Source organism: Salvelinus namaycush, unplaced genomic scaffold (assembly GCF_016432855.1).
Source record: "Salvelinus namaycush isolate Seneca unplaced genomic scaffold, SaNama_1.0 Scaffold1219, whole genome shotgun sequence".
Lineage (NCBI taxonomy): Eukaryota > Metazoa > Chordata > Actinopteri > Salmoniformes > Salmonidae > Salvelinus > Salvelinus namaycush.
The window spans coordinates 2,197-74,285 of NW_024057919.1; the positions used below are offsets into that span (position 1 = coordinate 2,197).

The 72,089-nt window shown below is 44.1% G+C and overlaps 1 pseudogene; it reads right to left on the minus strand.

Moving 5' to 3' along the window:
• Positions 1 to 13,894: 13,894 nt before the first annotated feature.
• LOC120036134 lies at positions 13,895 to 26,202 on the minus strand (annotated as a pseudogene).
• Between the last annotated feature and the right edge of the window lie 45,887 nt (positions 26,203 to 72,089).

Sequence of the window (72,089 nt, forward strand, 5' to 3'; positions counted from 1 at the left end):
AACAGCGCAAAATGTTACTTTCATGTTTCATGTGGTTGTAAAAATAATTAAAACAAAAAATAGCTTTTTGGTCTTAATTTAAGGTTAGGGTTAGGTATAAGGTTAGCAGTGTGTTTAAGGTTAAGGTTACATTCAAAATCACATTTTAAGAAGAGTGTAATGGGCAGCCTTCCTCCTCTTCGTCTGAAGAGGAGGTGTAGCAGGGATCGGACCAAGACGCAGCGTATTCCGTGTTCAACATGTTTTTAATAAAGAGACAATAACTTGAACACTATACAAATACAAACGTGGCAAAAACCGAAACAGTCCTATCTGGTGCAATGAACACAAAGACAGAAGACAACCACCCACAAACCCCAACACAAAACAAGCTACCTAAATATGGTTCCCAATCAGAGACAATGACTAACACCTGCTTCTGATTGAGAACCATATCAGGCCATACATAGAAATGGACAAACTAGACACTCAACATAGAATGCCCACCCAGCTCACGTCCTGACCAACACTAAAACAAGGAAAACACAAAGGAACTATGGTCAGAACGTGACAGTACCCCCCCCGCCCCCAAGGTGCGGACATCCGACCACACAACCTAAACCTATATGGGAGGGTCTGGGTGGGCATCTGTTCGCGGTGGCGGCTCTGGCGCTGGACGTGGACCCCACTCCACCATTGTCTTTGTCCACCTCCTTAGCGTTCTTTGAGTGGCGACCCTCGCCGCCGACCTTGGCCTAGGAACCCTAACAAAGGTCCCCACTGGACTGAGGAGCGCCTCATGACTGAGGAAACTCCTCCGGACTGAAGGGCAGCTCATGACTGTGAGGCAGCTCATGACTGAGAGGCAGCTCATGACTGAGAGGTAGCTCATGACTGAGGGGTAGCTCATGACCGAGGGGTAGCTCATGACCGAGGGGTAGCTCATGACCGAGGGGTAGCTCATGACCGAGGGGTAGCTCATGACTGAGAGGTAGCTCATGACTGAGAGGTAGCTCATGACTGAGAGGTAGCTCAGGACTGAGAGGTAGCTCAGGACTGAGAGGTAGCTCAGGACTGAGAGGTAACTCAGGACTGAGAAGTAGCTCTGGACTGAAGGGCAGCTCCGAACTAAGGACAGCTCCGGACTGAATGGCAGCTCCGGACTGAATGGCAGCTCCGGACTGAATGGCAGCTCCGGACTGAATGGCAGCTCCGGACTGGAGGGCAGCTCATGACTGAAGGGCAGCTCATGACTGGAGGGCAGCTCATGACTGGAGGGCAGCTCATGACTGGAGGGCAGCTCATGACTGGAGGGCAGCTCATGACTGGAGGGCAGCTCACTGCCTCATGACTGGAGGGGTGCGGAACTGGGAACTATGGTCAGAACGTGACAGTACCCCCCCCGCCCCCAAGGTGCGGACTCCGACCACACAACCTAAACCTATATGGGAGGGTCTGGGTGGGCATCTGTTCGCGGTGGCGGCTCTGGCGCTGGACGTGGACCCCACTCCACCATTGTCTTTGTCCACCTCCTTAGCGTTCTTTGAGTGGCGACCCTCGCCGCCGACCTTGGCCTAGGAAACCCTAACAAAGGTCCCCACTGGACTGAGGAGCGCCTCATGACTGAGGAAACTCCTCCGGACTGAAGGGCAGCTCATGACTGTGAGGCAGCTCATGACTGAGAGGCAGCTCATGACTGAGAGGTAGCTCATGACTGAGGGGTAGCTCATGACCGAGGGGTAGCTCATGACCGAGGGGTAGCTCATGACCGAGGGGTAGCTCATGACCGAGGGGTAGCTCATGACTGAGAGGTAGCTCATGACTGAGAGGTAGCTCATGACTGAGAGGTAGCTCAGGACTGAGAGGTAGCTCAGGACTGAGAGGTAGCTCAGGACTGAGAGGTAACTCAGGACTGAGAAGTAGCTCTGGACTGAAGGGCAGCTCCGAACTAAGGACAGCTCCGGACTGAATGGCAGCTCCGGACTGAATGGCAGCTCCGGACTGAATGGCAGCTCCGGACTGAATGGCAGCTCCGGACTGGAGGGCAGCTCATGACTGAAGGGCAGCTCATGACTGGAGGGCAGCTCATGACTGGAGGGCAGCTCATGACTGGAGGGCAGCTCATGACTGGAGGGCAGCTCATGACTGGAGGGCAGCTCATGACTGGAGGGTGGCTCTGGCAGCTCCTGACTGGCGGGCGGCTCTGGCAGCTCCTGACTGGAGGGCGGCTCTGGCAGCTCCTGACTGGCGGGCGGCTCTGGCGGCTCCTGACTGGCGGGCGGCTCTGGCGGCTCCTGACTGGCGGGCGGCTCTGGCGGCTCCTGACTGGCGGACGGCTCTGGCGGCTCCTGACTGGCGGACGGCTCTGGCAGCTCCTGACTGACGGACGGCTCTGACGGCTCAGGACAGACGGGCGGCTCAGATGGCGCTGGACAGACGGGCGGCTCAGATGGCGCTGGGCAGACGGGCAGCTCAGATGGCGCTGGGCAGACGGACAGCGCAGGCGGCGCTGGGCACACGGGCAGAGCAGGCAGCGCTGGGCAGACGGGCAGCGCAGGCGGCGCTGGGCAGACGGCAGACTCTGGCCTGCTGAGGCGCACAGTAGGCCTGGTGCGTGGTGCCGGAACTGGTGGTACCGGGCTAAGGACACGCACCTCAAGGCTAGTGCGGGGAGCAGCAACAGGGCGTACAGGGCTCTGGAGACGCACAGGAGGCTTGGTGCGTGGTGCCGGAACTGGTGGTACCGGGCTGGAGACACGCACCTCAAAGCTAGTGCGTGGAGGAGGAACAGGGCTCTGAAGACGCACAGGAAGCCTGGTGCGTGGTGTAGGCACTGGTGGTACTGGGCTGGGGCGAGGAGGTGGCACCGGATATACCGGACCGTGAAGGCGTACTGGAGCTCTTGAGCACCGAGCCTGCCCAACCTTACCTGGTTGAATGCTCCCCGTAGCCAGGCCTGTGCTGGGGAACCGGGGACACCATGTGTAAGGCTGGTGCCATGTACACCGGCCCAAGGAGACGCACTGGAGACCAGATGCGTTGAGTCGGCTTCATGGCACCTGGCTCGATGCCCACTCTAGCCCGGCCGATACGAGGAGCTGGGATGTACCGCACCGGGCTATACAGACGTACAGGAGACACTGTGGGCTCTTCCGCATAACACGGTGTCTGCCCGTACTCTCACTCTCCACGGTAAGCCCGGGAAGTTGGCGCAGGTCTCCCACCTGACTTCGCCACACTCCCCTTTATCCCCCCCCCCAATACATTTTTGGGGCTGCCTCTCTGGCTTCCAGCCACGCTTCCGTGCTGCCTCAGTCATGAAATGGTGAACAAAAATATTAACTAGCGAAATGTTTCATTAGTTGTTTTTTTTGTGACAAAAGGCGCCGACAGAGATGGCCGCCTCGCTTCACGTTCCTAGGAAACAATGCAGTATTTCGTTTTTTTACGTGTTATTTCTTACATTGGTACCCCAGGTAATCTTAGGTTTCATTACATACAGTCGGGAGGAACTACTGAATATAAGAGCAACGTCAACTCACTATCATTACGACCAGGAATATGACTCTCACCCTGAGGCTGCATTCATCGTAGCTGGGAATTTTAACAAGGCTAATCTGAAAACAAAACTCCCTAAATTCTATCAGCATATCGATTGTGCTACCAGGGCTGGTAAAACCCTAGATCATTGTTATTCTAACTTCCGCGACGCATATAAGGCCCTCCCCCGCCCTCCTTTCGAAAAAGCTGACCACGACTCCATTTTGTTGCTTCCAGCCTACAAACAGAAACTAAAACAAGAAGTTCCCGCGCTCTGGTCTGTTCAACGCTGGTCCGACCAATCTGATTCTACGCTTCAAGACTGCTTCAATCACGTGGATTGGGATATGTTCCGCATTGCGTCCATCAACAACATTGACGAATACGCTGATTCGGTGAGCGAGTTCATTAGAAAGTGCATCAGTGACGTAATACCCACAGCAAAGATTAAAACATTCCCAAACCAGAAACCGTGGATTGATGGCAGCATTCGCGCGAAACTGAAAGCGCGAACCACTGCTTTTAACCAGGGCAAGGTGACCGGAAACATGACCGAATACAAACAGTGTAGCTATTCCCTCCGCAAGGCAATCAAACAAGCTAAGTGCCAGTATAGAGACAAAGTAGAGTCGCAATTCAACAGCTCAGACACAAGAGGTATGTGGCAGGGTCTACAGTCAATCACGGATTACAGAAAGAAAACCAGCCCCGTTGCGGACCAGGATGTCTTGCTCCCAGACAGACTAAATAACTTTTTTGCTCACTTTGAGGACAATACAGTGCCACTGACACGGCCCGCTACCAAAACCTGCGGGCTCTCCTTCACTGCAGCCGAGGTGAGTAAAACATTTAAACGTGTTAACCCTCGCTAGGCTGCAGGCCCAGATGGCATTCCCAGCCGCGTCCTCAGAGCATGCGCAGACCAGCTGGCTGGTGTGTTGACGGACATATTCAATCAATCCTTATCCCAGTCTGCTGTTCCCCACATGCTTCAAGAGGGCCACCATTGTTCCTGTTCCCAAGAAAGCTAAGGTAACTGAGCTAAACGACTACCGCCCCGTAGCACTCACTTCCTTCATCATGAAGTGCTTTGAGAGACTAGTCAAGGACCATTTCACCTCTACCCTACCTGACACCCTAGACCCACTCCAATTTGCTTACCGACCCAATAGGTCCACAGACGACGCAATCGCAACCACACTGCACACTGCCCTAACCCATCTGGACAAGAGGAATACCTATGTGAGAATGCTGTTCATCGACTACAGCTCAGCATTTAACACCATAGTACCCTCCAAACTCGTCATCAAGCTCGAGACCCTGGATCTCGACCCCGCCCTGTGCAACTGGGTACTGGACTTCCTGACGGGCCGCCCCCAGGTGGTGAGGGTGGGTAACAACATCTCCACCCCGCTGATCCTCAACACTGGGGCCCCACAAGGGTGCGTTCTGAGCCCTCTCCTGTACTCCCTGTTCACCCACGACTGCGTGGCCATGCACGCCTCCAACTCTATCATCAAGTTTGCGGACGACACTACAGTGGTAGGCTTGATTACCAACAACGACGAGACGGCCTACAGGGAAGAGGTGAGGGCCCTCGGAGTGTGGTGTCAGGAAAATAACCACACACTCAACGTCAACAAAACAAAGGAGATGATTGTGGACTTCAGGAAACAGCAGAGGGAGCACCCCCCTATCCACATCGACGGGACAGTAGTGGAGAGGGTAGTAAGTTTTAAGTTCCTCGGCGTACACATCATGGACAAACTGAATTGGTCCACCCACACAGACAGCGTTGTGAAGAAGGCGCAGCAGCGCCTCTTCAACCTCAGGAGGCTGAAGAAATTCGGCTTGTCACCAAAAGCACTCACAAACTTCTACAGATGCACAATCGAGAGCATCCTGTCGGGCTGTATCACCGCCTGGTACGGCAACTGCTCCGTCCACAACCGTAAGGCTCTCCAGAGGGTAGTGAGGTGTGCACAACGCATCACCGGGGGCAAACTACCTGCCCTCCAGGACACCTACACCACCCGATGTCACAGGAAGGCCATAAAGATCATCAAGGACAACAACCACCCAAGCCACTGCCTGTTCACCCCGCTATCATCCAGAAGGCGAGGTCAGTACAGGTGCATCAAAGCAGGGACCGAGAGACTGAAAAACAGCTTCTATCTCAAGGCCATCAGACTGTTAAACAGCCACCACTAACATTTAGTGGCTGCTGCCAACATACTGACTCAACTCCAGCCACTTTAATAATGGGAATTGATGGAAATTTATGGAAAAATATATCACTAGCCACTTTAAACAATGCCACTTAAAATAATGTTTACATACCCTACATTACTCATCTCATATGTATATGTATATACTGTACTCTATATCATCTACTGCATCTTGCCATCTTTATGTAATACATGTATCACTAGCCACTTTAAACTATGCCACTTTGTTTATATACCCTACATTACTCATCTCATATGTACAGTGGGGAGAACAAGTATTTGATACACTGCCGATTTTGCAGGTTTTCCTACTTACAAAGCATGTAGAGGTCTGTAATTTTTATCATAGGTACACTTCAACTGTGAGAGACGGAATCTAAAACAAAAATCCAGAAAATCACATTGTATGATTTTTAAGTAATTAATTTGCATTTTACTGCATGACATAAGTATTTGATACATCAGAAAAGCAGAACTTAATATTTGGTACAGAAACCTTTGTTTGCAATTACAGAGATCATACGTTTCCTGTAGTTCTTGACTAGGTTTGCACACACTGCAGCAGGGATTTTGGCCCACTCCTCCCTACAGATCTTCTCCAGATCCTTCAGGTTTCGGGGCTGTCGCTGGGCAATACGGACTTTCAGCTCCCTCCAAAGATTTTCTATTGGGTTCAGGTCTGGAGACTGGCTAGGCCACTCCAGGACCTTGAGATGCTTCTTACGGAGCCACTCCTTAGTTGCCATGGCTGTGTGCTTTGTGTCGTTGTCATGCTGGAAGACCCAGCCACGACCCATCTTCAATGCTCTTACTGAGGGAAGGAGGTTGTTGGCCAAGATCTCGCGATACATGGCCCCATCCATCCTCCCCTCAATACGGTGCAGTCGTCCTGTCCCCTTTGCAGAAAAGCATCCCCAAAGAATGATGTTTCCACCTCCATGCTTCACGGTTGGGATGGTGTTCTTGGGGTTGTACTCATACTTCTTCTTCCTCCAAACACGGCGAGTGGAGTTAGACCAGAAAGCTCTATTTTTGTCTCATCAGACCACATGACCTTCTCCCATTCCTCCTCTGGATCATCCAGATGGTCATTGGCAAACTTCAGACAGGCCTGGACATGCACTGGCTTAAGCAGGGGGACCTTGCGTGCGCTGCAGGATTTTAATCCATGACGGCGTAGTGTGTTACTAATGGTTTTCTTTGAGACTGTGGTCCCAGCTCTCTTCAGGTCATTGACCAGGTCCTGCCGTGTAGTTCTGGGCTGATCCCTCACCTTCCTCATGATCATTGATGCCCCACGAGGTGAAATCTTGCATGGAGCCCCAGACCGAGGGTGATTGACCGTCATCTTGAACTTCTTCCATTTTCTAATAATTGCGCCAACAGTTGTTTCCTTCTCACCAAGCTGCTTGCCTATTGTCCTATAGCCCATCCCAGCCTTGTGCAGGTCTACAATTTTATCCCTGATGTCCTTACACAGCTCTCTGGTCTTGGCCATTGTGGAGAGGTTGGAATATGTTTGATTGAGTGTGTGGACAGGTGTCTTTTATACAGGTAACGAGTTCAAACAGGTGCAGTTAATACAGGTAATGAGTGGAGAACAGGAGGGCTTCTTAAAGAAAAACTAACAGGTCTGTGAGAGCCGGAATTCTTACTGGTTGGTAGGTGATCAAATACTTATGTCATGCAATAAAATGCAAATTAATTATTTAAAAATCATACAATGTGATTTTCTGGATTTTTGTTTTAGATTCCGTCTCTCACAGTTGAAGTGTACCTATGATAAAAATTACAGACCTCTACATGCTTTGTAAGTAGGAAAACCTGCAAAATCGGCAGTGTATCAAATACTTGTTCTCCCCACTGTATATACTGTACTCTATACCATCTACTGCATCTTGCCTATGCCATTCTGTACCATCACTCATTCATATATCTTTATGTACATATTCTTTATCCCTTCACACTTGTGTGTATAAGGTAGTAGTTGTGGAATTGTTAGGTTAGATTACTCGTTGGTTATTACTGCATTGTCGGAACTAGAAGCACAAGCATTTCGCTACACTCGCATTAACATCTGCTAACCATGTGTATGTGACAAATAAAATTTGATTTGATTTGAGGTTACCAATAACAGGCCGGTCACCAAGTGCACAGAGCCTGTTTCAGGTTACCAGACCCTCAGCTGTTTACCAATAACAGGCAGGTCAACAGGTGCACAGAACCTGTTTGAGGTTACCAGACCCTCAGCTGTTTACCAATAACAGACAGGTCACCAGGTGCACAGAACCTGTTTCAGGTTACCAGACCCTCAGCTGTTTACCAATAACAGGCAGGTCACCAGGTGCACAGAGCCTGTTTCAGGTTACCAGATCCTCAGCTGTTTACCAATAACAGGCAGGTCACCAGGTGCACAGAGCCTGTTTGAGGTTACCAGACCCTCAGCTGTTTACCAATAACAGGCAGGTCACCAGGTGCACAGAGCCTGTTTCAGGTTACCAGACCCTCAGCTGTTTACCAATAACAGGCAGGTCACCAGGTGCACAGAGCCTGTTTCAGGTTACCAGACCCTCAGCTGTTTACCAATAACAGGCAGGTCACCAGGTGCACAGAGCCTGTTTCAGGTTACCAGACCCTCAGATGTTTACCAAATACAGGCAGGTCACCAGGTGCACAGAGCCTGTTTGAGGTTACCAGACCGTCAGCTGTTTACCAATAACAGGCAGGTCACCAGGTGCACAGAGCCTGTTTCAGTTTACCAGACCCTCAGATGTTTACCAATAACAGGCAGGTCACCAGGTGCACAGAGCCTGTTTCAGGTTACCAGACCCTCAGATGTTTACCAATAACAGGCAGGTCACCAGGTGCACAGAGCCTGTTTCAGGTTACCAGCCCCTCAGCTGTTAACCAATAACAGGCAGGTCATCAGGTGCACAGAGCCTGTTTCAGGTTACCAGACCCTCAGATGTTTACCATTAACAGGCAGGTCACCAAGTGCACAGAGCCTGTTTCAGGTTACCAGGTGCACAGAGCCTGTTTCAGGTTACCAGACCCTCAGCTGTTGACCAATAACAGTGGTGGGGTGTCCACTGTGTTGTTGTTATAAAGATTATTTTTAATTGATTATTAAATAGTTCCAATAACTGAAGTGAAACAATAAATTGAATTGATACATTTTAGTGTTTGTGGCCCCAGCAGGTTGTCAACCCCAGGCTCTGTACCAACTGAACCACACAGAAGACAGAACAATAAAACATGTGTTTTTCTATGATGTGATATTAGTGTGTGTGCATGTGTCAGCATACGTGAGTGCGTTCGGTTTGTGCGCTCATACCTGTCTGCATCTGTGTGTGAGAGAGAGAGAAAGATAATTCTTTGTACCTGAGAGATGGGTCTCAGTCTTCACGCTCCTCGTTGCTCTGTTCCGGTTTTCTTCATTAACTTTGTTTAATTCAATCACCTTTTTGTTGACGTAGTCGGCCATCTTAACTAACCGCACCGAATATCAATGATTACCCCAATCAATCAATGAATGAACTAATTCAGTCTGTCTGACCTTTTATTGTAATATAAATTATTTTAGCATTTACTTATACTATTAACTTACTTATGATAACCTTTCTAACTGACTCTTAATGGTAATGTAACGGCTTTCGTTGGTGGAAGGAGAGGAGGACCAAAATGCAGCGTGGTACGTATCCATAATACCATTTAATCGAGAATGAATACAAAATACAAAAGAACAAGAGAAATAAATGAAAACCGACACAGTCCCGTATGGTACAAACACTGAAACGGAAAATAACCACCCACAAACACAGGTGGGAACACAGGCTACCTAAGTATGGCTCTCAATCAGAGACAACGATATACAGCTGCCTCTGATTGAAAACCATACCAGGCCAAACACATAGAAATCTAACACACAGAACAAAACATAGAAAAACAACATCGAATGCCCACCCCAACTCACGCCCTGACCAACCTAAAATAAAGACATAAAAAAGGATCTAAGGTCAGAACGTGACAGTACCCCCCCCCCCCAAAGGTGCGGACTCCGGCAGCAAAACCTGAACCTATAGGGCAGGGCCTGGGTGGGCATTTCACCGCGGTGGCGGCTCTGGTGCGTGATGTGGACCCCACTGCACCATAGTCTTGGCCCACATATGTGGCGCCTTTGGAGTGGCGACCCTCGCCACCGACCCCGGACTGGGAACCCTAGCAGCGTGCCCCAAATAGACGGGCGACTCTGGCAGCTCCAGAGTGAAGGGTGACTCTGGCAGCGCCGGAGTGAAGGGCGACTCTGGCAGCGCCGGAGTGAAGGGCGACTGTGGCAGCGCCGGAGTGAAGGGCGGTTCTGACAGCTCATGACTGACGGGCGGCATTGGCAACTCCTGACTGACGGGCGGCTCTGGCAGCTCCTGACTGACGGGCGGCTCTGGCAGCTCCTGACTGACGGGCGGATCTGGCAGCTCCTGACTGACGGGCGGCTCTGGCAGCTCAGGACAAACGGACAGACCTGGAGGGAGGAGACGGAGAGACAGCCTGGTGCGTGGGGCTGCCACAGGACCCACCAAGCTGGGGAGACCTACAGGAGGCCTGGTGCGTGGAGGAGGCACCGGAAGGACCGGGCTGTGGGGGAGCACTGTAGCTCTGGTGCGCAGCCTTGGAACCACTCCCCCAGGCTGGATGACCACTTCAGCCCAGACCCTCCAGAGTGCAGGCACAGGTTGAACCGGGCTGTGGGGAAGCACTGGAGCTCTGGTGCATACCACTCGCACCTCTCCCTTAGGCTCAATGCCCACATTCACCCGGCATGGGCGGAGCGCAGGCATAGGGCGCACTGCACCCTCCCAGCGCCCCGGAGACACAGCACGCAGAGCCGGCGCAGGATACCCTGGGCCGAAACGGCGTACCGGAGACCAAACACGCTGGGCCGACACAATACGCCCTGGCTGGATGCCCACACTCACATGACACTTGCGGGGGGCTGGCCTATAGCCCACCGGGCTATGAGCGCATACTGGCGACACCGTGCGCTTGAGCGCATAACACGGTGCCTGACCAGAACTGCGCATCTTCCGGTAAGCACGAGGAGTTGGCTCAGATCTATCGCCTGACTCCGCCAATCTCCCCGTGTTCCCCACCTAAAAACATTTTTGGGGGCTGCCTCTCGTGCCTGTCGCGCTGCCGCGCTAACTCCTCATATCGCCGCCGCTCAGCTTTAGCTGCCTCCAATTCTTCCTTGGGGCGGCGATATTCCCCAGCCTGTGCCCAGGGTCCCTTACCGTCCAAAATCTCCTCCCATGTCCATGAGTCCTGATTGCACTCCTCCATACCACGCTGCTTGGTCCTTGGTTGGTGGGTGGTTCTGTAATGGCTTTCGTTGGTGGAAGGAGAGGAGGACCAAAATGCAGCGTGGTACATATCCATAATACTGTTTAATCGAGAATGAATACAAAATACAAAAGAACAAGAGAAATAAATGAAAACCGACACAGTCACGTATGGTGCAAACACTGAAACGGAAAATAACCACCCACAAACACAAACTGGAACACAGGCTACCTAAGTATGGCTCTTAATCAGAGACAACGATATACAGCTGCCTCTGATTGAAAACCATACCAGGCCAAACACATAGAAATCTAACACACAGAACCAAACATAGAAAAACAACATTGAATGCCCACCCCAACTCACGCCCTGACCAACCTAAAATAAAGACATAAAAAAGGAACTTCTCAGTTTACAATAGTCAAAGTGTTTATTCCCGAGGACATCCTAGTCCGTTGTACAAAACCATCAATTTTATACTGGCTCCTTACGCACATACCTTCACATACAAACAGTAGGTGAGTTTTATCTCTATAGTTCCCACCACTGGGTATCACTACCCAGCCGACAGTTCCATTCCCCCGAGATTAGGGAGACCTTGAGAAGTACTCCCTGTCCTCTCCCAAGTCTCTCAGAGGCCTAACCAGGTTGGTGTAACTGTTCTCGGCATCTTTCTTCGGCCCCCATACAAGTTCAAATCCTGAGCTACGCCTTGCTCAGACAGTCTGTGTTTTTCCACTATACAGATACATTGTTAACCTAATTCCGACTAAAACTACACACATCATCAGATTATAATTTTATGATTCTAATCAATTTCATACAGTTGTAAGGTTTCAGATTGGAATTATTTTATCATTATCTTTCAACATATACATTATCTTATCATCTTTATCTTTATCAGAAAAGGGGAACTTCACACATGTGTCTGTGTGTGTCTGTATGTCTGTGTGTGTGTGTGTGTGTGTGTGTGTGTCTGTGTGTGTCTGTGTGTGTGTGTGTCTGTGTGTGTCTGTGTGTGTCTGTGTGTGTCTGTGTGTGTGTCTGTGTGTGTGTGTCTGTGTGTGTGTCTCCCTGTGTGCAGTGTGTATCCTCTCAGTACTGTTCTGCCTTCTGTCTGTGTCCAACTGCAAGTCACATTGTTTTAACAATCCAATCAATTCAATCAGGAAGCTGGTGAACCTGCTAGGTTCCTTTCTTACTTAGTCTGAGCCTTTGTTCATCTTCTTACTAAAGTCGTTTATGCTAATAATTGATTATGAAAAAAGCACAAGCCTATGGCAAATCACATAATATGTTTCTATTTAAAACAATGAATACAATCATTTTACAGATGACAGATGACAGATGACAGTTAAACACACTGTTTAACTAGAGAGAGATGCATTAGCACTGTAGCACTACTATATAATGAGATGCTGTATAACTCTTCACAAATCCTGTTATGTTGAGAGGTAAATGATATGTCAGAATATTTATATACAGGCTCAGAATACCCAATATCAACCTCAGCACAGTCCTAGTTACATCTTGGTACACCACCCTTTTCTGTTTTTTTTTACCCCCAGTACAGTACCTACACACTGTGTGTGTGTGTCTTAGAGAGAGAGAGAATGAAGTTGTGTTCACTGTAGGTGCTGTATGTGTGTGTGTCTTAGAGAGAGAGAGAGAAGGAAGTTGTGTTCACTGTAGGTGCTGTATGTGTGTGTGTCTTAGAGAGAGAGAGAATGAAGTTGTGTTCACTGTAGGTGCTGTATGTGTGCACGTCCTCCCACCAGCCTCCTCTGTTGTCATGGTGTTGTTAAACCACTTTTTCACAAATCCAGTAACGATTGTGTAAACATGACTGGTCATTCCATGCCTTTACAGGACGCCATGTTTCTGTGTTCAGCTCAACACAGTCCTTCTCCTGATTTGCTGGGTTGTCACAACCATTATCAAGCTGCTGTGAGTGCCAGTAACTACAGGGTAAACAAGACAGAGAAAATAAAATAATAAAAATGGTATGTTGTCACATGAGCGAAATACATTAGGAGTAGACTTTACCATGAAATGCTTAGTTATGGGTCCTTCCCAACAATGCAGAGTTAAACAGTAAGAAGTAAATTAATAAAACATTTGCTAAATAAAAAATGAAAATAGTAACACAACAAAATAAAAAGTGACTAGGCAATCAGGAGAGGAAATAAACAGAGTAGCACAGTGAGTGTGAAGAATGTGAAAGATTGTGTGTGGATATATTAAATGCTATTTCTAGGGCGTTTAGGGTAAAGGTTAGAATTAGTGTTAAGGTTAGAATTACAATAAGGTTTAGGGTTAGGAGCTAGGGTTAGGTTTAGGGTTAGGGGAAATAGGATTTTGAATGGGAATGAATTGTAGCGTCAATATACGTGTGTGTGTGTGTGTGTGTGTTTTGTGTGTTCATGTATGTGATGTGTGTGTTTGAGTATCAGTGTACATATGTGTGAGTGTGTGGGTAGAGTCTAATGAGTGTGCATAGAGTCAGTCAATAGAGTCAGTGCAATAGAGAGTTCAATAGAGTCAGTGCCAATAAGAAAAAATACAAAAAGGGGTCAATGTTAATACAGACATGTTTTTTTCAGTATTAATATGAGCATAGCCTTTATTGGACCAACAACCAAAACTTTCATTTTAAATTTTTTTATGACATTGTAAGATAAATCTTTAGTGTTCGTGGAATGACATATATGAGTGCAAACAAAACTATTTATGAACATGATTTGAAGCAATATCTAATTTGTTAAAAAGTCTCTATCACACCTGGATGGTCAAGTCTCACCTTAAACTCATTAGATTCTGAACAACACAGAGAATCAGTCCTACTCCTTAAACTGTGGTCAGTGTTATTACAGCAGTAGTCCTTTACCTTGGGGTGGTCAGTGTTATTAAAACAGTAGTGTCTTACCTTGGGGTGGTCAGTGTTATTAGAGCAGTAGTCTCTTACCTTGGGGTGGTCAGTGTTATTAGAGCAGTAGACTCTTACCTTGGGGTGGTCAGTGTTATTATAGAGCAGTAGTCTCTTACCTTGGGGTGGTCAGTGTTATTAAAACAGTAGTGTCTTACCTTGGGGTGGTCAGTGTTATTATAGAGTAGTAGTGTCTTACCTTGGGGTGGTCAGTGTTATTACAGCAGTAGTGTCTTACCTTGGGGTGGTCAGTGGTGTGCCGTCCACCCATGTCCATGTCCCCTCAGTAACAGAGTCAGTCAGACCAATCCAGGCTCTCTTATTGAGGCCATAGAGAAACTCCTGTTGGTGAGAAAGACACTGATGTTGTCAACTTCTATAGGCTACATGAGTTAAATACTTGAAGATACATTACTGACCAAGGCATGTTTGATTCTCTCTCTCACCTGTTCCATATCACTGTTTACGATCACCAGGTCTGCTCCTCTCTCCAGACAGTCCAGTCTGCTCTCCTCCCAGGGTTTTTTCCACGTTAGACAGGAAGTACCAACTGGATTCCAACTTAATCTGCCAGCCTTCAGGACAGGTTTGTTCTACATGACAAAAACATACATTTCCATCTTGTTATTCTGCACCTATTATTGTAGAATACGAACACAAGTTTACTGCATATTAGATACTGTATGTGATGTTATGATCATTTATCAGGTAAACTCACTCAGATTAGAGAACTTTGTCATGAGATCCTTGTTCTCCCTATATTGCTGGTGTATGTCTTTAGTCAGAATGTTGTAACTGGTCTGTAGCTGGTCTCTCTCTTTAGTCAGGGTGTTGTAACTGGTCTGTAGCTGGTCTCTCTCTTCAGTCAGGGTGTTGTAACTGGTCTGTAGCTGGTATCTCTCTTTAGTCAGGGTGTTGTAACTGGTCTTTAACTGGTCTCTTTCTTTAGTCCTGGTGTTGCAACTGGTCTGTAGCTGGTCTCTCTCTCTAGTCAGGGTGTTGTAACTGGTCTGTAGCTGCTCTCTCTTTTCAGTCAGGGTGTTGTAACTGGTCTGTAGCTGGTCTCTCTCTCTAGTCAGGGTGTTGTAACTGGTCTGTAGCTGGTCTCTCTCTTCAGTCAGGGTGTTGTAACTGGTCTGTAGCTGGTCTCTCTCTTCAGTCAGGGTGTTGTTACTGGTCTGTAACTGGTCTCTCTCTTCAGTCCTGGTGTTGCAACTGGTCTGTAGCTGGTCTCTCTCTCTAGTCAGGGTGTTGTAACTGGTCTGTAGCTGCTCTCTCTCTTCGGTCAGGGTGTTGTAACTGGTCTGTAGCTGGTCTCTCTCTCTAGTCAGGGTGTTGTAACTTGTCTGTAGCTGGTCTCTCTCTTCAGTCAGGGTGTTGTAACTGGTCTGTAGCTGGTCTCTCTCTTCAGTCAGGTTGTTGTAACTGGTCTGTAGCTGGTCTCTCTCTTTAGTCAGGGTGTTGTAACTGGTCTGTAGCTGGTCTCTCTCTTCAGTCAGGGTGTTGTAACTGGTCTGTAGCTGGTCTCTCTCTTCAGTCAGGTTGTTGTAACTGGTCTGTAACTGGTCTCTTTCTTCAGTCATGTTGTTGCAACTGGTCTGTTGCTGGTCTCTCTCTTTAGTCAGGGTGTTGTAACTGGTCTGTAGCTGGTCTCTCTCTTTAGTCAGGGTGTTGTAACTGGTCTGTAGCTGGTCTCTCTCTCTAGTCAGGGTGTTGTAACTGGTCTGTAGCTGGTCTCCCTTTTTAGTCAGAATGTTGTAACTGGTTTGTAGCTGGTCTCTCTCTTCAGTCAGGGTGTTGTAACTGGTCTGTAGCAGGTCTTTCTCTGCAGTCACATTGCCTCTGTTATCTGGAAAGGATTGATACATATAACTCCTGGTTAATTCACTCACGAAACAGTAATTCAAGAAATCTAAATGCATATTCCCATGATAATGACTGAGATGATTGGCATGCAGTGTGGACATTTCACCAGTAAAAAGTGAAGAATTGTCTTTCAATATTGACATTGATGTTTGCCGATTTTGTCAGACTATCAGCTGATCGTTGATGTTGATGATTGATGTTAATCTGCTAGTTAGCTCGATCAATAATTATTTCACTGATTGGGATTTAATTTTCGATTCTCTCAAATAATAACCTGACCTTCAAGGTCCCTTCTTTAAATAACCATCAGCTTATAAAGGCTTCATTAAGCTTTCATATCAATTGCTACATAAAGCCTTCCTAATGCTTTCATAAGCACTACATAAATGTGTTATATAGCATCTATAAGTGTATGTCATGCTTTATAAAGGGTTCATAAACGTGGCATAACTGTGTGACATAATCACCCGTCTTAAATGTGACATAACGAACTATGTTGAATATGATATAAACAAATAAAGGGTGACATGTTGTGCTGAAGGATGAAACATGCTGAAAGTTTAAGTCATTTTAGTCACATTACACCTTATCTCGTTCCCAGACACTTCCGCCCAAATCCTCAGAAGGTCTGGTAGATCAACGCATCAAACTTGGCCTTCATTAGTTAGGTTAGATTTAAAAGTACATTTTAAGTAGATAAATTAGGGCTTAGCCAAACCAAATGGCTACCCGGACTATTTCCATTGTCTGCCCCCCCCCCCCCCCCCCCCCCCCCCCCCCCCCCCCCCCCCCCCCCCCCCCCCCCCCCCCCCCCCCCCCCCCCCCCCCCCCCCCCCCCCCCCCCCCCCCCCCCCCCCCCCCCCCCCCCCCCCCCCCCCCCCCCCCCCCCCCCCCCCCCCCCCCCCCCCCCCCCCCCCCCCAACCCCTATTTTACGCTGCTGCTCCTCTCTGTTTATCCATGTCCACTTCAACTGTACATTCATGTACATACTACCTCAATTAGCCCGACCAACCAGTGCTCCCACATATTGGCTAACCGGGCTATCTGCATTGTGTCCCAACACCCGCCAACCCCTCTTTTTACGCTACTGCTACTCACTGTTCATCAAATATGCATAGTCACTGGACTCCCCATCCCGGATCCGGGATATTTGTCATCAAAAACCCTGACTAGCATAGCCTAGCCTAGCGCCACAGGGATATAATATAATATAATTTCATGAAATCACAAGTCCAATACAGCAAATGAAAGATAAACATATTGTGAATCCAGCCAACATGTCCGATTTTTTAAATGTTTTACAGCGAAAACACAACATATATTTATGTTAGCTCACCACAATCGCCCAAAACACAACGCCATTTTTTCACCGCAAAGATAGCTTTCACAAAACTCACAAATAGAGATAAAATTAATCACTAACCTTTGAACAACTTCATCAGATGACAGTCTTATAACATCATGTTATACAATACATTTATGTTTTGTTCGAAAATGTGCATATTTATAGCTACAAATCCTGGTTTTACATTGTGAACATGGCGCCAAAATGCTCCAAATTGTCCGGAGAAATTTTAGAGAGTCACGTAATCTAACCAAAAAACTCATCATAAACTTTGCTGAAAAATACATGTTGGACATATAATTAAAGATACACTGGTTCTTAACCTGTTTGGGCTGCAAGCCCGACACCGCCCACAATATGACAACATCCAGCTCAAAGTGCAGGGCGCGAAATTCAAAAGCTAGTTTTTAAAAATATTTAACTTTCACACATTAACAAGTCCAAGACACCAGATGAAAGATAAACTTCTTGTGAATCAAACCAACATGTCCGATTTTTAAAATGTTTTACAGGGAAGACAAAATATGTACATCTATTAGCTAACCACGTTAGCAAATGACACCACTTTTCTAACTCCATCAGTTTCTTACTCCATCAGGTGCTATCACAAATTCGACCAAATAAAGATATAAATAGCCACTAACCAAGAAACAAATTCATCAGATGACAGTCTGATAACATATTTATTGTATAGCATATTTTTTTTCGAAAAATGTGCATATTTCAGGTATAAATCATATTTTACATTTCAGCTACAAATCAGAAAGTGCACCGAAAGCAGCCATAATATTTACAGACACCAACAGACACCAACGTCAAATAGCTTATTACTCATCATAAAACATTTCCGAAAAATATATAGTTTGCAGCAATTGAAAGATAGGCAACTTGTGATTCCAAACAATATTTCCGATTTATTAAATGTTTTACAGCGAAAAAAAATGTATCGCTATATTAGCGTAGCCACAATAGAGAGACACATTTGGGCGCCCACGACCCGTTCACATGCACGACAGATATATGAAATAACATCATAAAATGAGTCTTACTTTGGCTGATCTTTCATCAGAATGTTGAAACAGGCGTCCTCTGTCCAGATGAGTCGTTGTTTCGTTTCAGAATGAGAAATATCCCTGTTCATTTACCATTTCCAGTAGCCGTGGCCCAACGTAAACACAGTCATACGACGGAACACGGCAAAACTCCCGAATAAAGTTTCAATAATCTGATTAAACTATATTGAAAAAACATACATTACGATGATATGGTCACATATATCCAAAAAAATTCGAGCCGGAGACGTTAGCCGTTCGTTAGGAAGGCAAAACAGAAGTCCATCCCACTTCCTTCAGAATACCGGAAGTGGGCGCTCAGGTCAAAGAAATAGGTTTTTTTCCACCACAGACCAAGAGGAGCAAAAAAAATTCTTCTCTGACATCCTCTTTACACCAATAGGAAGGCGTATAGACTGTCAGCAGACTCCTAGGTGTTAAGACCATGTATAGGCATCAGATTGAAAAGAGCATAGATTTCTGACATTTCACTTCCTGGTCAGGAAAAGTGCTGCAGAAGGACTTGTGTTTCACTCAGAGAAATAATTCCAACTGTTTTAGAAACTAGAAAGTGTTTTCTATCCAAAAAGAATAATAATATTCATATTGTACGAGCAAGATTTGAGTAGGAGGCCGTTTGAAATGGGCACGATTTCACTGGCTACTCAACACTTTGCCTTGCAGCCATAAGAAGTTAATGCAACCGCTGTGTTAGATTTTAAAAAATCCCTTTAGTAAAAAGCACAGCATACAATAATCTGAGACAGCGCTCAGCCATTCTCCGCCATGTTGGAGTCAACATATTCAACAAAAATACAAAATAACATCATAAATATTCTCTTACCTTTGATGAACTTTCATCAGAATGCAGTGCCAGGAATCCTTGTTCCACAATAAATCGTTGTTTTGTTTTAGAATGTCCATTTCTTCTGTCGAATTAGCAACTTTGGCTAGCATGTGTAGCTCACGTGTCCATGAAATTTGGAACGAAAAATTCAAAAAGTGATAATAAAAGTCGAATAAACTGGTCAAACTCAGTTGAGAATCCATCTTTAGGATGTTTTTCCTCATATGTATCCAATAACGTCCCAGACGGAGCATGTATTCGTGTCTACCTAAGGCATTGCAGACAACGATATGGTGCACCCAGGTGCGCAGCAAAATACTGCCAATATGGCTGACCTGTCACTCCAAAAGCTCTCATTCGGTCCCACATCAGGCTAGACACCTCATTCAACGTTCTACTGCCTGTTGACATCTAGTGGAAGGCGTGTGAAGTGCATACATATCCATAAATACAAGGCAATTGAATAGGGGAAGCCTTTCACAGAGACCCATTTCAGAATTTTCACTTCCTGTTTGGAAGTTTGCCTGCCAAATGAGTTCTGTTTTACTCACAGATATAATTCAAACAGTTTTAGAAACTTCAGAGTATTTTCTATCCAATAGTAATAATAATATGCATATCATATGATCTAGGACAGAGTACGAGGCCGTTTAAATTGGGCACGTTTTTATCCAGAAGTGAAAAGGGCGCCCCCTATTTCCAAGAGGTAGAAAGTTTTCAGCCATCCACTTCCTTATGTCTGAAACACAGGCTTCTAGCGAGGGCAATTTTGGGGCTTCACCATGTTTCATTGAAATTTACAGCTGTGTGTCATCCGCATAGCAGTGAAAGTTAACATTATGTTTTCGAATGACATCCCCAAGAGGTAAAATATATAGTGAAAACAATAGTGGTCCTAAAACGGAACCTTGAGGAACACCGAAATGTACAGTTGATTTGTCAGAGGACAAACCATTCACAGAGACAAACTGATATCTTTCCGACAGATAAGATCTAAACCAGGCCAGAACTTGTCCGTGTAGACCAATTTGGGTTTCCAATCTCTCCAAAATAATGTGGTGATCGATGGTATCAAAGGCAGCACTAAGGTCTAGTAGCATGAGGACAGATGCAGAGCCTCGGTCTGACGTCATTATTTACCACCTTCACAAGTGCAGTCTCAGTGCTATGATGGGGTCTAAAACCAGACTGAAGCATTTCGTATACATTGTTTGTCTTCAGGAAGGCAGTGAGTTGCTGCGCAACAGCTTTTTCTAAAACTTTTGAGAGGAATGGAAGATTCGATATAGGCCGATAGTTTTTGATATTTTCTGGGCCAAGGTTTGGCTTTTTCAAGAGAGGCTTTATTACTGCCACTTTTAGTGAGTTTGGTACACATCCGGTGGATAGAGAGCCGTTTATTATGTTCAACATAGGAGGGCCAAGCACATGAAGCAGCTCTTTCAGTAGTTTAGTTGGAATAGGATCCAGTATGCAGCTTAAAGGTTTAGAGGCCATGATTATTTTCATCATTGTGTCAAGAGATATAGTACTAAAACACTTAAGTGTCTCTCTTGATCCTAGGTCCTGGCCGAGTTGTGCAGACTCAGGACAGCTGAGCTTTGGAGGAATACGCAGATTTAAAGAGGAGTCCGTAATTTGCTTTCTAATGATCATGATCTTTTCCTCAAAGAAGTTCATGAATTTATTACTGCTGAAGTGAAAGCCATCCTCACTTGGGGAATGCTGCTTTTTAGTTAACTTTGCGACAGTAGCAAAAATACATTTTGGATTGTTCTTATTTTCCTCAATTAAGTTGGAAAAGTAGGATGATCGAGCAGCAGTGAGGGCTCTTCGATACTGCACGGTACTGTCTTTCCAAGCTAGTCGGAAGACTTCCAGTTTGGTGTGGCGCCATTTCCGTTCCAATTTTCTGGAAGCTTGCTTCAGAGCTCGGTTATTTTCTGCATACCAGGGAGCTAGTTTCTTATGACAAATGTTTTTAGTTTTTAGGGGTGCAACTGCATCTAGGGTATTGCGCAAGGTTAAATTGAGATCCTCAGTTATGTAAGTCAGGGCGTGAGAGCACCCCTCCAGCTAGGATGGAGTCCGTCACTCCTCAGCAGGTCAGGCTTGGTCCTGTTTGTGGGTGAGTCCCAGAAAGAGGGCCAATTATCTACAAATTCTTTCTTTTGGGAGGGGCAGAAAACAGTTTTCAACCAGCGATTGAGTTGTGAGACTCTGCTGTAGAGCTCATCACTCCCCCTAACTGGGAGGGGGCCAGAGACAATTACTCGATGCCGACACATCTTTCTAGCTGATTTACATGCTGAAGCTATGTTGCGCTTGGTGACCTCTGACTGTTTCATCCTAACATCGTTGGTGCCGACGTGGATAACAATATCTCTATACTCTCTACACTCGCCAGTTTTAGCTTTAGCCAGCACCATCTTCAGATTAGCCTTAACGTCGGTAGTCCTACCCCCTGGTAAACAGTGTATGATCGCTGGGTGATTCGTTTTAAGTCTAATACTGCGGGTAATGGAGTCGCCAATGACTAGGGTTTTCAATTTGTCAGAGCTAATGGTGGGAAGCTTCGGCGTCTCTGACCCCGTAACGGGAGGAGTAGAGACAAGAGAAGACTCGGCCTCAGACTCCGACTCGCTACTTAATGGGGAAAACCGGTTGAAAGTTTCTGTCGGCTGAATGAGCGACACCAGTTGAGCATTCCTCAATGTTGTACTTCCTAAGGCTTCCACTAGATGTCAACAGTCGTTAGAACCTTGACTGATGCTTCTACTGTGAAGTGAGGCCGAAGGAGAGAGGAATGAGTCGGGTCTATCATGACCTGAACATGCGCTGACCACGCGCGTTCACGTGAGAGCGACGAAAGTTAAATTGTTTTCTCCCCTCATCAATCTACACACAATACCCCAAAATGACAAAGCAAAAACAGTTTTGTAAACATTTTTGCAACTTTATTAAAAATAAATAACAGATATCACATATACATAATTATTCATACCGTTTACTCAGCACTTTGTTGAAGCACCTTTGGCAGCGATTACAGCCTTGAGACTTCTTGAGTATGATTCTACAAGCTTGGCACACCTGTATTTGGAGAGTTTCTCCCATTTTTCTCTGCAGATTGACACGATCGTTTTGAGAGACGGACCAAGGCGCAGCGTGAGTATAGTTCCACATATTTTTAATCTCCGTGAAACAAACAAAACAATAAAGAAACAATGAAATGTGAAGTCATGACTTGCACACAGGCAACTAAACACAAACAATCAATATCCCACAAAACCACAGGTGGGGAAATGGCTACCTAAATATGATCCCCAATCAGAGGCAAAGATAAACAGCTGCCTCTAATTGGGAACCATATTAGCACCAACATAGAAATAGACATACTAGACCACCCCCTAGTCACGCCCTGACCTACTACACCATAGAGAACCAAGGGCTCTCTATGGTCAGGGCGTGACACAGATCCTCTCAACCTCTGTCAGGTTGGATGGGGAGCATCGCTGCACAGCTATTTTTAAGTCTCTCCAGAGGTGTTCGATTGGGTTCAAGTCCGGGCTTTGGCTGGGCCTCTAAAGGACATTCAGAGACTTGTCCCGAAGCCACTCCTGCGTTGTCTGTCATGTGCCTTTTACTGAGGAGTGGCTTCCGTCTGGCCACTCTACCATAAAGGCCTGATTGGTGAAGTGCTGCAGAGATAGTTGTCCTTCTGGAAGGTTCTCCCATCTCCACAGAGGAACTCTGGAGCTCTGTCAGACTGACCATCAGGTTCTTGGTCACCTCCCTGACCAAGTCCCTTCTCCCCCTATTGCTCAGTTTGGCCAGGCGGCCAGCTCTAGGAAGTGTCTTTAAGAATGATGGAGGCCACAGTGCTCTTGGGGACCTTAAATGCTGCAGAAATGTATTGGTACCCTTCCCCAGATCTGTGCCTCGACACAATCCTGTCTCGGAGCTTTATGGACAATTCCTTCGACCTCATGGCTTGGTTTTTGCTCTGACATGCACTGTCAACTGTGGGACCTTATATAGACAGGTGTGTATCTTTCTAAATCAAGTCCAAACAATTGAAATGACCATAGATGGACTCCAATCAAGTTGTAGAAACATCTCAAGGATGATCAATGGAAAGAGGATGTACCTGAGCTCAATTTCGAGTTTCATAGCAAAGGGTCTGAATACTTATGTAAATAAGGTATCTGTTTTTTTTATACATTTGGAAAATATTCTATTAACCTGTTTCACTTTGTCATAATGCAGTATTGTGTGTAGATTGATTCAAAAAAATGTTCCTCTTATCAATTTTATAACAAGGCTGTAACGTAACAAAATGTGGAAAAAGTGAAGACATCTGAATACTCCCCGAATGCACTGTAGACATGGTTTGTGTACTCAAGCAGAGCTGATGCAGTTTTTTTGTTTTTGTTGTCACATTTTTGTCAGTGCTTGACTTTGACTGAAATAGGTTCCGGTACGCAGTCCCAAATGGCACCCTATTCTCTATATAGTGCACCGTCAAAAGTACTGTGATAATGGGGTATCAGTTAAGACACAGCCTCACTTACAGAAAGCAAGTCTCAGGGAGATGTTGAGAGTGACTTGTAGTACACACAGCACTCCTAAACACACAGCAGCCAGCCTGTAGAGTCTTAGTCTTCCCTCTGCAGAGAAACACACACACACACACACACACCATCCTATGTTATGATGAAAACAGAACTAACATCATCTTACATCACAAAAGACTATGATGAGAATTCTGAGAACCAAACATTTCCATTGCTTCATTGAGTTACGGTTGGAAGCAACAGTTTTCTAAAGCTTGTGGTCATCTCAAATCTGATACACAGGAAGCTACTGTATGAAGAAATTACAAAAATTACACAATATAGCTGAAGCATGATGTAAAGAGGCTATATGCGATTGCTACAGCATGATTTAAGGGTGTAATCTGCGATTGCTATATCTATATGTTTTACTTTTAAATTCATTATGTTTCACCATTGATTCATGAATAAGGTAACGTATACTGTATATGCCTCATGAGCTTAACTTTCTAACCCCATCAGGACCCCAAATATCAGCTTGTTCTACCACGGAATTGTTAACAAACACTGTGTAGCCTCAGATGGGTAAAACTATCATTTTGATCTCATGGATGGTCAGTCCTTGCATACATATTGTAGTTCTGTCTATGAATTACATACAGTACCAGTCATACATACTGTAGTTCTGTCTATGAATTACATACAGTACCAGTCATACATACTGTAGTTCTGTCTATGAATTACATACAGTACCAGTAATACATAGTTCTGTCTATGAATTACATACAGTACCAGTCATACATAGTTCTGTCTATGAATTACATACAGTACCAGTCATACATACTGTAGTTCTGTCTATGAATTACATACCGTACCAGTCATACATAGTTCTGTCTATGAATTACATACAGTACCAGTCATACATAGTTCTGTCTATGAATTACATACAGTACCAGTCATACATAGCTCTGTCTATGAATTACATACAGTACCAGTCATACATAGTTCTGTCTATGAATTACATACAGTACCAGTCATACATAGTTCTGTCTATGAATTACATACAGTACCAGTCATACATAGTTCTGTCTATGAATTACATACAGTACCAGTCATACATACTGTAGTTCTGTCTATGAATTACATACCGTACCAGTCATACATAGTTCTGTCTATGAATTACATACAGTACCAGTCATACATAGCTCTGTCTATGAATTACATACAGTACCAGTCATACATACTGTATCTCTGTCTATGAATTACATACAGTACCAGTCATACATACTGTAGCTCTGTCTATGAAATACATACAGTACCAGTCATACATAGTTCTGTCTATGAATTACATACAGTACCAGTCATACATACTGTAGCTCTGTCTATGAATTACATACAGTACCAGTCATACATAGCTCTGTCTATGAATTACATACAGTACCAGTCATACATACTGTAGCTCTGTCTATGAATTACATACAGTACCAGTCATACATAGTTCTGTCTATGAATTACATACAGTACCAGTCATACATAGTTCTGTCTATAAATTTGAGAGTGGTTACATTTCTGCAGCGTCCATTCTTTTGAGATTGGTTACATTTCTCTGAGTGGAAAAAACGGGCAGATCACCAGGTTCACAGAGCCTGTTTCAGGTTACCAGGCCCTCAGCTGTTTACCAATAACAGACAGGTCACCAGGTGCACAGAGCCTGTTTCAGGTTACCAGACCTTTAGATGTTTACCAATAACAGACAGATCACCAGGTGCACAGAGCCTGTTTCAGGTTACCAGACCCTCAGATGTTTGCCAATAACAGGCAGGTCACCAGGTGCACAGAGCCTGTTTCAGGTTACCAGACCCTCAGCTGTTTACCAATAACAGGCAGGTCACCAGGTGCACAGAGCCTGTTTCAGGTTACCAGGTGCACAGAGCCTGTTTCAGGTTACCAGACCCTCAGATGTTTACCAATAACAGGCAGGTCACCAGGTGCACAGAGCCTGTTTCAGGTTACCTGTCCCTCAGCTGTTTACCAATAACAGGCAGGTCACCAGGTGCACAGAGCCTGTTTCAGGTTACCAGACCCTCAGATGTTTACCAATAACAGCGGTGGGGTGTCCAGTGTGTTGTTGTTTAAAAAGGTTATTTTTAATTGATTATTAAATAGTTCCACATAGTTCCAATAACTGAATTTAAACAATAAATTGAATTGATGCATTTTAGTGTTTGTGGCCCCAGCAGGTTGTAAACCCCAGGCTCCGTACCAGCTGAACCACACAGAAGACAGAACAATAAAACATGTACACGTGTTTTTCTATGATGTGATATTTGTGTGTGTGTGCGTGTCAGCATACGTGTGCGTTCGGTTTGTGCGTTCATACCTGTCTGCATCTTTGTGTGAGAGAGAGAAAGATAATTCTTTGTACCTGAGCGACGGGTCTCAGTCTTCACGCTCCTCGTTGCTCTTTTACAGTTTTCTTCATTAACTTTGTTTAATTCAATCATCTGTTTGTTGACGTAGTCGGCCATCTTAACTAACCGTACCGAATATCAATGATTACCCCAATCAATCACTTAATCAACTAATTCAGTCTGTTTGACCTCTTATTGTAATATAAATTATTTTAGCATTTACTTATAGTATTAACTTACTTATGATTACCTTTCTAACTGACTCCTAATGGTAATATCTACTGTATGATGACTAGTAGTTCTGTATTTGCTTTGATATGCGTCTCCACTGGTAACCCTCTGATGACTGTCTGTGGTCGACTGCAGTTGAAAGAATGTTTTAAGTATCCAATTACTTTCAAGCAAGACGTCATATTTCACAATAACTATTTGTGACATTGTTCATAAGGAAGTGACATTATGGCTTGGGAATTTTTTCCTCTCTGTGCTGTCTGTGTGTGACATCAGTTTGAGGAAATATTCAGAAGTTTGTAAGAAATCTGTCTGCATCTTTATCAGAGGTTTAAAAGGGGAACTTCACAGACGTGCGTGCGTTTATGCGTGCGTGTGGGATTGCATTTGTGCAGCGTGTGGCTCTGTCTGTGCAGCGTTCTGTTCTGCCCTCTGTCTGTGTCCAACTGCAGGTCACACTTTAAACATCCAATCACATTTAATCAGGAATCTGGTAGGCCATGTTAAAGGACATCGTTCCTTTATTTATTAATCTGTGCTTTTGTTAAAATTCTCTCTCTCACCTGTTCCATATCACTGTTTATGATCACCAGGTCTGCTCCTCTCTCCAGACAGTCCTCTCTGCTCTCCTTCCAGGTTTCAGTCTCTGTAGAGATGAAGTACCAACTGGATTCCAATTGCCAGCCTTCAGGACAGGTTTGTTCTACAAGACAAAAACATTTTACTTTTTATTATTCTGCACCTCTTATTATTAAACAACACAAACACACGTTTTCTGCATATGAGGCATGTGCAATTGACATCATGATCATTTATTAAGTAAATGATTAGAAAACTTTCTCATGAGATCATCTCTCTCCCTATGTAGCTGGTCTCTCTCTTTAGTCAGATTGTTGTAACTGGTCTGTAGCTGGTCTCTCTCTTTAGTCAGGTTGTTGTATCTGGTTTGTATCTAGTCTCTCTCTTTAGTCAGGTTGTTGAAACTTGTCTCTAGCTGATCTCTCTCCTCAGTAAGGTTGTGTTAAATAAGCTTTAAGTGTTCTATCTCTTTAGTCAGGGTGTGGTAACTGGCCTGTAGCTGGTCTCTCTCTTCAGTCAGTTTCTTGTAGCTGGTCTGTAGCAGGTCACTCTCTGCAGTTGTGTTGGTCTTATAAATGGAAAACCTCTTTTCTCATGATCACGTCATGACCATTTACTAAGTAAATGATTAGAGAACTTTCTCATGAGACCCTCTCTCTTCCTATGTAGCTGGTCTCTCTCTTTAGTCAGGTTGTTGTACCTGGTGTGTATCTGGTATCCTTCTTTAGTCGTGATGTGGTAACTGGTCGGTAACTGTGATAACACTGCAAGAAAATGGATAACAACTAGATGTTACTCCATATCATAGTGATTCATTAGTCCTTTAACAACTAGATGTTACTCCATACCATAGTGATTCATTAACAACTAGATGTTACTCCATACCATAGTGATTCATTAGTCCTTTAACAACTAGATGTTACTCCATACCATAGTGATTCATTAGTCCTTTAACAACTATATGTCACTCCATACCATAGTGATTCATTAGTCCTTTAACAACTAGATGTTACTCCATACCATAGTGATTCATTAGTCCTTTAACAACTATATGTCACTCCATACCATAGTGATTCATTAGTCCTTTAACAACTAGATGTCACTCCATACCATAGTGATTCATTAGTCCTTTAACAACTAGATGCCACTCCATACCATAGTGAGTCATTAGTCCTTTAACAACTAGATGTTACTCCATACCATAGTGATTCATTAGTCCTTTAACATCTAGATGTCACTCCATACCATAGTGATTCATTAGTCCTTTAACAACTAGATGCTGCTCCATACCATAGTGATTCATTAGTCATTTAACAACTAGATGTCACTCCATACCATAGTGATTCATTAGTCCATTCATGTTGCTCCATACCATAGTGATTCATTAGTCCATTCATGTTGCTCCATACCATAGTGATTCATTAGTCCTTTAAGACTACACAGGTTCTTGTGATATCGTTACCTCTGCCCTGTGTCTGTTCCTGTGCCTTACTGTAAGTGACATTGTTTTAACTGAAACTGTCAAATCAACTCATCACTTTCCACCACGTGACTTCCCACACTTTACCTTCTAATGGAAACATTTTTGTTTCCCATCGTGCATATGTTTTAAACATATGATTCAGGTTATAATTGAAGTAATCATATATTTTAGTGGATAAAAAATGTGACCCTCTGAATTCACATATAGATCATATAGCAATACTGAGGCTTTGACACCCCAACCTTCAAACTGAGGTCACGTTATGGCTTGTACTCTGTGGCCAGCCACCTATTTCATCACATACATCACCAATGACCTTATGCCATATAGGGGCCTTTTGTCTTTTATACTGTCTGTGTGTTACGTCAGTGTGAAGAGTTAATCAGAAGTGTGTGACATCAGTGTAAGGAGTTATTCAGAAGTGTGTGACATCAGTGTAAGGAGTTATTCAGAAGTGTGTGGGGGAATTCTGTCTGCATCTTTCTCAGAATTTTCAAAGGGAAGTATGTGTGTGTATGCTCTCAGTACTGTTCCGCCTTCTGTGTGTGTCCAACTGCAGGTCACACTGTTTTTTGAAAACATTAATTTTTAACTAAGCATAAGCAGATGGCAATGTTGCGAATAAAAATAATGAAGAAGCATTTTACTGAGTACAGTATGATTACATACTCTCCTCTAAATCTAAAAAGATAAATTATTTGTATTTTTTTTCTCCCTTCCTCATTCTCTTAATTTACTTCTTCCTCCTCTATGTCTCTCTCTGACACTAAGGCTCTATCTCAATTAGTCTTTCCTAGATACCTCTCCTCCTATCTCCTCTGCTATCTCCTCTCCTCCTATCTCCTCTCTTCCTATCTCCTCTGCTATCTCTTCTACTCCTTCTCCAGCTGATCTCTCTCTTTAATCAGGTTGTTGTATCTGGTCTATAGCTGTTCTCTCTTCTCAGTCATGTTGTTGTATCTAGTCTGTAGCTGGTCTCTCTCCTCAGTCAGGTTGTTGTAACTGGTCTGTAGCTGGTCACTTTACTCAGTCAGGTTGTGTCGTAACTGGTCTGTAGTTGGTCTCTCTCGTCAGTCAGGTTGTTGTAATTGGTCTGTAGCTGTCTCTCTCCTCAGTCAGGTTGTTGTTACTGGTCTGTAGCTGGTCTCTCTCCCCAATCAGATTGTTGTTACTGGTCTGTAGCTGGTCTCTCTTCTGAGTCAGGTTGTTGTAACTGGTCTGTAACTGGTCTCTCTCTTTAGTCTTTATTGAAGACTCATCTCTTCAGTAGGTCCCATGATTGAGTGTAGTCTGGCCCAGTTGTGAGAAGGTGAATGGACAGGCACCGGAGCAACAAACTGCCCTTGCTGTCTCTGCCTTTCCGGTTCCCCTCTCCACTGGGATTCTCTCCCTCAAACCCTATTACAGGGTCACTGGCTTACTGGTGCTCTTCCATGCCGTCCCTAGGAGGGGTGCATCACTTGAGTGGGTTGAGTCCTTTAAGTCATCTTCCTGTCCGGGTTGACGCCCCCCCTTGGGTTTGTGCCGTGGGGGGAGTTCTTCCTGGGCTATACTCGGCCTTGTCTCAGGATGGTAAGTTGGTGGTTGAAGATATCCCTCTCGTGTTGTGAGGGCTACACTTTGGCAAAGTGGGTGGGGTTATATCCTGCCTGTTTGGCCATGTCTGGGGGTATCGTCGGACGGGGCCAGGGTGTCTCCCGACCCCCTCTCTCAGCCTCCAGTATTTATGCTGCAATAGTTTATGTGTCGGGGGGCTAGGGTCAGTCTGTTATATATGGAGTGTTTCTCCTGTCTTATCCGGTGTCCTGTGTGAATTTAAATATGTTCTCTCTCTTTTTCTCTCTCTCTCTTTCTCTCATTCTGTCTTTCTTTCTTTCTCTCTCTCGGTTTGATTCTCTCTCTCTGATTGATTCAGTCAGGTTGTCTTAACTGATCTGTAGGTGGTCTCTGTCACGTTCCTGACCTATTTCTGTTAGTTTGTTGTATGTGTTAGTTGGTCAGGACGTGAGTTTGGGTGGGCATTCTATGTTGTCTGTTTCTATGTTGGTTTAAGGGTTGCCTGGTATGGCTCTCAATTAGAGGCAGGTGTTTGGCGTTCCTCTAATTGAGAGTCATATTTAGGTAGGTTGTTTCACAGTGTTCGTTGTGGGTGGTTGTCTCCTGTGTCAGTGTTTGTCGCACCATACGGGACTGTTCGGTATGTTTGTACATCGTCATTTTTGTGTAGTCTATTTTTCCCTGTTCGTGCGTTCTTCGTGTTTTATTGTAAGTTCGTATGTCTAGGTTTGTCTACACATTCGTTTTGTTATTTTGTTAGTTAATTCAAGTCTAGTTCGTTTTCTGTCTTAGTTGTTTTGTCGTGTCTTTATTAAATCATGTCATTTCACAAAGCTGCGCCTTGGTTCAATCACTACTCCTCCTCTTCGGTTGAAGAGGAGGAGGAATACCGTTACAGAACCACCCACCAAATAACCAGAACCAAGCAGCGGTGTAACGGGAGGAACGGACAGCGCACGAAGCAGGATTTATGGTCTTGGGAGGAGATCATGGAAGGAAAAGGACCATGGGCTAAAGTGGAGGTGAATCGCCGCCCATGGGAACAGCTGGAGGCAGCTCGGAGAGCGGAGGAAACGGGAGAGAGGAACCGGCATTATGAGGGGACGCGTCTGGCACGGAAGCCCGAAAAGCCCGTGAGTACTACCCAAAAATGTCTTGGGGGGGGGGCTAAGAGGTAGTGGGCCAAGGGCAGGTAGGAGACCTGCGCCCACTTCCCAGGCTAACCGTGGAGAGCGGGAGTACGGGCAGACACCGTGTTACGCAGTAGAGCGCACGGTGTCTCCTGTACGTGTGCATAGCCCAGTGCGGGTTATTCCACCTCCCCGCACTGGTAGGGCTAGATGGAGCATTGAGCCAAGCGCCATGAAGCCGGCTCTACATATCTGGCCACCAGTACGTCTCCTTGGGCCGGCTTACATGGCACCAGCCTTACGCATGGTGTCCCCGGTTCGCCTACATAGCCCGGTGCGGGTTATTCCACCTCCCCGCACTGGTCGGGCGACGGGGAGCATTCAGCCAGGTAAGGTTGGGCAGGCTCAGTGCTCAAGGGAGCCAATACGCCTGCACGGTCCGGTATTTCCGGCGCTACCTCCCCGCCCCAGCCCAGTACCACCAGTGCCTACACCATGCACCAGGCTTCCAGTGCGTTTCCAGAGCCCTGTTCCTCCTCCACGCACTCTCTCTATGGTGCGTGTTTCCAGCCCGGTGCCTCCAGTTCCGGCACCACGCACTAAGCCACCTGTGCGTCTCCAGAGCCCTGTACACACTGTTCCTTCTCCCCGTACTCGTCCTGAGGTGCGTGCACTCAGCCCGGTGCCACCAGTGCCGGTACCACGCACCAGGCATATAGTACGTTTTGAGAGTCCAGTGTGCCCTGTACCTGCTCCCCGCACTAGGCTTGAAGTGCGTGTCTCCAGTCCGGTGCCTCCAGTTCCGGCACCACGCACCAGGCCTACAGTGCGTCTCAGCCGGCCAGAGTCTGCCGTCTGCCCAACGGCGCCTGAACTGTCCGTCTGCCAAGCGCCGCATGAACTGCCCGTCTGCCATGAGCCTACAGAGCCTTCCGCCAGACAGGAGCAGCCAAAGCCTTCCGCCAGACAGGATCAGTCTGAGCCATCCGTCTCCGCAGCGCCATCTGAGCCATCCGTCTCCGCAGCGCCATCTGAGCCATCCGTCTCCTCAGCGCCATCTGAGCCATCCGTCTCCCCAGCGCCATCTGAGCCATCCGTCTCCCCAGCGCCGTCTGAGCCATCCGTCTGTCCCTAGCCATTAGAGCCGCCCGTCTGTCCCGAGCCGTCAGAGCCGTTAGTCAGTCAGGAGCCGCTAGAGCCATTCGTCAGTCAGGATCTGCCAGAGCCGCCAACCAGACAGGATCTGCCAGAGCCGCCAACCAGACAGGATCTGCCAGGGCCGCCAACCACACAGGATCTGCCAGAGCCGCCAACCAGACAGGATCTGCCAGAGCCGCCAACCAGACAGGATCTGCCAGAGCCGTCAGTGAGCCATGAGCGTCCAGAGCCGTCAGCCAGCCATGAGCGTCCAGAGCCGTCAGCCAGCCATGAGCGTCCTGAGCCGTCAGTCAGCCATGAGCGTCCAGAGCCGTCAGCCAGCCATGAGCGTCCAGAGCCGTCAGCCAGCCATGAGCGTCCAGAGCCGTCAGCCAGCCATGAGCGTCCAGAGCCGTCAGCCAGCCATGAGCGTCCAGAGCCGTCAGCCAGTCATGAGCTGTCCCTCAGCCCAGAGCGGCTATTTGTCCAGAACTGCCCCTCAGTCCAGAGCTGTCTCTCTGTCCGGAGCTGCCTTTCAGTCCGGAGTTGCCCCTCTATCCTGAGCTACCTCTCTATCCTGAGCTACCTCTCTATCCTGAGCTATCCCTATGTCCTGAGCTATCCCTCTGTCCTGAGCTATCCCTCTATCCCGGTGCTGCCCCTTGTCTCGATGTTACCCAAAAGATTAAGTGGGTGTAATATGAGGGTGGTCATTTGTAGGGGGAGATGTAAGCTGGGATTGACTATGGTGGGGTGGGGACCTCGCCCTGAGCCTGAGCCACCACCGTGGTCAGATGCCCACCCAGACCCTCCCCTAGACTTTGTGCTGGTGCGCCCGGAGTTCGCACCTTAAGGGGGGGGTTATGTCACGTTCCTGACCTATTTCTGTTAGTTTGTTGTATGTGTTAGTTGGTCAGGACGTGAGTTTGGGTGGGCATTCTATGTTGTCTGTTTCTATGTTGGTTTAAGGGTTGCCTGGTATGGCTCTCAATTAGAGGCAGGTGTTTGGCGTTCCTCTAATTGAGAGTCATATTTAGGTAGGTTGTTTCACAGTGTTCGTTGTGGGTGGTTGTCTCCTGTGTCAGTGTTTGTCGCACCATACGGGACTGTTCGGTATGTTTGTACATCGTCATTTTTGTGTAGTCTATTTTTCCCTGTTCGTGCGTTCTTCGTGTTTTATTGTAAGTTCGTATGTCTAGGTTTGTCTACACATTCGTTTTGTTATTTTGTTAGTTAATTCAAGTCTAGTTCGTTTTCTGTCTTAGTTGTTTTGTCGTGTCTTTATTAAATCATGTCATTTCACAAAGCTGCGCCTTGGTTCAATCACTACTCCTCCTCTTCGGTTGAAGAGGAGGAGGAATACCGTTACAGTCTCTCTCCTCAGTCAAGTTGTTGTAATTGGTCTGTAGCTGGTCTCTCTCCTCAGTCAGGGTGTTGCAATAACCTGTTTGTTGACTCAGTCATCCATCTTAACTAACAGTATGATTACCTTTCTAACTGACTCCTAATGGTAATATCTACTGTATGATTACCTTTCTAACTGACTCCTAATGGTAATATCTACTGTATGATTACCTTTCTAACTGACTCCTAATGGTAATATCTACTGTATGATTACCTTTCTAACTGACTCATAATGGTAATATCTACTGTATGATTACCTTTCTAACTGACTCCTAATGGTAATATCTACTGTATGATTACCTTTCTAACTGACTCATAATGGTAATATCTACTGTATGATTACCTTTCTAACTGACTCCTAATGGTAATATCTACTGTATGATTACCTTTCTAACTGACTCATAATGGTAATATCTACTGTATGATTACCTTTCTAACTGACAGTGTGTGTGTGTGTGTGTGTGTGATCTTACCTGAATGTTGAGCAATAACACCATCTGTTGGACTGGGATTGAAGGCTCTTACGTTGCCATATAATTAGCCATCAATGTCGTGTTCTTCATTGCATCAGGTTCATCATCTTCATAGACTCCCTCTGACATCTTAACAAACGTATGCTCAATTACAGTAACTTCTACTTCTTACCTCAACTCTAATGTCCGTCTGTATCTGTGTCTTCCCCCTTCATTTTGGGTCAGTCACAGTAGTCATGTATTCTGTGACTGTGTACTCTCAGTTTAGGGCCAACAAACTTTGTAGTTGTCCATGTTATTTTGTTAATTCTTTGTAATGTCTCATGCAATTATCTTTTGTTTTCTCACAATTTCGTTGTTTCTAGTTATGTTGCTGTTGTTATCCTGGGGCTCTGTGTGGTCTGTTTGTGTTTATGAACAGAGCCCAAGGACGAACTTGCTTAAAGGACTCTTCTTTAGGTTAATCTCTCTGTAGGTGATGGCTTTGTTATGGAAGGCTTGGGAATCTCTTCCTTTTAGGTGGTTGTAGGATTTAACGGCTATTTTCTGGATTTTGATCATTAGCAGGTATCGCCCTAATTCTGCTCTGCATGCATTATTTGGTGTTTTACGTTGTACACAGAGGATATTTTTTGCAGAACTCTGCATGCAGAGCCTCAATTTAGTGTTTGACCCATTTTGTGAATTCTTGGTTGTTGAGCAGACCCCAGACCTCACAACCATGAAGGGCAATGGGTTCTATAACTGATTCAAGTATTTTTAGCCAGATCATAATTGGAATGTCGAATTTTAGGATTGTCAAATTCTCAGATCGTTCACAGCTACATGGAAGTTACCTATGCTGCGGATCTTTAGGCCTAGTAACCAGCACTTCTTACAACTAGGTGATACGCCATGAATCTGGACAGAAACTCACAGTAGACAGACAGGCCTATGACCCCAGACAGTAGGAGAACACACAGCAGCCCCAGAAACACTGCAGCAACCCTGGAGGACCCCTTCCCTGAAGAACATCTCTTCCCTGAGCTATCAGGCTCTGTGGACACATAACATAGACTTTTATCATGAGTGTATGTGCTGGTGTGTGTGAGACTTGGTGCTGGTCTCACCATCTCTCAGGGTGTCTGCACTGATCTAGATATCCACAATCCTCTGCTCAGCTTCACCTCTGTCAAACTGGAATGTATACAACAGTCACGATAATAGCTGAAAACTCCCTCGGGAGGTAGAAGGGTCGACATTTGACCATCAGGTATTCCAAGACGGGTGAGCAATGGGTTGAGTTTTCCACTGCTCTCGAGTCAGCACACCATTTGTTGTTGATTTAGAGGCTCTCGATTTCCCTGAATCCAGTGTCCTGTCCACTCGGTGAATGGAGAATCCATTGAGTTGGATAGCTATGAGGGGTATCTTCTCTAAAAGCCATGTTTCAGAAACACAGAGAATATTGCAGTTACATGAGTCCCGTTGGTAGCAAATCCTCGATCAGAGGTCATCCATCTTCTTATCAAGTGGCTGTACATTAGCCAATAGAATGGAGGGAAGAGTTGCCTGGTTTTCCCTTCTCCTTAATCTCGCCAGGACTCCCCCTCTCTTGCCTCTATATCGCCAGCGTTTCTTCTTGGAGACCCTGAAAATTGGGTCGGAATTACATTAAGAGCCCACGGCAGATGAGTCGAAGTCGATGCCAGAATTGAGCTCACTAATTCCTGATCTGATGTTCAAAAGTTCTTGTCTATCATAAGAAATGATACATTTAGTGAAAATAAAGATAAAATAAACACCAAATGAATCACAAATTAGCAAAATTGGGTCGGAGCTCACACAGTGTGTGTGTGTGTGTGTGATCTTACCTGAATGTTGAGCAACAACACCATCTGTTGGACTGGGATTGAAGACTCTTACGTTGCCATATAATTAGCCATCAATGTCGTGTTCTTCATTGCATCAGGTTCATCATCTTCATAGACTCCCTCTGACATCTTAACAAACGTGTGCTCAATTACATTAACTTCTACTTTTTACCTCAACTCTAATGTTTGTCTGTATCTGTGTCTTCTCCCTGCACTGTCCTGTGTCTATGTGACTTACTGTAGTGATACAATTTTTTTTGTCTTGGGTCAGTTTTGCATTCCCACCACAAATGGTTAAGCTTAAGCTTGGGGGAGGGAAAGCTGATCCTAGATCTGTACCTAGAGGAAACGTCACCAAGCAGTGTGGCCGGCCACCAATGCCCATATAGGGGACTTTTTTCTATTATAATGTCTGTGAAGAGTTATTCAGAATGAAACTCTGGCGGTCAACTTGGTTTAGAGGGGATTTTCACCAAAAGCAGAAGTTCTGACAATATCTCCATAGTTTCAGATTGAAGAGAATAGAAAGAAGAATAAAGCCTTCACATGTATTGTGACAAAAAGTCAATATGTCCACCCTGTCTTTTAGTACAACATAACCAGTGGAGGCTGGTGGGAGGAGCTATAGAAGGTTGGGCTCATGGTAATGGCTGCAATGGAATAAATGGATCAGTATCAAAGACATCAAACATTGGAAACCACATGTTTGACTCTGTTCCTTTAATTCCATTTCAGCCATTGCAATGAGCCAGTCCTCCTATAGCTCCTCCCACTGGCTTAGACAGGGCTTAGACAGTTTAGTGCCAAAAATAAAGGGTTTAATGCATGTACAACAAAAATACTAATACGAATGTATCCTGCTCTTTCTTATATCTCTCAGTTATAGAACAGACACTTCTGAACAAAGTCCCCAAGTCTAAAGGAAGTATATGTTGTTCCATGTAGTGAATCTGTTATTCCATGTATTGCCTAATAGCAGTAAAGCCAAAACATAATTTGAATGAAATAATTTGTGTATATATTTTTTTTATACTTCAAGGGGTCTTAAAATTCAAAACCAAATAGCAAATCGATCTTTGGTATGACATTCTTTAAAACATTCCAAATATAATGTACTAGTTTGTCTGCTCTCCTCCCAGGTTTAAGTCTCAGTAACGAGTAAGCAACAGCTTTAGTGAAAGTACTGCCAGGTGTTAGGACAGGGTTGTTCTGCAAGATGAACACATTAATTTCCTTCAACGTATCACACTGTACACGTAATGAAAGAATACAAACTTATGATCAGGTGTGTGATTGATGACATTAACATTTATTCCTATAGCTTTACTCACTGAGATTGGTAAGAGTCCCGCTAAGAAAATCTCTCTGTCAGTAGCTGGTCTCTCTCTTTAATCAGGTTGTAACTGGTCTGTAGCTGGTTTCTCTCTTCAGTCAAGTTGTTGTAACTGGTCTGTAGCTGGTCTCTCTCTTTAGTCAGGTTGTTGTAACTGGTCTGTAGCTGGTCTCTCTCTTTAGTCAGGTTGTTGTGACTGGTCTGTAGATGGTCTCTCACTTTAGTCAGGGTGTTGTACCTGGTCTGTAGCTGGACTCCCTTTTTAGTCAGATTGTTGTAACTGGTCTGTAACTGGTCTCTCTCTTCAGTCAGGTTGTTGTAACTGGTCTGTAGCTGGTCTCTCTCTTTATTCAGGTTGTTGTAACTGGTCTGTAGCTGGTCTCTCTCTTTGGTCATGGTGTTGTAACTGGTCTGTAGCTGGTCTCCCTTTTTAGTCAGAATGTTGTAACTGGTCTGTAGCTGGTCTCTCTCTTCAGTCAGGGTGTTGTAACTGGTCTGTAGCAGGTCTTTCTCTGCAGTCACATTGCCTCTATTATCTGGAAAGGATTGATACATATAGCTACTGGTTAATTTACTCACGAAACAGAAATTCAATAATATCTAAATGCATATTCCATGATAATGACTGAGATGATTGGCATGAAGTTTGAACATTTCACCAGTAAAACATGATGAATTATCATTAAAGATTGACATTGATGTTTACAGTCTATTTTGAAATGAGGTATGCCTATCTTGGTGTCGGAGGGTGTTAAAAATATAACATGTTATTGAGACAATGTGGATATAGTCAGACGTTGTTATCTGAGGATGCATTTTATGTGTATTCTATAAAGAGATTCAAAAGGTGCCATCTGTCGGTACAAACTTTGATTCAGACATGATAATGTCATAAACAAATATCACTACACCGCTGGTTACAAAAGACATGATTGACATCGGGAAAAGAGGACAGACTATCAGCTGATCATTCATGTTGATGATTGATGTAAATCTGATTTCACTGATTGTCACTGATTGTGATTTAATCTTCACTGCTCTCAAATAATAACTTCAGAAAATATACCTTCATGGTCCTGCTTTAAATGACGTTAAGCTTAAAAAAAGCTTCATAAAGCCTTTATAATAGCTTCATTAGCACTGCATACATGTGTTATACAGCATCTAAAAGCATATGTTATGCTTTATAAAGGGTTCATAAATGTGTCTTAACTGTTTGACATAATTACACATGTCAAATTTGACAACACCCACTATGTTGAATTTGATATAAACATATAAAGGGTGACATGCTGTGCTGAAGGATGACACACGCTCTAAAGTTAAGTTTAGACAACACCTAATCTCGTTCCCAGACACTTCCGCCCAAATGCTCGGAAAGTCTGGTAGATCAACACATCAAGCTTGGCCTTCATTAGTTAGGGTTTGGTTTAAAAGCACATTATAATCATTTTTGGGGGGGAAATGGGCAGTGTTTAGCCATAATAATGACTTTGTGGATTTGTTAACTAGTGACGACCAAGGGGAATGTTTTTGCTAGCAATAAGGTCACTCCCATACTCAGTAAGGTCACTCCCATACTCAGTAAGGTCACTCCCATACTCAGTAAGGTCACTCCCATACTCAGTAAGGTCACTCCCATAGAATGCTATGGTCACTAGTTACACAGTTGATATCCCAGACTTGTACATTATTTGCCGTCTGTGCAATAGCCTGGGGACGAGGTTACACAAGGCAACACCTACCTTGATGAGAGCCCCCAACAAAGCCCCCAACACAAGCCCCCAACCAAGTTACATAATCCTCAGTACACAAACACGCACACAACAACAAATTGACTTCCGGGTTGGAGCGAGTGGTCGCATTTCGCATTTCGCTCCACAGGTAGTATTACATTTAATTTCATTTCATTACAGTACAACGGTTTGATTTGTTTGATCTTAGCACTTTTTTCTTAGCTAGCTACATAGCCGTCTTTGTATCAAAGATAATTGTGTAGTTTAGATTATTATCGAATTATCGAATCTTCTAACGTTGTCAACACTGCTAGCTAGCCAGCTAGCCAACTTCTACCGAATCATTACAACGGAACGATTTGATTAGTGTAGTGTTAGCTAGCTACATAGTTGTCTTTGCATCTAAGATAATTGTGTAGTTTAGAGTAATCATCTAGCCAGTTATCGAGGTTACCTAGCCAGTTCCACTTTCAAACAAAGTCAGCTAGCCAGCTATTTTCGCCGTCAACACTGCTAGCTAGCCAGCTAGCCAACTTCTACCGAAACAGTACAACGGAACGATTTGATTAGTGTAGTGTTAGCTAGCTACATAGTTGTCTTCGCTGTCTTTGTATCTAAGATAATTGTGTAGTTTAGAGTAATTATCTAGCCAGTTATCGAGGTTACCTAGCCAGCTCCACTTTTAAACAAAGTCAGCTAGCCAGCTATTTTCGCCGTCCTAACGTTGTCAACACTGCTAGCTAGCCAGCTAGCCAACTTCTACCGAAACAGTACAACGGAACGATTTGATTAGTGTAGTGTTAGCTAGCTACATAGTTGTCTTTGCTGTCCTTGTATCTAAGATAATTGTGTAGTTTAGAGTAATTATCTAGCCAGTTATCGAGGTTACCTAGCCAGTTATCGAGGCTACCTAGCCAGCAACACTTTCAAACATAGTCAACAACGCAGCCACTGCTAGCTAGCCTACTTCACCAGTCAGCAGTACTGCATAATTTTAATCATTTTAGTCAATAAGATTTTTGCTACGTAAGCTTAACTTTCTGAACATTCGAGACGTGTAGTCCACTTGTCATTCCAATCTCCTTTGCATTAGCGTAGCCTCTTCTGTAGCCTGTCAACTATGTGTCTGTCTATCCCTGTTCTCTCCTCTCTGCACAGACCATACAAACGCTTCACACCGCGTGGCCGCTGCCACCCTAACCTGGTGGTCCCAGCGCGCACGACCCACGTGGAGTTCCAGGTCTCCGGCAGCCTCTGGAACTGCCGATCTGCGGCCAACAAGGCAGAGTTCATCTCAGCCTATGCTTCCCTCCAGTCCCTCGACTTCTTGGCACTGATGGAAACATGGATTACCACAGATAACACTGCTACTCCTACTGCTCTCTCCTCGTCTGCCCACGTGTTCTCGCACACCCCGAGAGCTTCTGGTCAGCGGGGTGGTGGCACTGGGATCCTCATCTCTCCCAAGTGGACATTCTCTCTTTCTCCCCTGACCCATCTGTCTATCGCCTCCTTTGAATTCCATGCTGTCACAGTTACCAGCCCTTTCAAGCTTAACATCCTTATCATTTATCGCCCTCCAGGTTCCCTTGGAGAGTTCATCAATGAGCTTGACGCCTTGATAAGTTCCTTCCCTGAGGATGGCTCACCTCTCACAGTTCTGGGTGACTTTAACCTCCCCATGTCTACCTTTGACTCATTCCTCTCTGCCTCCCTCTTTCCACTCCTCTCCTCTTTTGACCTCACCCTCTCACCTTCCCCCCCTACTCACAAGGCAGGCAATACGCTTGACCTCATCTTTACTAGATGCTGTTCTTCCACTAATCTCATTGCAACTCCCCTCCAAGTCTCCGACCACTACCTTGTATCCTTTTCCCTCTCGCTCTCATCCAACACTTCCCACTCTGCCCCTACTCGGATGGTATCGCGCCGTCCAAACCTTCGCTCTCTCTCCCCCGCTACTCTCTCCTCTTCCATCCTATCATCTCTTCCCTCTGCTCAAACCTTCTCCAACCTATCTCCTGATTCTGCCTCCTCAACCCTCCTCTCCTCCCTTTCTGCATCCTTTGACTCTCTATGTCCCCTATCCTCCAGGCCGGCTCGGTCCTCCCCTCCTGCCCCGTGGCTCGACGACTCATTGCGAGCTCACAGAACAGGGCTCCGGGCAGCCGAGCGGAAATGGAGGAGAACTCGCCTCCCTGCGGACCTGGCATCCTTTCACTCCCTCCTCTCTACATTTTCCTCTTCTGTCTCTGCTGCTAAAGCCACTTTCTACCACTCTAAATTCCAAGCATCTGCCTCTAACCCTAGGAAGCTCTTTGCCACCTTCTCCTCCCTCCTGAATCCTCCTCCCCCTCCCCCCCCTCCTCCCTCTCTGCGGATGACTTCGTCAACCATTTTGAAAAGAAGGTTGACGACATCCGATCCTCGTTTGCTAAGTCAAACGACACCGCTGGTTCTGCTCACACTGCCCTACCCTGTGCTTTGACCTCTTTCTCCCCTCTCTCCCCAGATGAAATCTCGCGTCTTGTGACGGCCGGCCGCCCAACAACCTGCCCGCTTAACCCTATCCCCTCCTCTCTTCTCCAGACCATTTCCGGAGACCTTCTCCCTTACCTCACCTCGCTCATCAACTCATCCTTGACCACTGGCTACGTCCCTTCCGTCTTCAAGAGAGCGAGAGTTGCACCCCTTCTGAAAAAACCTACACTCGATCCCTCCGATGTCAACAACTACAGACCAGTATCCCTTCTTTCTTTTCTCTCCAAAACTCTTAAACGTGCCGTCCTTGGCCAGCTCTCCTGCTATCTCTCTCAGAATGACCTTCTTGATCCAAATCAGTCAGGTTTCAAGACTAGTCATTCAACTGAGACTGCTCTTCTCTGTGTCACGGAGGCGCTCCGCACTGCTAAAGCTAACTCTCTCTCCTCTGCTCTCATCCTTCTAAACCTATCGGCTGCCTTTGATACTGTGAACCATCAGATCCTCCTCTCCACCCTCTCCGAGTTGGGCATCTCCGGCGCGGCCCACGCTTGGATTGCGTCCTACCTGACAGGTCGCTCCTACCAGGTGGCGTGGCGAGAATCTGTCTCCTCACCACGTGCTCTCACCACTGGTGTCCCCCAGGGCTCTGTTCTAGGCCCTCTCCTATTCTCGCTATACACCAAGTCACTTGGCTCTGTCATAACCTCACATGGTCTCTCCTATCATTGCTATGCAGACGACACACAATTAATCTTCTCCTTTCCCCCTTCTGATAACCAGGTGGCGAATCGCATCTCTGCATGTCTGGCAGACATATCAGTGTGGATGACGGATCACCACCTCAAGCTGAACCTCGGCAAGACGGAGCTGCTCTTCCTCCCGGGGAAGGACTGCCCGTTCCATGATCTCGCCATCACGGTTGACAACTCCATTGTGTCCTCCTCCCAGAGCGCTAAGAACCTTGGCGTGATCCTGGACAACACCCTGTCGTTCTCAACTAACATCAAGGCGGTGGCCCGTTCCTGTAGGTTCATGCTCTACAACATCCGCAGAGTACGACCGTGCCTCACACAGGAAGCGGCGCAGGTCCTAATCCAGGCACTTGTCATCTCCCGTCTGGATTACTGCAACTCGCTGTTGGCTGGGCTCCCTGCCTGTGCCATTAAACCCCTACAACTCATCCAGAACGCCGCAGCCCGTCTGGTGTTCAACCTTTCCAAGTTCTCTCACGTCACCCCGCTCCTCCGCTCTCTCCACTGGCTTCCAGTTGAAGCTCGCATCCGCTACAAGACCATGGTGCTTGCTTACGGAGCTGTGAGGGGAACGGCACCTCCGTACCTTCAGGCTCTGATCAGGCCCTACACCCAAACAAGGGCACTGCGTTCATCCACCTCTGGCCTGCTTGCCTCCCTACCTCTGAGGAAGTACAGTTCCCGCTCAGCCCAGTCAAAACTGTTCGCTGCTCTGGCACCCCAATGGTGGAACAAACTCCCTCACGACGCCAGGACAGCGGAGTCAATCACCACCTTCCGGAGACACCTGAAACCCCACCTCTTTAAGGAATACCTGGGATAGGATAAAGTAATCCTTCTAACCCCCCCCCCCCCCCCCCCCCCTTAAAATATTTAGATGCACTATTGTAAAGTGGCTGTTCCACTGGATATCATGAGGTGAATGCACCAATTTGTAAGTCGCTCTGGATAAGAGCGTCTGCTAAATGACTTAAATGTAAATGTAAATGTAAACAATATAACAAGCCGTACCACGCAGTGCTGGGCCCAGTCAGAGAACAGAAGATGAATACCTGATGCCGTAGTCTCAGGTAGGACTACTCCAAATCATCTTGGTTCTGACACACACACATACACACACACACACACACACACACACACACACACACACACACACACACACAGACACACACACACACACACACACACACACACACACAAACACACACACACGCTTTATGATGTGAACACAAATGTATTAATACATATCACTAACAGCTAAAAACTAACAGTCAAAAATCTACGTTTCTTGGATTTATCCCAGAACTCAAAAGTCATTCCCAGTTTAAGCATTATTGTGAACACAAGAAATCACTTTTTTGTTGTTTTTCTGTTAAATACATTTTTTTGGCTGTGCAGTTCAGAGTGTGTGTCATCCTGCAGCAGAGCATTTTGGGGGAAGATGAGGTCATGTCCAATATTGACTATGCACCCAAGAGGGAAAGAGGTTGGACCATCCTAGAAATGTTTTAGAGTAATATAATATATACAATTTACATGCTTTGTGAAGCCACAATGTAATATGATTTATAAAGCCTTTAATAAGCAATGCTTATGCCACCCTTTATAAAGCACGAGTTTGTGTCATATTTGTTGTAGTGGTTTAGGTCACTTTTGACATTGGTGGTTATGTCACACAGTTATGCCACATTTATGAACCTTTTATAGAGCATGACATATGGTTATAGGTCATTTGTGAGACATGTAGATTTAGACGCACTATTGTAAAGTGGTTATTCCACTGGATATCATAAGGTGAATGCACCAATTTGTAAGTCGCTCTGGATAAGAGCGTCTGCTAAATGACTTAAATGTAAAATGTAAATGTATGTAGTGTTTATAAAGGCTTTATGAAGGCTTTATAAGCTTGCCGTCATTTAAAGCAGGACCATATTCATAATCTTCGAACTCTTGATATATGGCTGGCTGGCTAGTGGATTGTGTGGATATTTTAGTTGGTTATATGGTGGTTAGTTAGAGTCTAGACTACCTGTGTTCAGCGGCAACTCATAATTCAGGGCAGGTGGGCCAGAAAAGTTTGAATACATTGTCTATGCTGTCCATTCAGCATGACTTCTGCCGCGTTCAAAACAACTGGAAACTCAGAACTGGGAAAATCAGACTTCAGTGAGTTCAAGACAAATTGGAACTCTGAAAAAAACGAGCTCCGACTGGAAAAATACATTTTGAACAGTCATCCAACTCGGAATTTTAAGTCAGGAACTCGAGCCTCTTTCTGGAGCTCCGACCTGAAGATCACTGACGTCATGATTCAACCTTGTTTTTTCCATGTTCCCAGTTGTCTTGAAAGCACCATAAATCCAGAGAATGACAGACTTTGTCGACAAAGTTTCATGACAAAATTTGCCCACAAGAAGGACCGCCAAGCCACCTTTCTGTTCAGGTGAGCACAGCAAAACAAGGTGAATCCAAAAATGTCTTGTATGCTGCTGCATAAATTATTTTAGTTTAACCTTTATTTAACCAGGAAAAGCATAATGAGACCCAGAGTCCCTTTTTCAAGGGAGACCTGGCCAAGAAGGCAGCAACAACCAATACATTACATAATTAAAACATACAGCAATACAATACAACAACATGATCCAGCCTAAAAAAAAAGCATTACACTCCTCTGAAACAGAGTCTCCCATCATTTTTTAAATTCATTCAGTGGCACTAACATATCTAGATGAAGCATGGATTGTAGATTATTCCATGCGTCTGGTGCACAAGAAGAGAAGGCAGTCTTGCCTAATACTGTGAATGTCCTGGGGACTTTAAGTAGCAACCACCAGCAGCACGGGTATGGTAACTGCTGGTGGTGAAGGAGACCAGACTACAGAGGTAAAGAGGGAGTTTACCCAAAAGGGCTTTGTAGATGAACACATACAAATGTAGCTTTCTGCGCATATAAAGTGAGGTCCAACCTACCATTTGGTAGAAGGTGCAATGGTGGGTGAGTGACTTGGCATTTGTAATAAAGCGCGTGGATGCATGATAAACAGAGTCCAGTCTCTGTAAGACAGAGGAGGATGCATGATAAACAGAGTCCAGTCTCTGTAAGATGGAGGAGGTTGCATGCATATACAACAAGTCACCATAATCAATTACAGAGAGAAAAGTCACCTGAACAAGCTTCTTTCTAGCCATAAGCGGGAAGCAAGTATTACTACAAAAATAAAACCCCAATTTCAATTTAATCTTTGTCACAAGTATATCCACATGAACTTTAAACGACAACTTGTCATCCAACCAAGTACCTAGGTATTTGTACGATGACACTTTTTCAGTGGATAAGCCACCAGATGTGACAATGCTAACGTTCACTGGCAGAGTTCTAGCTCTGGTAAAGGTCATGAATTTAGTTTTTTGTGCATTCAAGACCAGTTTGAGACCATATAGGGAGGCCTGCAGTGACCGAAAAGCAGTTTTGAGCTCTTCAACAGCCTGAACCAGAGAAGGAGCACATGAATATGTAATATGCCAGGGAGATATGTAGACTGTAGTTAAGAAAGTAATACTAAGTGTATGTTGTGTAGTAAGCTGTTATTAGCCTATGTGCCTCATCCTAATAATTTGGTACCTTTCCATTTCAAAACTTAGCCTACTGTTCTGACTTGGTGGTGCACATGTAGCCTATAGCCAGTTTTAGAGAAATGTCATCATCGAATATTGTAAGAGCTTTCATTGTCTGCTTATATGCCCACTTCATTTATCCTACGGTTCTGACTTGGTGTACAGGCAGAACACTGTAAGAACGGCCCATGTTCTGAATTATGTCGCTGTACATTTCAAAGTGCTGAACAAATAGTTAAATTGACTACGTCCATCTTAGCTCGCTCATGATTGTCTTAATCGAAATTACGGATTGCCGCTTATCCGCTCATCGTTCCCTTACATCGTACATCTCAATTGTCAGTAGAAACCATATTTGTTTAAGCAAGTTAGCCATATCAGCTAATTATTTTAAAAAGGCAGTAAATGAGGCTGGATGAACTTGCTGCCAGACAAGGCTCCGCTGACAGCCAGGTGTAGCAGTGTTAAGGTGTTGGGACTCTGCTGTTGGGATAGCTTTATGTAGGCCCTAGCAGTTTGTGGGCGCCGTTTGCCAATGTTATAGTGCAAATCATGTATTGCTTTGTGTTGTGTAAAATTTGGGGGAGTTTGCCCCACCAAGATTTACACACGCAAAATAATAAATAATAAATAATAATTGTTACTTAAGTATCAAAGTAAATGTAATTTCTAAAATATATTAAGTATCAAAAGTAAGTGTAATTGCTAAAATATACTTAACTTCTTATGGCTGCAGGGGCAGTATTGAGTAGCCTGGATAAAAGGTGCCCATTTCAAACGGCCTCGTACTCAATTCTTGCTCGTACAATATGCATATTATTATTACTATTGATAGAAAACACTCTCTAGTTTCTAAAACCGTTTGAATTATATCTGTGAGTAAAACAGAACTCATTTTGCAGCAAACTTCCTGACAGGAAGTGGAAAATCTGAAATCGATGCTCTGTTCTAGGGCCTGCCTATAAATTTGCTTGATATTTATTAGTATACATGCACTTCATACGCCTTCCACTAGATGTCAACAGGCAGTGAGAGAAGAAATGGAGTGTATAACTTGATCTGAGGTCGAATAAAAGCTCTTGGCATGACGTGACACCAATTTCCTGTTTTCAGGAAGACGCGAGGAGGAACCTGGGATTGCCTTCTGAAAAGCTGTCGTTATAGACGGCTAATATCTCCGGCTTTGATTTTATTTGATAAATGTGACAATATCATCGTAAAGTATGTTTTTTCAATATAGTTTAATCAGATTATTTAAATTTTTTCGGGAGTTTTGGCGTGTTCCGTTCTCTGAGTTTGTTGATGATGGAGAGCTTCGCGCCACTTGGCAAGTGTGCTTGCTAATTCAAGAGGGGAAAATGCCATTCTAAAACCAAACAACGATTGTTCCCGACAAAGGACCCCTTGTACAACATTCTGATGGAAGATCATCAAAAGTAGGACCCATTTTATGATGTTATTTCATATATCTGTCGGAACATGTCTACTAATAGTTTGCGCCCAGATTTTGGGGACTCTGTCGCTATAACGTAAGCTGGATGTCGTAATGAAGTTATTTTTAGAATTCTAACACGGCGATTGCATTAAGAACTAGTGTATCTATCATTTCCTATACAACATGTATTTTTTAGTAACGTTTATGAATAGTTATTTGGTCAGAATAGCTGAGTTTCAGAAACATATACGGAGATTCTGGGAAAAAGATGCTACGTTAGCACAATGTATAACCACTGATTTCAGCTCTAAATATGCACATTTTCGAACAAAACATAAGTGTATGTATAACCTGATGTTATAGGACTGTCATCTGATGAAGCTTATCAAGGTTAGTCAAAAATTATATATCTTTTGCTGGTTTGTTACGATCGCTAACTTTTGCTGCTGGGAAATGGCTTGTGTTTCTGGCTATTGTGGTAAGCTAATATAATGCTATATTGTGTTTTCGCTGTAAAACACTTAAGAAATCGGAAATATTGGCTGGATTCACAAGATGTTTGTCTTTAATTTGCTGTACACCATGTATTTTTCAGAAATGTTTTATGATGAGTATTTAGGTATTTCACGTTGGTCTCTGTAATTATTCTGGCTGCTTCGGTGCAATTTCTGATTGTAGCTGCAATGTAAACTATGATTTATACCTGAAATATGCACATTTTTCGAACAAAACATAGATTTATTGAATAACATGTTATAAGACTGTCATCTGATGAAGTTGTTTCTTGGTTAATTTGGTTGGTTCTTGGTTAGTTTGGTTGGTTTTGTGCATGCTACCTGTGCTGTGAAAAATGTCTGTCGTTTTTTGTATTTGGTGGTGAGCTAAAATTCGAGCATACGTTGTGTTTTCGCTGTAAAACATTTTACAAATCGGACATGTTGGCTGGATTCACAAGATGTGTATCTTTCATTTGCTGTATTGGACTTGTTAACTTCTTATGGCTGCAAGGGGCAGTATTGAGTAGCCAGTTAAATTGTGCCCATTTCAAACGGCCTCGTACTCAATTCTTGCTCGTACAATATGCATATTATTATTACTATTGGATAGAAAACACTCTCTAGTTTCTAAAACCGTTTTAATTATTTCTCTGAGTGAAACAGAAGTCATTCTGCAGCACACTTCCTGACCAGGAAGTGGAATGTCAGAAATCGATGCTCTGTTCAACTTCCTGCCTATACATGGGCATGATACGTAAGAGTCTACGTATACTTCATACACCTTCCCCTGGTTGTCAAGAGGCGGTGAGAGAAAGAATTTCGTGTTTATCTTGGTCTGAGGTGGAATAAAAGCTCTTTGTTTGACGTGACCGTCCATATCCTGTTTCTGGAGCGCGCGAAAGAGGACATGGATTTGCCTTCTGTTTAGCTGTCGTTATGAACGACTAACATCTCCGGGATAGATTTTATTTGATACATGTGACCATATCATCGTAAAGTATGTTTTTTCAATATAGTTTCATCAGATTAGTGAAAAATTTTCGGGAGTTTTGCCGTGTTCCGTTCTCTGACTTTGTTGACGTTGGAGAACTTTGTGCCACTTGGCAAGTGCGCTTCCTAAATCGAGAGGGAAAATGAAGGTTCTAAATCCAAACACCGACTGTTCTGGACAAAGGACACCTTGTCCAACATTCTGATGAAAGATCAGCAAAAGTAAGAAACATTTTATGATGCTATTTCATATATCTGTCGAACTGTGTACTAGTCGTGGGCAGCCAACGTTTTGGCTACTCTAAGCTATACCGAAGCTGCATAACGTAATGAAGTTATTTTTAGAATTCTAACACTGTGATTTCATTAATAACTAATGGATCTATCATTTCCTATACAACATGTATGTTTTAGTTATGTTTATGAATAGCTATTTGGTCAGAATATGTGTGTCAGAAAAAGTGTCAGTAAAATATCCGAACGTTGTGGGAAATAGTAGCTACGTTAGCATAATGGGTAACCACTGATTTCAGCTCTAAATATGCACATTTTTGAACAAAACATAAGTGTATGTATAACCTGATGTTATAGGACTGTCATCTGAGGAAGAAAATCAAGGTTAGTCAAAAATTATATATCTTTTGCCTGTTTGTTACGATCGCTTACTTTTGCTACTGGGAAATTGCTTGTGTTTTTGGCTATTGTGGCTACGCTAATATAACGCTATATTGTGTTTTCGCTGTAAAACACTTGATAAATCGGAAATATTGTCTGGAATCACAAGATGCCTGTCTTTCAATTGCTGTACACTATGTATTTTTCAGAAATGTTTTATGATGAGTAATTAGGTATTTGACGTTGGTGTCTGTAAATATTATGGCTGCTTTCGGTGCAATTTCTGATTGTAGCTGAAATGTAAACTATGATTTATACCTGAAATATGCAAATATTTCGAACAAAACATATGCTATACAATAAATATGTTATCAGACTGTCATCTGATGAAGTTGTTTCTTGGTTAGTGGCTATTTATATCTTTATTTGGTCGAATTTGTGATAGCTACTGATGGAGTAAAAAACTGTTGGAGTAAAAAAGTGGGGTCTTTTGCTAACGTGGTTAGCTAATAGATTTACATATTTTGTCTTCCCTGTAAAACATTTTAAAAATCGGACATGTTGGCTTGATTCACAAGATGTGTACCTTTCATATGCTGTATTGGACTTGTTAATGTGTGAAAGTTAAATATTTTTAAAAAATATCTTTTGAATTTCGCGCCCTGCACTTTGAGCTGGCTGTTGTCATAAGTGTACCGACGTCGGGCTTGCACGCCAAACAGGTTAATGTGTGAAAGTTAAATATTTCTAAAAAATATATTTTGAATTTCGCGCCATGCACTTAGACGGGCTGTTGTCATAAGTGTACCGGCACCGCCCTGCAGCCATAACAAGTTTTAAGTATCAAAAGTAAAAGTATAAATCATTTCAAATTCCTTATATTAAGCAAACATGACTGCACTATTTTTATTTATTTTATTTATTTGTGGATAGCCAGGGGCACACTCTAACACTCAGACATCATTTACAAACAACGTATTTGTGTTTAGTGAGTCTGCCAGATCAGAGTCAGTAGGGATGACCAGGGATGGAAGTTCTCTTGATAAGTGTGTAAATTGGACCATTTTCCTGAACTGCTCAGCATTCAAAATGTAACGAGTACATTAATTTCTTTAGGAATGCAGTGAAGAAAAAGTTTGTTGTTAAAAATATAAACAGTGAAGTACAGATAACCCAAAAAACGACTTAAGTAGAACACTAAAGTATTTTTACTTAACTCTACTTCATCACCCTCCCGGATCCGAGATCCTCCTCATCAGAAAAGCTGACTAGCATATCCTAGCCTAACGGGACAGGGATATCATATAATATAATTTTCATGAAATCACAAGTCCAATACAGCAAATGAAAGATAAACATCTTGTGAATCCAGCCATCATTTCCGATTTTTTAAATGTTTTATAGTGAAAACACAATATGTATTTCTATTAGCTAACCACAATAGCCAAACACACAACCGCATATTTTCACCATGTTTCCACCGCATAGGTAGCTTTCACAAAACCAACAAAATAGAGATAAAATTAGTCACTAACCAAGAAACAACTTCATCAGATGACAGTCTTATAACATGTTATACAATACATTTATCTTTTGTTCGAAAATTTGCATATTGGAGGTATAAATCATAGTTTTGCATTGCAGCCACCATCAAAAATAGCACCAAAGCAGACAGAATAATTACAGAGAGCAACGTGAAATACATAAATACTCATCATAAGACATTTATGAAAAATACATGCTGTACAGCAAATGAAAGATAAACATATTGTGAATCCAGCCATCATTTCCGATTTTTAAAATGTTTTACAGCGAAAACACAATATGTATTTCTATTAGCTAACCACAATAGCCAAACACACAACCGCATATTTTCACCATGTTTCCACCGCATAGGTAGCTTTCACAAAACCGACAAAATAGAGATAAAAATTTGTCACTAACCAAGAAACAACTTCATCAGATGACAGTCTTATAACATGTTATACAATACATTTATGTTTTGTTCGAAAATGTGCATATTTGAGGTATAAATCATAGTTTTACATTGCAGCCACCATCAAAAATAGCACCAAAGCAGCCAGAATAATTACAGAGAGCAACGTGAAATACATAAATACTCATCATAAGACATTTATGAAAAATACATGGTGTACAGCAAATGAAAGATAAATATCTTGTGAATCCAGCCAATATTTCCGATTTTTTAAGTGTTTTACAGCGAAAACACAATATAGAATTATATTAGCTTACCACAATAGCCAAACACACAAAAGCATTTATTCACCGCAAAGGTAGCTTTCATAAAAACCAGCAATATAGATAAAATTAATCACTAACCTTTGGACAACTTCATCAGATGACAGTCTTATAACATCATGTTATACAATACATTTATGTTTTGTTCGAAAATGTGCATATTTAGAGCTGCAAATCCTGGTTATACATTGTGAATACGTAGCAACATTTCCCCAGAATGTCCGGAGATATTTTGGACACTCACCTAATCTGACCAAAGAACTCATCATAAACTTTACTAAAAAATACATGTTGTACAGCAAATGAAAGATACACTGGTTCTTAATGCAACCGCTGTGTTAGATTTTTAAAAATAACTTTAGTACGACATACAGCATGCGTTATTGTGAGACAGCGCTCACCAACACGGCGGAGAATAGGAGTCAACATTTTACACAGAAATACGAAATAACATCATAAATGTTGCCTTACTTTTGCTACTTTTGTTGTACAAGGAGTCCTATTTCCAGAATAAATCGTTGTTTTGTTTTAGAATGTCCATTTCTTCTGTCGAATTCGCGCCACAATGCTAGCCAAGGTTGCTAACATTCCCATCCTCTCTTGGCGCAAAGAACGGAAAACTCCAAAAGTCCCAATAAACGTTGAATAAACTGATAAAACTCGGTTGAAAAAACCTACTTTATGATGTTTTTATCATATGTATCAAATAAAATCAGAGCCGGAGATATTCGCCGTGTATACCGAACGCTTTTCAGAAGACAATGTCGAGCTCCCCCCCGCGCCGTCGAAGACAAAGAAAATACCGGACCTGTCACTCCAAAAGCTCTTATTCGGCCTCAGATCAAGCTAGACACCCCATTCCACCTTCCACTGCCTGTTGACATCTAGTGGAAGGCGTATGAAGTGCATACATATCGATAAATAAAAGCCAGTTGAATAGGCAGGCCCTGAAACAGAGCCTCGTTTTCAGATTTTTCACTTCCTGTATGGAAGTTTGCTGCCAAATGAGTTCTGTTTTACTCACATATATAATTCAAACAGTTTTAGAAACTTGAGATTGTTTTCTATCCAACAGTAATAATAATATGCATATTGTATGATCTAGAACAGAGTACTAGGCCGTTTCATTTGGGCACGATTTTTTCCAAAGTGAAAACAGCGCCCCCGTATTGACAAGAAGTTTTAAGTACTTTACACCAGTGCCTCTAGTTTAGTCCGTACTCGTTGTCTCCTTGTAAATATCATTCCCTCCTTCTCTCTAACATTCCTCCTCTTTGTTCTGCAGTGCATGGCGCTTTGCACGACACTGTGCATTACCAGCCTCATCAGGTCCTACTGAACAAATTCTGAACAATTGGCTCTTGGAGGTTCATGCCTTAGTTTTATTTTGCTTTTAATTGCTGTCTTCAGGCTCTTTATATTCCTAATACCTCTCATGTCACGAACTGACCACAGCTACTGACCACAGCTACTGACCACAGCTACTGACCACAGCTACTGACCACAGCTACTGATCACAACTACACAACTACTGACCACAACTACTGACCACAACCACTGAAAACAACTACTGACCACAGCTACTGACCACAACTACACAACTACTGACCACAACTACTGACCTCCCGAGTGGCGCAGCGGCCTAATACACTGCATCTCAATGCAAGAGGCGTCACTACAGTCCCTGGTTTGAATCCAGGCTGTATCACATCTGACCTTGATTGGGAGTCCCATAGGGTGGCGCACAATTAGCCCAGCATCGTCCAGGTTTGGCCGGGGTAGGCCATCATTGTAAATAAGAATTTGTTCTTAACTGACTTGCCTAGTTAAATTTAAAGAGTTTTTTTTAACACAATACTGCCCATAACTACTAACCACAGCTACTGACCACAACTACACAACTACTGACCACAACTACTGCTCTGGTCTGCACTAGCTCTGGTCCAGCTCTGGTCCTGGGAGTAGCTAACTTGCTCTGGTCTGCACTATAAATGATAGCTACTTAAATATGCATGAATTATACAGTCTAATAACTCTTGAGCTCTCTTGAGCAGTATAATAACTCTTGAGCTGTTCGAGCTAGAGACACCAAACCAACGTTCACATGTTCAGGCTATCCTATCAACCACCAATCGATCAATCAATCACTTTTTCAGCTAAAACCAGTCACCACCATTACTACTGCAGACACTACCACTACTATAACTTATTTCAAAACAATACATACTTTAAAACAAGCAAGCAAGCACACCACATTTTCTTCAGGAAATGTACTTTTCAGTGATCCCTCTTAGCTTAAAGAGTTTATTTATTAGATACAACTACAGCTAGCTATCAGTAGGTCTACATACAGACCTATTCTATACAGTTTAACTACCACAAAAGTACTTTAATAAAGAGCTGTCATCACTAGACGCACCGTCATATTTCTATGCTCCCAATGCAATTCTAAAGTGTAATACATCCATGGTGTGATTTATACTTATTGGTACTTTTCTGTCAAATCAACTAATTATTGTCTTTTGTTGAATTTACATAACAACAGTCCAAACTTGTTTAGCATTATCCAGTCCAAATATGGCATGATACCAATATTTGTTTCCATTTGCATGACTTTATATGGGGGACTTTTATTTTGAAGGCAAACCTTGAATTCCACTATTGTGGCTAATCCCTATTGTGGCTAGCTTAGCATATGTGAGAAGTAAGAGGTCAGTGAAATGTCACTTCCTGTTGACATCTCGCTTCTACAAAATTGTCACAAAAAAAACAACTAATGAAACATTTCGCTAGTTAATATTTTTGTTCACTATTTCATAACTGACATCATAGCTAAGTTTGCACTTTTAAAATAGGAAAGCCAGAAAAAAAACACTGTGCTGTCACCACCAGGAAGTGATATCACACTGATCTCTCATCACACTGTCCTCTGACTGCAGCTAAAATGAAAGTAACAGGATATGGTTATAACTAGTTACCACAGCCACAAAGTCATAAAAAAACGGGCTATTTCTACAATTTCTCTTCTTAAAATGTGATTTTGAATGTAACCTTAACCTTAAACACACTGCTAACCTTAATACCTAACCCTAACCTTAAATTAAGACCAAAAAGCTATTTTTTGTTGTCATTATTTTTACAACCACATGAAACATGAAAGTAACATTTTGTACTGTAACGTGCATAAGTACAATGTATGTCTTAGAATAGTAAATAACATTGTTAACTAATTGTTTCATGAGTTTTAGGACCAAGTTGGAAAACGTGTTGACAACAATGTGGTATGGGCTTAGCTACATAGCTAGTGGATAATGAAGGGATGCTAGCTAGCTAGTGACTAATGGTTATAAAATAGTTATTGCTGTGAGTCTAAAATGGGGAGTTTAATTGTAGTCTTTGTTCACTGTCAATAAAGTCAAGATTTCTTTCTATTGTTTATAGCAGTAGGATTCTTCAGCAAAGTCCTCAGTACTGTTTTCTTGTTTTCTAGAAAGTGGAAATACAATTTTCCTTTCAATTTCCTTTAAATGTTTCTGTATTATTTTCCTTTTAAGTTATGAATGTTTTTATAAGGGCTTTATGCATTATGGGAAAATAGAAATGACAGTACATTGACTGCATAGAATTCATACATAGCTAAAGTAAGATCGTTAATGTTTTTATAATAGATCAGAGTGGCAAACTGCACGGTTACAGTGCATTCGGAAAGTATTCAGACCCCTTGACTTTTTCCACATTTTGATACGTTACAGCCTTATTGTACAATGAATAAAAAAAATACAAAATCCTCAGCCTACACACAGTACCCCATTATGACAAAGCCAAAACAGGTCTTTTAGAAATTTGTGAAAATGTATACATATAAAAAACAGAAATACCTTATTTACGTAAGTTTTCAGACCCTTTGCTATGAAACTTGAAATTGAGCCCAGGTGCATCCTGTTTCCAGTGATCATCCTTGAGATGTTTCTACAACTTGATTGGAGTTTACCTTTTGGTAAATTCAATTGTTTGGACTTCATTTGGATAAGCACACACCTGTCTACAAAAGGTCCCGCAGTTGACAGTGCCTGCCCGGCCAAACTGAGCAATCGGGGGAGAAGAGCCTTGGTCAGGGAGGTGACCAAGTACCCGATGGTCACTCTGACAGAGCTCCAGAGTTCCTCTGGGGAGATGGGAGAACCTCCAAGAAGGACAACCATCTCTGCAGCACTCTACCAATCAGCCCTTTATGGTAGAGTGGCCAGACAGAAGCCACTCCTCAGTAAAATAATAGATCAATATTTGTATTTATTTATTATATACATAATTTTACAATATAACCCAAGTTGTTCTCATAATAGTAGAACAAGTGTCATTAATCACCCAGGGACTGGTTCATATTTGATTTGTATAATGGACTATTCTGCCCTGACTAGAGTTCCCATGCTGCCAGGTCATGGCCAGTCTGAGGTCCTGAGCGCTCTGGAGCAGGTTTTCATCAATGATCTCTCTCTACTTTGCGCCGTTCATCTTTGCCTCGATCCTGCCTAGTCTACCAGTCCCTGCTGCTGAAAAACATCCCCACAGCATGATGCTGCCACCACCATGCTTCACCATAGGGATGGTGCCAGGTTTCCTCCACACATGACGCTGGGCATTCATCAGACCAGAGAATCTTGTTTCTCATGGTCTCACAGTCTTTAGGTGCCTTTTTTCAAACTCCAAGTGGGCTGTCATGTGCCTTTTACTGAGGAGTGGTATCCGTCTGGCCACTCTACCATAAAGGCCTGATTGGTGGAGTGCTGCAGAGATGGTTGTCCTTCTGGAAGGTCTCCCATCTTCACAGAGGTACTATAGAGCTCTGTCAGAGTGGCCATTGAGTTCTTGGTCACCTCCCTTACCAAGGCCCTTCTCCACCGATTGTACAGTTTGGCCGGACGGCCAGCTCCAGGAAGAGTCTTGGTGGTTTCAAACTTCTTCCATTTAGGAATGATGGAGGCCACAGTGTTCTTGGGGATCTTCATTGCTGCAGAAATGTTTTTGTACCCTTCCTCAGATCTGTGCTTCGACACAATCCTGTCTCGGAGCTCTACGGACAATTCCTTCGACAACATGACTTGGTTTTTGCTCTGACATGCACTGTCAACTGTGGGACCTTATGTAGACAGTTGTGTGCCTTTCCAAGTCATGTCCAATCAATTGAATTTACCACAGGTGGACTCCAATCAAGTTGTAGAAAGATCTCAAGGATGATCAATGGAAACAGGATGCACCAGAGCTCAATTTTGAGTCTCATAGCAAAGGGTCTGAATACTTAAGTAAATAAGGTATTTCTGTTTTTTTAATGTGTAATACATTTGCAAACATTTCTAAAAACCAGTTTTCACTTTGTCATTATAGGGTATTGTGTGTAGATTGCTGAAGATTTAACATTTAATCCATTTTAGAATAAGGCTGTAACGTAACAAAATTTGGAAAAAGTCAAGTGGTCTGAATACTTTCTGAAGGCACTCTGTTTTCACTTAGTTGACAATGGAAGTTCTAGTTCTACTGCTGCATTGGCTTATAGGACATCTCATAGTGCACTCATTTATTTAGGCGCCAATGAATCACGGTGTATAAATGTGTCCACATGGCAGAGCCTGCTTGGTAGCTTAGCTTTTAAGAGCGGTGGGCCAGTATACAACAGTTTTCTGGTTTGAATCCCTGAACCAACTATGTGAAAAATCTGCCGATGTGCCCTTGAGCAAAAGTAATGCATTATAAAAGGGTATAGGGTCCCAAATGGAATATTGTTCAACATTTAACAGGGTCCCGAATGGCACCCTATTCCCTACACCCTACCCTAGTGCACTGTCAAAAGTACTGTGCTAGTAGGGTGTCACTTGGGCCTCACTCACAGAAAGCCAGTCTCAGGGAGATGTTGAGAGTGACTTGTAGAACACACAGCACTCCTAAACACACAGCAGCCATCCTGTAGAGTCTTAGTCTTCTATCTGCAGAGAAACACACACACACACACACACACACACACACACACACACACACACACACACACACACACACACACACACACACCATCCTACATTATGATTACAAACATCATCCTACATCACTACTGATTATCATTAGAATTCCGATAACCAAACCACCCTCCCTCCTAATTTAGGGTTGGCAGCGACCGTTTTCTCAAGAGTCTGGTCATCTCAAATCTGATAAACAGGATGCTATCGTATGAAGAAATTACCAAAATTACACAATATAGATGTTTGTGACAAAACAAGCAGTCATTGTCACGTTCCTGACCTGTTTTCCTTTGTTTTGTATTTGTTTTAGTTGGTCAGGGCGTGAGTTGGGTGGGTTGTCTATGGTTGATTTTCTATGTTGGGATTTTGTGTTCGGCCTGGTATGATTCTCAATCAGAGACAGCTGTCAATCGTTGTCCCTGATTGAGAATCATACTTAGGCAGCCAGGGTTTCACTTGTGTTTTGTGGGTGTTTGTTCCTGTGGAGGTTTTGTTGCCACACAGGACGGTTTCGGTTTTGTCATGTTGGTTGTTTTTTGTATTTTGAAGTGTTTTGTTGATTTTCATTAAAAGAATGAACACTAACCACTCTGCGTTTTGGTCCCCACCTTCTGTCAGCGAGGACAGCCGTAACAGAAACACCCACCACAAGAGGACCAAGCGGAGTGGAGAAGGGCAGCGACAGCAGCAGAGACAGACAGAGGAATGGACATGGGAAGACGTCTTGAACGGCAAGGGTTGCTACACATGGGAGGAGATCCTGGCTGGAAAGGATCGCCTCCCATGGGAACAGCTGGAGGCAGCGAGGAGAGCAGAGGCAACCGGAGAGAGGAACCGGAGGTATGAGGGTACGCGGCTAGCACGGAAGCCCGAGAGGCTCACCCAAAAATTTCTTGGGGGGGGGCTAAAGGGGAGTGTGGCGAAGCCGGGTTGGATACCTGAGCCAATTCCCCGGGCTTACCGTGGAGTGAGAGGGCGTCGTACTGGTCAGACACCGTGTTATGCGGTGGAGCGCACGGTGTCCCCAGTACGCGTGCTTAGCCCAGTGCGGGCTATTCCACCTTGCCGCACTGGTAGGGCTAGGTTGGGCATCGAGCCGGGTGCCATGAAGCCGGCCCAACATATCTGGCCTCCAGTACGTCTCCTCGGGCCGGCGTACATGGCACCAGCCTTACAGGTGGTGTCCCCGGTTCGCCTGCATAGCCCAGTGCGGGCTATTCCACCTCGCCGCACTGGCAGGGCTACGGGGACCATTCAACCTGGTAAGGTTGGGGAGGCTTGGTGCTCAAGAGCGCGTGTCCTCCTTCACGGTCCGGTATATCCGGCGCCACCTTCCCACCCCAGCCCAGTACCATCAGTGCCGACACCACGCACCAGGCTTCCAGTGCGTTTCCAGAGCCCTGTTCCTCCTCCACGCACTCTCCCTGTGGTGCGTGTCTCCAGCCCAGTGCCTCCAGTTCCGGCACCACGCACCAGGCCTACTGTGCGCCTCAGCAGGTCAGAGTCGGCCGTCTGCCCAACGCCGCCTGCGCTGCTTGCCTGCCCAGCGTGGTCTTAACTGTCTGCCTGCCCAGCGCTGCCCGTCTGTCCCGAGCCTTCAGAGCCGTCCAGCCAGGACCAGCCAGTGCCGCCCAGCCAGGACCAGCCAGAGCCGTCCAGCCAGGACATGCCAGAGCCGTCCAGCCAGGACCAGCCAGAGCCGTCCAGCCAGGACCAGCCAGAGCCGTCCAGCCAGGACCAGCCAGAGCCGTCCAGCCAGGACCAGCCAGAGCCGTCCAGCCAGGACCAGCCAGAGCCGTCCAGCCAGGACCAGCCAGAGCCGTCCAGCCAGGACCAGCCAGAGCCGTCCAGCCAGGACCAGCCAGAGCCGTCCAGCCAGGACCAGCCAGAGCCAGCAAGCCAGGAGCTGCCGGAGCCAGCCAGCCAGGAGCTGCCGGAGCCAGCCAGCCAGGATCCGCCAGAGCCTTCCGCCAGCCAGGATCCGCCAGAGCCTTCCGCCAGCCAGGATCCGCCAGAGCCTTCCGCCAGCCAGGATCCGCCAGAGCCTTCCGCCAGCCAGGATCCGCCAGAGCCTTCCGCCAGCCAGGATCCGCCAGAGCCAGCCAGCCAGGATCCGCCAGAGCCAGCCAGCCAGGATCCGCCAGAGCCAGCCAGCCAGGATCCGCCAGAGCCAGCCAGCCAGGATCCGCCAGAGCCAGCCAGCTAGGATCCGCCCCTCAGTCCGGTGCTGCCCCTCAGTCTGTTACTGCCCTTTGGAATAGTGGGATTGACATGGAGGGTGGATATTGGGAGGAGGCCACGGAAGCGGGGGTTGACTATGGTGGGGTGGGGACCACGACCAGCGCCAGAGCCGCCACCGTGGACAGACGCCCACCCAGACCCTCCACTAGACTTTGTGCTGGTGCGCCCGGAGTTCGCACCTTAAGGGGGGGGTTCTGTCACGTTCCTGACCTGTTTTCCTTTGTTTTGTATTTATTTTAGTTGGTCAGGGCGTGAGTTGGGTGGGTTGTCTATGGTTGATTTTCTATGTTGGGATTTTGTGTTCGGCCTGGTATGATTCTCAATCAGAGACAGTTGTCAATCGTTGTCCCTGATTGAGAATCATACTTAGGCAGCCAGGGTTTCACTTGTGTTTTGTGGGTGTTTGTTCCTGTGGAGGTTTTGTTGCCACACAGGACGGTTTCGGTTTTGTCATGTTGGTTGTTTTTTGTATTTTGAAGTGTTTTGTTGATTTTCATTAAAAGAATGAACACTAACCACTCTGCGTTTTGGTCCCCACCTTCTGTCAGCGAGGACAGCCGTAACAGTCATTGTGTAAAATAAATATAGTATATTCAGCTGTTTGAAGTTGCTGTATAAAACCGAAAGTAAAAGATGCAAATATGCAACTTCAGAAAGGGAAGCATAGAAATAGCACACATAGAACAGATCTACCGCTTCTTAGACTTGCTTTCGATGGGAACGAAAGATCTATAACATTTCTATGTGAATTTGGTCAGGTCGCCCAAAAATGTACTGTAGCTTTAAGGCAATACAGAGTTTGTACAATTGCATAATTTACAATTCCAGAGTAAACAAGCTTACACTGAGCATACATAGCTCTTCTGTCTATGAACTTGAGAGTGGTTACATTTCTCCAGCCCCTCAGCGGTTTACCAAAAACAGTGGTGGGGAGTCCAATTTGTTGTTTTTTAAAACGGTTATTTAAATAGTTACAGGTACTGAAGGGAAACAAAACACATGCATTTTAGTGTACGTGACCCAGCATGTTGAAAACTCCACGTTCCGTACAAACTGAACCACCCAGAAGACAGAACACTCAAAAAGATACAGTTATTTGTCCTTACCTGAGCGATGGGTCTCAGTCTTCACGCTCCTCATTGTTCTGTTCCGGTTTTCTTTGTTAATCTTGTTTAATTCAATCACCTGTTTGTTGACGTAGTTGGCCATCTTAACTAACAGTACCGAAAATCAATGATTACCCCAATCAATCAATGAATCCACTATTCAGTCTGTCCGACCTCTTATTGTAATATCTGTGATTCTAACTTACTTTTACTTACAGTATTAACTGTACTTCTCTGTTTTCTGTCTGTGTCCAACAGCTGGATGTTTCAAGGCTCTATCCACCAATAAGAAGGCTGTAAGTGTCATGATGGTTTCAAGGCTCTATCCACCAATAAGAAGGAGACTCTTGAGAAATGTTCCAAATGGCACCCTATTCTCTATACAGTCACTTCATAGGGAAATAGGATACCATTTGGGACGTAATCTTTTAGACAAGACAGTTTCTCTCTCTCTCTCTCTCTCTCTCTCTCTCTCTCTCTCTCTCTCTCTCTCTCTCTCTCTCTCTCTCTCTCTCTCTCTCTCTCTCTCTCTCTCTCTCTCTCTCTCTCTCTCTCTCTCTCTCTCTCTCTCTCTCTCTCTCTCTCTCTCTCTCTCTCTCTCTCTCTCTCGTCGGAGTGCATGCTGGGAGTAAGTCGTCAAGCAGGAGTGATTGTGAGAGCGACTGGAATTCTTTTCACTCTATTGGGTTTTGGTATGTATATATATATATATTGATTAGTTTAGTTGTTTTAAGGGTATCTTGTCTAACTATCACTAAGCACGTATAGGGGTGGTGGGATCGTTGAGGTTGGTTTTTCGCGAGGGCACAACCAGCGGGTGGGGCTGGTTGCAATGGCCACTCGTGGAAGTTTGGAGTTTGAAAAACTTAGTAGGCGGCATGGAGTGAAAATCCCTGCCGCGGCTGGGTGTTCAGTGGAAGAATGTAGCTTGGCTGTGGGTGCTATCATTGGGTATGATAGCATCAAATCAGCCTCAAGGATGAATAGCGCAGTAGTGATATTCTTAGATTCCATTGAAAAGGTGGATAAGATGGTTGAGAGGGGTGTTGTGTTGCGGGAGACACAGACGCCGGTATTTCCGCTTATGAATCCGGCAAAGAAAGTTATATTGTCTAACGTACCCCCATTTGTTAGAGATGAAGTGTTGGAGCGAGAGTTATCTCGTCATGGTCAAATCGTATCTACAATAAAGAAGGTTATTTTTGGATGCAAATCTCCGTTGCTGAAACATGTCGTGTCTCATAGGAGACAAGTGCATATGATCTTAAAAAAGGACGTTGATGAACTGAATTTAGCGTTCAGTTTTAAGATTGATGGATTTGATTATGTCTTCTACGCTTCTACTGAATCAATGAAATGTTTTGGTTGTGGAAGAGAGGGGCATTTGGTGCGTAGTTGTCCCGAGAATGAGCGCGCAGAGCCCGGTAGTAGCTATAGTGATGGTGCAGCTAACGCATCAATGCGAAGGGATGAACATGCTAAGGGTGCAGGGGAAGGGAGAAGGTGGGCAGATGTGGTTGGAAAAGTAGGAGAGGAAGGCATTGTGGATACGGGGGCAATTGTGGTAGATCAGAACAAAGAGGGAGGGGAAACAGTCGGTGAGATTGCGACTGCCGTCGCTGAGGTGGTGCTGGAAAATGAAATTGGAGATAAAGAGGAGATTGAAATAACGGAAAAGGAAGCAGCTGTTTTCAAGGTACCGAGGAGTAAGAGGAAGAATGTAGGGGGTGGTGAAGGATCTAATTCTAAGAGGAAGGTAGAGATTGATAAATTAGTTGAAGATGAAAAGGTTGAAGAGATGGTGGAGTTTTCTTCTGGAGAGGATAGTGAGAGTGAGTCATCTGACGCGTCACAACAAAATAGCGAGATAAATGGGGTGGAAGGGAGGTATGGGATTAAGAAGGTACGTCAATTTCTGAAGTTGACAAAAGGGAAGAAATATATGCAGGATTACAATATAACTGATTTCTTCCCTGAAAGTGAATTGTTTATTGAATCAGCAAAGTTTCTGATGTCAAAAATTACAGGGGGAGGTTTGACAAGCCCTGAAATTGCTAGACTCAAGAAAGTGGTCACGAGAGTGATAAGTGATGTAAATTCTAAAGAAAATGAAAGAGTTCAGTTGCAGCTTTAACTCTGTAAAGAGATGTGGTGTCTGTATCTTCCTCTGTATATTTTTTTCATTCATGAGCAGTTTTAAGATTTCTTCTTTAAACGTAAATGGGGCAAGAGATGGTAAAAAAAGAGCCATAGTGTATGAGTTAATTAGGGGAAAGGGAAGTGACATAAATTTTCTACAAGAAACGCATAGTAATTTGGAAAATGAAGTTATGTGGCAACAGGAGTGGGGGGGGGACAGTGGTGTGTAGTCATAAAAACTCAAAAAGCGGGGGTGTGGCTATATTGTTCTCAAGAGGGTTTTTGCCTTTGTCATATGAGGTTGAAGAGGTAGTTGAGGGGAGGTTATTAAAAGTTAGAGCAAGGTATGAAAACATCACTATGTGTCTGATAAATGTATATGCCCCAGTGGTGGCAGTTGAGAGGGTATGTTTTTTAGAGACATTATCAAATACCATTGAGAAATGTAACAATGAAGATTATTTATTTATTGCTGGGGATTTTAACTGCACAGTCAGCGATTTAGATAGAAATCACCAAGAACCTCATATAGCCTCAAGGACTTTTTTAAAACGCCTCATTGTAACACATGAACTGTGTGATATTTGGCGGAGTCAACATGGAGGCATAAGGCAGTACACCTGGGCGCATGTGAGAGAGAACAACATCTCTATGGCCAGGTTAGATAGGTTTTATTGTTTTGAGCATCAATCTCAGGTCTGTAAATCAAGTGTGATAACCCCAGTGGGATTTTCTGATCATTGTTTAATAACAGAGGTGGTGTTCATTAACGATGTAAAACCCAAAAGTGCATACTGGCATTTTAATATAACTTTATTGAGTGATGCTCACTTCAGGAAATGTTTTAGTTTTTTCTGGGAGAGGTGGAGGTCTCAAAAGGCCAGTTTTGTATCCATTCAACAGTGGTGGGATATAGGGAAAATCCAGATTCAACAATTCTGTAATCAATACACGAGGAATGTCACCAAGGATATCACCAGATCAATGAAAGCCCTAGAGTTTGAAATAGTGGAACTCATGACGTTGGTTGAGACCACAGGAGATCGAGGCCATACACAGGCCCTCAAGAGGAAAAAAGTTGCATTGGCAGACCTGCTGGGTATCAGAGCACAGGGGGCATTGGTGAGAAGTAAGTTTCAGGGAATCTCTGAAATGGATGCCTCATCCAAATTGTTCTTTGGTTTAGAGAAAAAGAATGGACAAAGAAAAATTATTCATTGTCTCAAATCAGCTGTTGGACAAGAGCTCACTAGCCCTATTGAAATTAGAAAGAGGGCAGTAGAGTTCTATGCTGAGCTCTACAAGTGTGAGTACAAAGAGGATAAAACAGTGACACAGCAGTTCCTTGATGGGCTCCCACAGGTGGCTGCAGAAGCTCAGGTTGAGCTTGAGCAACCATTGTCTTTGCAGGAGTTATACACTGCATTAAAAGGCATGGAAAATGGAAGGGCACCAGGCATTGATGGGCTTCCCGTTGACTTTTTTAAGTCTTTTTGGACTATGTTGGGAGAGGATTGGCTAGCAGTAGTTAATGATAGTTTAACCGGAGGGTTACTACCAATAAGCTGCAGAAGGGCTGTCCTTACCCTACTGCCCAAAAAGGGTGACCCTAGGGAGGTGAAGAACTGGAGGCCGGTGGCTTTATTGTGCACTGATTATAAGATCCTGTCCAAGGCTTTGTCCAACAGGCTGAGGGAGGTGATGGGGCAAATCATACATACGGACCAGTCCTACTGTGTTCCTGGCAGGCAGATAGGGGATAACATTTCTCTGATTCGTGATTTTTGGACGTCTCTAGGGCTATTGGGTTGGATGCTGGTCTAATTTCAATTGATCAGGAAAAGGCATTTGACCGAGTTGAACATCAATATTTATGGCACACGTTTGAGGCGTTTGGGTTCAGCTCTGGTTTTATTGCCATGATAAAGGTGATATATGGTGACATTGAAAGTGTATTGAAAGTTAACGGTGGTTTGAGTGCTCCTTTTAAAGTGTGTAGAGGTATTAGGCAGGGATGTTCTTTATCAGGGATGTTATATGCCATTGCTATAGAGCCACTACTAAATAGCATTAGAAGTCGCATTGAAGGGGTGTACCTTTCAGAGGATATTCCTCCTATTCGTCTCTCAGCCTATGCTGATGATGTAGTTTTTTTAGTGAAAAATCAAGCGGAGGTGGATAGTTTGAGTCTAATGGTTGATCGTTTTAGGGGAATATCCTCTGCAAAGGTAAATTGGGAAAAGAGTTGTGCTATACAGATTGGAGAATGGTCTGGAGGCATCATGGCTTTGCCAGGGGGGCTGGAATGGTGTAAGGGAGGTTTTAAGTATCTTGGAGTGTACCTAGGAGATGAGGGGATTATGGAAAAAAATTGGATTGGGGTGGTTGAAATGGTGGAAGGGAGGATGAGGAGATGGCGTTGGTTGCTATCTCGTATGTCATATAGGGGGAGAACTATTATAGTTAACAATGTGATTGCCTCTGCACTATGGCATCGGTTGTCAGTTTTAGAACCACCATCTGGCCTTCTAGCTAAGATACAGGCAATTATTGTGGATTTCTTTTGGGATAAATATCACTGGGTTCCACAAAGTGTTTTGTATTTGTCAAAAGAGGAGGGGGGACAAGGTCTTGTACATCTTGCTAGTAGGGCTGCTGCTTTCCGGTTTCAGTTTATTCAAAGGTTGCTTTATGGACCGGAAAATGTGGTGTGGAGAGGGGTGGCAGGTCTTGTATTACAGAGGGTTGGAGGATTAGGTTTAAAGAAGGCTTTATTTCTGGTTGATAGTAGCCAGATTTCTAGGGAGGGAGTACCTCCGTTTTACAGAGGTCTTCTAAGAGTGTGGAGCATAATGAAGGTGTCCAGACGAACTTCAGCGGAGTCAGTGCATTGGCTGTTGGAGGAACCTCTGGTGTATGGGGCAAGACTGGATTGTACAACTGCAGCTGTTCCACATTTCTCCAAGATTCTGGTGAAGGGCAAAATCATCACCTTAAAACAGTTAATGGCCATAGCTGGGCCCGCCTTAATGGATGGAAGACGGGTGGCTGAACATTTGGGGGTGAGGTCGGAAAGGATTGTCGGACAAATGCTGGGAAGCTGCAGGAAGGCTCTGTCAGCGGAAGAGTGGGGTATGCTTAATAGCCACAAGAAGAAGGTACAAGATGAAGACGTCTCATTTCCAAGACTAGGGATTACACCAAATATCCCAGAGTCAGAAAGAAAGGCGTTATTGCTGGATTTGAGAGGGTTGGAGGAGGTGGGTTTGGATGAGGTGAATGGGAAGGACTTGTATAGGGGGTGTGTTAAGGTGTTGAATAAAGATAAATTGAAAAATAGAAAAGACACTCCATGGAGGGTAAAATTGGGAATTGATGACAAGGTAAAGCCAGCATGGAGAGCACTGTACAAACCACCGTTACAAAAGGGTACTGGTGATATGCAATGGAGGGTTTTACATGGAATCATTGCAGTTAATGCTTTTGTATCTGTTATTAACTCAGATGTTAGAGATGGATGTCCTTTTTGTAATATAAGAGAAACCATTTTTCACTGTTTAATGGAGTGTGAGAGGATAAAACCTCTACTGGAAATGCTGGAATCTTTGTTTAAAGCTGTAGGGGAGATTTTCAATAACACTGTTTTTATTTTGGGGTTTCAATATAGTAAGCAACAGAAAAGAAAATGTCAACTGTTAAATTTTATTTTGGGACAAGCTAAGATGTCAATTTTTCTGAGTAGGAAACATAAGATAGAAACGGGATATGGGCAGGATGTAAGATGTGTTTTTAAAGGATTAGTGAAAGCAAGAATAAAAGTGGATTTTGAGTTCTTCTCAGCTGTAAAAGATCTCCCATTGTTTGAGGAGAAGTGGGCCTACGAAGGAGCGCTTTGTTTTGTAGAGGAGGGGAAATTATTTTTTGTTGATGAAATAAGTTGAATGTATATGTTCTTTTGTATTTGTATTTATTTTGTTTAGGAATTACATTTGTTGTTTCATTTCTGAAAAGGCAGTGTGTCATTATTTATGTTAACACTTGAGTATAAAATAAAGGTTTTATAAAAACTCTCTCTCTCTCTCTCTCTCTCTCTCTCTCTCTCTCTCTCTCTCTCTCTCTCTCTCTCTCTCTCTCTCTCTCTCTCTCTCTCTCTCTCTCTCTCTCTCTCTCTCTCTCTCTCTCTCTCTCTCTCTCTCTCTCTCTCTCTCTCTCTCTCTCTCTCTCTCTCTCTCTCTCTCTCTCTCTCTCTCTCTCTCTCTCTCTCTCTCTCTCTCTCTCTCTCTGATATTGCCACATAGTGGTTAGAGAGAGAAAATAGAAGTGGAGACTGTATAAACAATATTGATTTCAGTCACTACAACAGGCATTTATCAATGGGATTGAATTATTCAGTCATGTCTGGATTGATCTGACTGACTTGGTTACTGAGGGGACCTGGAAATGGGTGGACAGCACCCACTGCCCACCCCAAGGTAAGACACTACTGCTCTAAACACACTGCCCACCCAAAGGTAAGAGACTACTGCTCTAAACACACTGCCCACCCCAAGGTAAGATACTACTGCTCTATAATAACACTGACCACCCCAAGGTAAGATAATACTGCTCTATAATAACACTGACCACCCCAAGGTAAGAGACTACTGCTCTATAATAACACTGACAACCTCAAGGTAAGATACTATTGCTCTATAATAACACTGCCCACCCCAAGGTAAGATACTACTGCTCTATAATAACACTGACCACACCAAGGTAAGAGACTACTGCTCTAAACACACTGCCCACCCCAAGGTAAGATACTACTGCTCTATAATAACACTGACCACCCCAAGGTAAGATAATACTGCTCTATAATAACACTGACCACCCCAAGGTAAGAGACTACTGCTCTATAATAACACTGACAACCTCAAGGTAAGATACTATTGCTCTATAATAACACTGCCCACCCCAAGGTAAGATACTACTGCTCTATAATAACACTGACCACACCAAGGTAAGATACTACTGCTCTATAATAACACTGACCACCCCAAGGTAAGATACTAGTGCTCTATATTAACACTGACCACCCCAAGGTAAGAGACTACTGCTCTAAAAACACTGACCACCCCAAGGTAAGATACTACTGCTCTATAATAACAGTGACCACCCCAAGGTAAGATAATACTGCTCTATAATAACAGTGACCACCCCAAGGTAAGAGACTACTGCTCTATAATAACACTGACCACTCCAAGGTAAGAGACTACTGATCTATAATAACACTGACCACCCCAAGGTAAGAGACTACTGCTCTAATAACACTGACCACCCCAAGGTAAGAGACTACTGCTCTATAATAACACTGACCACCCCAAGGTAAGAGACTACTGCTCTATAATAACACTGCCCACCCCAAGGTAAGATACTACTGCTCTAAAAACACTTACCACCCCACGGTAAGAGACTACTGCTCTATAATAACACTGACCACCCCAAGGTAAGAGACTACTGCTCTATAATAACACTGACCACCCCAAGGTAAGAGACTACTGCTCTATAATAACACTTACCACCCCAAGGTAAGATACTACTGCTCTATAATAACACTGACCACCCCAAGGTAAGATACTACTGATCTATAATAACACTGCCCACCCCAAGGTAAGAGACTACTGCTCTAAACACACTGCCCACCCAAAGGTAAGAGACTACTGCTCTAAACACACTGCCCACCCCAAGGTAAGATACTACTGCTCTATAATAACACTGACCACCCCAAGGTAAGATAATACTGCTCTATAATAACACTGACCACCCCAAGGTAAGAGACTACTGCTCTATAATAACACTGACAACCTCAAGGTAAGATACTATTGCTCTATAATAACACTGCCCACCCCAAGGTAAGATACTACTGCTCTATAATAACACTGACCACACCAAGGTAAGATACTACTGCTCTATAATAACACTGACCACCCCAAGGTAAGATACTAGTGCTCTATAATAACACTGACCACCCCAAGGTAAGAGACTACTGATCTAAAAACACTGACCACCCCAAGGTAAGATACTACTGCTCTATAATAACAGTGACCACCCCAAGGTAAGATAATACTGCTCTATAATAACAGTGACCACCCCAAGGTAAGAGACTACTGCTCTATAATAACACTGACCACTCCAAGGTAAGAGACTACTGATCTATAATAACACTGACCACCCCAAGGTAAGAGACTACTGCTCTAATAACACTGACCACCCCAAGGTAAGAGACTACTGCTCTATAATAACACTGACCACCCCAAGGTAAGAGACTACTGCTCTATAATAACACTGCCCACCCCAAGGTAAGATACTACTGCTCTAAAAACACTTACCACCCCACGGTAAGAGACTACTGCTCTATAATAACACTGACCACCCCAAGGTAAGAGACTACTGCTCTATAATAACACTGACCACCCCAAGGTAAGACACTACTGCTCTATAATAACACTGACCACCCCAAGGTAAGAGACTACTGCTCTAAACACACTGCCCACCCAAAGGTAAGAGACTACTGCTCTAAACACACTGCCCACCCCAAGGTAAGATACTACTGCTCTATAATAACACTGACCACCCCAAGGTAAGATAATACTGCTCTATAATAACACTGACCACCCCAAGGTAAGAGACTACTGCTCTATAATAACACTGACAACCTCAAGGTAAGATACTATTGCTCTATAATAACACTGCCCACCCCAAGGTAAGATACTACTGCTCTATAATAACACTGACCACACCAAGGTAAGAGACTACTGCTCTAAACACACTGCCCACCCCAAGGTAAGATACTACTGCTCTATAATAACACTGACCACCCCAAGGTAAGATAATACTGCTCTATAATAACACTGACCACCCCAAGGTAAGAGACTACTGCTCTATAATAACACTGACAACCTCAAGGTAAGATACTATTGCTCTATAATAACACTGCCCACCCCAAGGTAAGATACTACTGCTCTATAATAACACTGACCACACCAAGGTAAGATACTACTGCTCTATAATAACACTGACCACCCCAAGGTAAGATACTAGTGCTCTATATTAACACTGACCACCCCAAGGTAAGAGACTACTGCTCTAAAAACACTGACCACCCCAAGGTAAGATACTACTGCTCTATAATAACAGTGACCACCCCAAGGTAAGATAATACTGCTCTATAATAACAGTGACCACCCCAAGGTAAGAGACTACTGCTCTATAATAACACTGACCACTCCAAGGTAAGAGACTACTGATCTATAATAACACTGACCACCCCAAGGTAAGAGACTACTGCTCTAATAACACTGACCACCCCAAGGTAAGAGACTACTGCTCTATAATAACACTGACCACCCCAAGGTAAGAGACTACTGCTCTATAATAACACTGCCCACCCCAAGGTAAGATACTACTGCTCTAAAAACACTTACCACCCCACGGTAAGAGACTACTGCTCTATAATAACACTGACCACCCCAAGGTAAGAGACTACTGCTCTATAATAACACTGACCACCCCAAGGTAAGAGACTACTGCTCTATAATAACACTTACCACCCCAAGGTAAGATACTACTGCTCTATAATAACACTGACCACCCCAAGGTAAGATACTACTGATCTATAATAACACTGCCCACCCCAAGGTAAGAGACTACTGCTCTAAACACACTGCCCACCCAAAGGTAAGAGACTACTGCTCTAAACACACTGCCCACCCCAAGGTAAGATACTACTGCTCTATAATAACACTGACCACCCCAAGGTAAGATAATACTGCTCTATAATAACACTGACCACCCCAAGGTAAGAGACTACTGCTCTATAATAACACTGACAACCTCAAGGTAAGATACTATTGCTCTATAATAACACTGCCCACCCCAAGGTAAGATACTACTGCTCTATAATAACACTGACCACACCAAGGTAAGATACTACTGCTCTATAATAACACTGACCACCCCAAGGTAAGATACTAGTGCTCTATAATAACACTGACCACCCCAAGGTAAGAGACTACTGATCTAAAAACACTGACCACCCCAAGGTAAGATACTACTGCTCTATAATAACAGTGACCACCCCAAGGTAAGATAATACTGCTCTATAATAACAGTGACCACCCCAAGGTAAGAGACTACTGCTCTATAATAACACTGACCACTCCAAGGTAAGAGACTACTGATCTATAATAACACTGACCACCCCAAGGTAAGAGACTACTGCTCTAATAACACTGACCACCCCAAGGTAAGAGACTACTGCTCTATAATAACACTGACCACCCCAAGGTAAGAGACTACTGCTCTATAATAACACTGCCCACCCCAAGGTAAGATACTACTGCTCTAAAAACACTTACCACCCCACGGTAAGAGACTACTGCTCTATAATAACACTGACCACCCCAAGGTAAGAGACTACTGCTCTATAATAACACTGACCACCCCAAGGTAAGACACTACTGCTCTATAATAACACTGACCACCCCAAGGTAAGAGACTACTGCTCTAAACACACTGCCCACCCAAAGGTAAGAGACTACTGCTCTAAACACACTGCCCACCCCAAGGTAAGATACTACTGCTCTATAATAACACTGACCACCCAAGGTAAGATAATACTGCTCTATAATAACACTGACCACCCCAAGGTAAGAGACTACTGCTCTATAATAACACTGACAACCTCAAGGTAAGATACTATTGCTCTATAATAACACTGCCCACCCCAAGGTAAGATACTACTGCTCTATAATAACACTGACCACACCAAGGTAAGAGACTACTGCTCTAAACACACTGCCCACCCCAAGGTAAGATACTACTGCTCTATAATAACACTGACCACCCCAAGGTAAGATAATACTTGCTCTATAATAACACTGACCACCCCAAGGTAAGAGACTACTGC